This window comes from Alexandromys fortis, unplaced genomic scaffold, assembly GCF_014885135.2.
Source record: "Alexandromys fortis isolate MF-2015 unplaced genomic scaffold, M_Fortis_MF-2015_v1.1 scaffold_238, whole genome shotgun sequence".
In the NCBI taxonomy this organism is placed as follows: domain Eukaryota; kingdom Metazoa; phylum Chordata; class Mammalia; order Rodentia; family Cricetidae; genus Alexandromys; species Alexandromys fortis.
The window spans coordinates 540,645-612,733 of NW_026068126.1; positions in this window are offsets into that span (position 1 = coordinate 540,645).

Here is a 72,089-nt window from a genome sequence, read left to right on the forward strand (position 1 = left end):
TTCAGGTGAGCATTGTTTAATTTCCATGTGTTTGTGGGCTTTCTAAAACTAGTGTTGCTGTTGAATTCTAATTTTAAGCCATGGTGATCCTATAAGATACACAGGGTTATTCCAATTTTTTTTTATCTGTTGAGGTTTATTTTGCTACCTAGTATGTGGTCGATGTTTGAGAAGGTTCCATGAGGTGCTAAGAAAAATGTATATTCTTTTACATTTGAATGGAATGTTCTATAGATGTCTGTTAAGTTCATTTGAGTCATAACATCTGTTAGTTCCCTTATTTCTCTGTTAATTTTCTGTCTGACAGACCTGTATAGTGGTGAGAGTGGGGTGTTGAAGTCTCCGGTTAGTAGTATGTGATGTTTAATTTAAGCTTTAGAAATATTTTTTTTTTTACATATGAGGATGCCCTTGTATTTGGGTCTTAGACATTCAACACTGAAATTTCCTCTTGATGTATTTTTCCTGTAACTAATATAAAATGTCCTTCTTTGTCTCTTTTGATTGATTTTAGTTTGAAGTCTATTTTGTTAGATATTAGGATAGCTATACTTGTTTGTTTCTTAGGTTTATTTGATTGGAAATTTTTCCCCATTCCTTTACTCTGAGGCAATATCTGTCTGTCTTTGAAGTTGTGATGTGTTTCTTGTATGCAGTAGAAGGACAGATTATGTTTTCATATCCAATCTGTTAGCTTGTGTCTAGGTCTCTGATTCTTTTGCCTGCTCTTGGGACTCTTTTCCTCCTGTTGGGTTGCCATGACCAACTTTTCAATATGATAGTTTTTACTTCATCTTATCATGTTTTATTTTGTCATATTTGCTTCTTAACTCTTAGAAGCCTGTTTTTTTTCCTAATGAGAGACAGAAAGGGAGTGTATTTGAAAGGGAGGAGAGGTGGGGAGGAACTGGGAGGAGGGAAAGAAGGGGAAGCTATAATTAGGATATTTTATGAAAAAAGAATCTATTTTCAATAATTAAAGAAATGTTTTTATGACTGGCTAAAGATTATTTTTAGCCAATACCTAGTCCATTTTATAAACTTGCTTAGGCATCCCCGAATTGTGATAGGCTTTTTCTTCTACTCCTAATGGTAAGCAGTGAACAGTGAACAATCAGAGAAATATAACTAATACTGGCAATGATTTAGGCAAAAGAGTATTTCTAAACACTGCTTATGGAAGCAAAAATTAAAGTATCCACTATGGAAATCAGCATGAAGGTTCCTCAACAAGTTCCTGGGTACGTGTCCTCACTTTCAGCCTTCTCATTCACATGGAGATGCCTGCACATCTGTGTCTACTGCAACATTACCCACAAGAACCAGCTTGTGGAATCTGCACAGGTGTCCATAGACACATCAATAGATACAGAAAAATGTGCTGTCTATCCGTAATGCAGCATGATCAGCCATTAAAAACAAATGGAATTATGTCACTAACAGGAAATCTAGAGGATCACCATGTTAAACAAAATAAGCCAGATTCAGGGAGAGAAGTATCACATTTTTATTCTTGGAGGGGGGTGGATAAAAGAGGTAAATTATTTGGAGTGCCAAAGGGAAAGAGAGGACAAGAAAGGGTAAGATATGGGTAAATATGATCATTTTTATTAATGTATAGAAACAATGAAATCCTTTATTTGGTACAATTAATATGTACATCAATTTAACTACCAAGTGAAGAGACCTCCCCAAGCTGGAGGAAGACTTTTTTTCTGGCATTTCAAGGGCTCAGAAACTCACTGATCTTGACTGGAAACTTGAATCATGACTGATTCCAGTTCTTGCTTCTAAACTTGCACAAGAGAACTTATGCCCTCCCAGGCCTGCACCATCTGAAGACGCAAGCCATTTCCCAGACTTCCCATTGGCTAGTCAGACATCCTTAGTTCTGTCAAGCTTTCCTTGTGGTTAATGGTTTTGGGGGTCTAGGCCATCCTTTCCACCACCATGGCATGGTTTCCTATGCCAGTATCCTTCCCCCAGAAACACACTGGGCTCAAGATGAACACGAGATACAGCTGCTCTAGAGGCCAAGGACAAAAAAATCATTTGTGCCCAGAAATTCAAGAATGCCTTGGGCAACAGGATAGGGTGGAGGGGGTTAAGTTTTTGAAAGCTGTGGTTCTTAGAACAAAAATATGGTTCTCCACATGTGTCATTATTTTCCAAGATAAACCCGTTTGGTGTGAATTCTTAGCAGCAAAGTGGAGGTGTGGTCATGAGGAAGCTGAAATAAAACCACAAACCCACATAGTCCCACAACTACCTTCAAGACATCAAAAAAGCTACTGCATGAACTTCACTGCCCATTTTACTTCCACAGTGACCATCTGGTAACCTATGGAAGGGCAAAGTTAAGTAGGTTGGCAGCCGTTGGCCCTGCTAGGCTCCTCCGTGGCACTGCCTGTCTGTTCTCATGGGAATTTAACTGCAGCAGCCCTCCTGTGACTTCTCCAGCACTGGCAGTGGTCAGAGGTGGCTTCTCCAGCAGGACATTCATCAGGGCTGAGATTGCCCTGGCAGCTCCACTGCCTGGCTCCTCCCTCATCTCTAAGTTCTTCCTGCTGACCCCCTTGCTAAACTGAGGTAAGATGTGAGAAAGACACAATTAATTGACGATTTAATATACAGTGCATTTGCAATGCACAGTCACCATCTTTGCATTGTTCTGGAACACATCATCAGCCAAAAAGAAGCTCCCGTGCCAATAAGCAGTCTCTTCTCATTCCTAAGTGAGGGCTATTTAAAAGTGAAAATAAGGGCTGGGCAGGGTGGCGCACGCCTCTAATCCCAGCACTTGGGAGGCAGAGTCAGGCAGATCTCTGTGAGTTCAAGACCAGCTGGTCTACAAAGTCAGTTTAAGGACAGTCAGGACTCTTAAACAGAGTAACCTTATCTTGAAAAACCAAAAAGAAAAGAATAGAAATAAAATAAAGAAACTCCAGCACTCCTATTTGAATAGCTTGTTTATTTTTCCATGTGGGTCTTTTTATCATCACATGCACTATTGACTTATGTTTTATTTATTGCCCACTTCTTCTCATACCCTGTAGTAGAAGGTAGAATCTCCTAGAAAGAAAACTTAACTTATTTATAATAAATTATTATAATCCCTATGCCTATAGTAGTACCTGACATATACGTTCAAAATGCTCGAGAGAGAGAGAGAGAGAGAGAAGAAAGAAAGAAAGAAAGAAAGAAAGAAAGAAAGAAAGAAAGAAAGAAAGAAAGAAAGAAAAGAAAAGAAAGTTAAGGATTAGGAGATTGTGTGCACTAGTTTTATGTCAGCTCCACAGAAGCTAGAGTCATCAGAGAGGAAGAAGCCTCAACTAAGGAAAATCCCTTCATAATATCTAACTGCAGGATATTTTCTTAATTAGTGATTAATGGCGGAAAGCCCAGCCCACTGTGGGTGGAGCCACTCCGGGCTGGTGATCCTGGATTCTATAAGAAAGCAGGCTGAACAAGCCACAAAGAGCAACAGTAAGCGGCACTCTTCTATGGCCTCTGCGTAGCTTCTGCCTCCAAGTTCCTGCCCTGACTTCCTTTAATGATGAACAGTGATGTGGAAGTATAAGTCAAATCAACCCCTTCCTCCCCAGCTTGCTTTTGATCATGGAGTTTTACAGCAATAGTTACCCTGACTGCGACAGACAGCTCACCTAGTAAAGATATTTGTTGACAAACCTGATAACCTGATTTCCATCCCAAGGACCCCATGATGAAAGAAGAGAACTGATTCCTAAAAGTTAACTTTGACCTCCACATGTATACTATGGCTTGTGTGCTATGGCATGCAAACACACATACACACACACACACACACACACACACACACACCATTTAAGTAAGATTGTGAGTGGGTGCATGCCAGTTTTCAAGGAACCTGCTTTTCCATATACGTAAAAACTTAACATTTGAATGAGAACTTGTCAGTGAGCTCTGTCCTAAGAATATGCTTATCTTTTTCTTACCTGAAAAATATCGAGTCTGGGACTGGTTCAGTAAATGAAGTGCTTGTCATACAAGAATAAAAACCAGAGTTCAAATCCCAACACTTACAAAAAAGAAATCAAGGAAAAAAAGAAAGAGGGAGGGAGGAAGGGGGGGACACAGGGAGGGACACAGGGAAGGACACAGGGAGGGAGAAAGAATTGATAAGACAGCGCCCCCCCCCCCCCTGTAATCCCTGTGCTGGGAGCGGAGGCAGAAGACTCTGGCACTCCATGGCTAGTCAGCCAAATTGGCTCTCAGAGAGAGAGCCTGACTCAAAAACTAAAGTGAAGAATGATTGATAAAGACCCATTGACCTCTGGCCTCCACATACAAAGAAGTTGGGGATACATGTACACAACACACACACACACACACACACACAGAGAGAGAGAGAGAGAGAGAGAGACAGACAGACAGAGAGACAGACAGACAGAGAGACAGACAGAGAGAGAGAGACAGACAGAGAGAGAGACAGAGAGAGAGAAAGAGACAGAGAGAGAGAGAGAGAGAGAGAGAGAGAGAGAGAGAGAGAGAGAGAGTACACATAAGGGTAGCACTGACTAAGGCTTTTTCATAAAAATATAAAAACCTGCACCTATTTCTCTCTGTGTATGAGTTCATGAACAACTTGGTCAGCCTAAGAAGACTTCCCAGCCCCCACACATGCAGCTGTTTGTCTGTGCTAGGCAGGCTTGTGGGACTCTATACCTAGGTGAGACTTCTCGGTTTGCAGAGGTGAGTAGTACTGTCGGCAGAAACTACAAACCCATGTCCCAGTCCCCATGGAGTAAAAAGCTCTTGGAGAACCAGAGTAACAGCAGCAATGAGGATCAGTCAACAAGCACGCAGTGCTTCCTGTGCGCCATGTCCGTTGCAACAATCACTTTAAGGGGGACAGATACAAGGAGGGGAAATGTTCATTTCCAACACAAAGGGGGTTTCCCAGTTCATGAATTAGAGGGTCTCTATCAGCAGTGATTCTGAGCGGAATGAATCAAAGAGCAAATGGGCAACCTGAGCATACGATGGAAATTCATGTTCACATTTCCCCGTACTCTTTCTCCTCCCCGTTTGAAAGACAGAGGCTTCCAGACTGAGCCTTCAGCAGCTCACAGGGGATGCAGCACTGTGTATCTGATAATACCCACCCTAGGCCTTCAGGGAGAACAGAGGAGGTGTTTGGGGTAGATGGTGAAATGCTGCATAGTCATCTTCAAAAATAGCAAGAACACAGATGGGTGCATATCAAATGTGCCTCAAGCACATGACTCGGCCACCTCCCTTCTCACCCAGCCAAGTATCCATCGCTTAAAAGCTGCCAAATATAATCGTCCCCTGCCAGCTTTCCACTTCCCAAATGGGGAGAGAGGGTCTTGGCCATCTGAATGCTGCCGTCCTTCGGGAATGACCTTGGAATTGCCTTGGAATACCACAAGCTGTCTGGTCTCAAAAAGAAGGAGGAGGAGGAGGAGGAGGAGGCGGAGGAGGAGGCGGAGGAGGAGGAGGAGGAGCAGGAGGAGGAGNAGAAGAAGAAGAAGAAGAAGAAGAAGAAGAAGAAGAAGAAGAAGAAGAAGAAGAAGAAGAAGAAGAAGAAGAAGAAGAAGAAGAAGAAGAGTAGTGATATATAGGACCTCTTTTCATTTTCACTGAGGGGAGGAAATTAGGGATGGAAGAGATGGAGTGGGGGTGGGCAAAGGCAGTGTAAGGGAACAGAGGCTATGTAGTCATAATACCAGATTAGAACAGACCAAGGATGAATGCAGAAATGAGGAATACAGGAGAGGAAGAGGAGGGAGGAAAGAAGAAGAGTATATTTGTGGGTGCATATTGGGAGAGAGGGGCTTGAATATCATCTCCCTCCTTGCCACAGAATGGGAGAAAAAACCCATAAACCTCCTTAATCACCAGCCCCCCCCCAACTGCTTATAATAAAATGCTAATTCTTTCTGGCTCAGCTACTCATTGCAACTTATCTGCCCCTTCCTGCCCCTTTTATTTCCTTCTGACCCCTCCTGATCCCTTCTGCCACTTCCTGCCCCTTCCTGGCTCTTTCTGACCCCTCTTGATCCCTCCTGTCCCTTCCTTGACCTTTCTGGCCCCTCCTGACCCCTCTTGGCCCTTCCTGGCCACTCCTGCCCCTTTCTAGTCCTTCTTGGCCTTTCACAACCCTTCCTGACCTTTTCTGACCCTTCTTGGTCCTTTCTAGCCCCTGCTGACACCTCCTGATCCCTCCTGGCCCACTTTAGAGCAGTGTATACTCAAAAGGTCCCATCCTCCATGAACAGCCTTCTAGGAACTCTGCCTGGTCCCAGAGCTAGGAAGAAAGAGCTATCCTTTGGGTAAATGACTTGCCCACACATAAGCAACACAGCCCTCAGAGCTGAGATTCTACCAGGCTTTGTAATTAAATCCTCCTTGAATCCAAAAGCACTTCAGGATTTTTCAGAATCTGGATCATGAACAAAAATCTAATTTTGAACATCAAAAGACATAAGCAGCCAGGCTGGCTTGAGCAGATCCACTCACCATGTCAGGGGACAGCTCTGGGATAGGATCTCAACGGGAATAGGGCTTATCTTCCATAGAACAAAACAAATACAAGTTATAATAATTTTAAATCCAGTTATTTACTCTCTTGAGGAGAAAAAAAGACAATTATAGGGAAATTATTAAACAAGAACAAAACCACAAAATTTTAACTGGGATACCTCTTAGAATTGCTACTTTTCCCTTTGTCTGAATATGTTCATGCATGGGAGTTCGGGGGGCACACATACGCATGTCTGTGTGTGGAATCAGCGGGGACTGGATGTTCATGCATGGGAGTTCGGGGGCACACATACACATGTCTGTGTGTGGAACCAGCAGGTACTGGATGTGGCTCTCGCTCTCAGGCTTGTTTTGTTTTGTTTTGTTTTTTGTTTTAGCAAGGTCTTACTATGTAGCCCTGGCTGGCCTAGAACTTGCTATATGAACCAGGGTGGTCTCAACTCACAGAGATCCGCCTGCCTCTGCCTCCCGAGTGCTGGGATTAAAGGTGTGCACCACCACCGTCCAACTGTCATCGCAGTCCTTGATCTAAGGCCTCTCACTGTCCTAGTTCACCTAGCAGTCTGACTGAGCAGTAGCCCAGGGACCTGGCTGTCCCTACTATCTTGTACCCCAGCACTGGGAACGCAACTGTGCACTCACAGTGTCTCCCAACATTCTGTGTGGGTGTTAGAGATGAGGTCAGCCCTTTGGGCTTGTAAGCAAGCCCTGTCTTCCCAGCCCTAACCTCTCTTTTTATATCATCTTAAACCTTTTCTCACACTTTATACAATAAGCAAATATTTACTTTTATCACTTTTTATAGGTTGGTTTTTTATCTTAAACTCCAGTTATTTGAACCTTCTATTTGAGAGTTATGTGTTCAATAGATATTTATAAAACACCCTCTGTGAACTGTATCTGAGTTGGTAAACTACAGTCAGACTACATGCACACGGCTGTCTTAATAAAGTTTTACTGGAATGCGGGCCAGTTGTTTGCCTATGTGTCATGAATGGCTGTTTCTGCACTGTCAGGGCAGAGCTAAGTAAATGCAACACAGGCCAGTGAACCACGAGACCATTGCCAGCTGTATTTACTGGTCCCTGAGTTGTATAAAAAGCTGCCAAGTGACAGAAACAAGCAAAAACAAGGATGAAGCTTGTAGCCTTGGGGCTGCACTTCTGGGGTCCTGTACTCCTCATGCAAATGTGCTGCAGTTGCAGGAAATGCATTCTCAGCCTTGGCATTCATGTTCTCATGTCTGCCTAGAATGAGTTCTTGGCTCCAGGAATGGAGAAACCCCAGTCTTGCCTGCGTCCTTTCCCCAACCTCGGATACAGCACCTCACATGTGGTCAGACACTCAGAGAGCTCTGGCACCAAGCATAGCTGTGTCCCAATAAAACTTTGTTTATCAAATGTATTCTCCCACAGACTGTATTCTCCAAATCAACTGTCTTTCCTTGCAGAGGACTCACAACTCAAACCGCACTGAGGAAGCCAGCATCTCTTACATAAAGCCAACAGAACTCACAGGTCTGGAGAATTTAACGTACTTCTCTGCATTTACCTGAAGCAGCTCATTTTAGACGATGTGCCACCAAAGGCCCGTAAGTCCTTCCTAAACCCCAGCATCATCTAGTTTCACAAGAGATGAATAATAAGAGTTTCCAGACCCAGGTTCAGTAAGAAGACTCCCTGTTTCCAGACAACACTCAGCCCTGGCCCTTCGCTTCCCCTGATTCCTCATCTCCTTGGAAACATCATAATAAGCATATCAAAGGCCAAGGGATCTTTGGGAGAACTGCTCTGCTATAGGAATGCACACAAGTGGCTGTGAAAGAAGCCAGCTGTGGGTGGTCTCCAAGCGAGCCTGCTGGGCAAGAGGAGACCCATCAGAAACCAGGAGAGACTGCCAAGGCTCAGCCTCCAAGCAAAGAGAAGCCTGTGGGCAAAGGTTCTTTTTGCTTGCTTGTTGTTGTTTTATTGAGCTGTACATTGTCCTCCACTCCCCTCACTTTCTCCCCTCTCCCCTTCTGTTCTCCCCTGTGACCCCATGCTCCCAATTTACTCAGGAGATCTTATATTTTTCTACGTCCTATGTAGATCCATGTATGTCTCTCTTGGGGTCCTCTTTATTGTCTAGAATCTTTGGGGTTATGGACTGTAGGCTGGTTGGTCTTTGTTTTTGGTCTAAAAACATACAGTTTTTATGAGTGAGTACATACTATATTTGTCTTTCTGGGTCTGGGTTACCTCACTCAATATGTTTTTTTTTTTTCTAGATCCATCCATTTGCCTGCAAATTTCAAGATGTCATTGTTTTTTACTGCAGTGTAGTACTCCATTGTGTAAATGTGCCACATTTTCCTTATCAGTTCCTTGGTTGAGTGACATCTAGGTTGTTTCCAGGTTCTGGCTATGACAAATAATGCTGCTGTGAACATAGTTGAGCACATGTCCTTGTGGTATTGAGCATTCTTTGGATATATACCCAAAAATGGTATTACTGGGTCATGTTTCCTAGGTAGATTGTCTCCTAATTTTCTGAGAATTCATCATACTGATTTCCAAAGTGGCTGTACCAGCTTGCACTTCCACCAGCAATGGAGGAGTGTTCCCTTCACCTCACATCCTCTCCACATAAGCTGTCATCAGTGTTTTTGATCTTGGCCATTCTGACAGATGTAAGAGTTGTTTTGATTTGCATTTCCCTGATGACTAAGGATGTTAAGCATTTCCTTAAGTGTCTTACAGTTGTTTTAGAGTTCTCTGTTGAGAGTTCTCTGTTTAGGGCTGTATCACATCTTTTGATGTCAAATTTCTTGAGTTCTTTGCTTATTTTGGAGATTAGTCCTCGGTCCAATGTGGGGTTGGTGAAGGTCTTTGTCCATTCTTAGGCTGCTGTTTTGTCTTGTTGACCGTGTCCTTTGTTTTACAGAAGCTTCTCAGTTTCAGGAGGTCTTGTTTATTAATTGTTGTCCTGTGTTTGTACTACTGGGGTTATATTTAGGAAGTAGTTTCCTGTGCCATGTGTTCAAGTGTACTACCTACTTTTTCTTCTATGAGGTTCAGTGTGGCTGGTTTTATGCTGAGGTCTTTGATCTATTTGGACTTGAGTTTCATGCATGGTGAGAGACATGGATCTATTTGCATTCTTCTGCATGCATCCAGTTATGCCAGCACCATTTGTTGAAGATGCTTTCTTTTTTCCATTTTATACTTTTAGCTTCTTTGTCAAAAATCAGGTATTTGCAAGTGTGTGGATTGACATCTGTGTCTTCGATTCAATTCCGTTGGTCCTCCTGTCTGTTTTTAGTGGGAAAATATTCTAATCAGGTGTCTGGATCTTATTCCACATTCAACAAGACCCTTCCACATCTGTGTTTATTTATTCGATTATAAGGAGATGGTAGGGACCTTCAATTTTCTTGATGATTTGGAATAAAAACAAATGACCAGGTAGGGTTTGGGTTTTCTTTTTTAACATATTTCTAAAAGAAGTGTGCTAAATTTAATCACAAGGCTTCTGGGAGACAGTCTTCAAGTGAGTGTCAGTTCAGACCTCCCTACCCCCCCCACACACACACAGATACAGACACACACATAGTCTTCAGGTGAGTGTCAGTTCAGACCCACCACACACACACGTACAAACACGCACATGGTTATAGTGGCATTTCAATTGTATTTGAATAAATAAAGACTGCCTGAAGATCTGAGAGTAAAACAGTCCCACTGGTCAGCCTTATAGACCAGGTTATGGTAATACATACCTTTAATCTCAGTAACCACAATAACATGCGCCTTTAATCCCAATAGCCACACTAGTTGCCATAGAAATTGGGTCATGCATGCCTTTAATCACGGTGGTGCACTCCTTTAATCCTAGCCCTAGAGAGGAATATAAGATGGGAGGAGACAGCTCTCAGACACAGTCTCATTCTGACATTCTGGGGAGGCAGAATCGCCATTTCAGACTGAGGTCGAGGTAAAAGCCAGTGGCTGGAAGTTTTGCTTTTTAGATCTTCAGGTTGAACCCCAATTTCTCTCTAAGGTTTTATTAATTGTGCTTCACATGGTCTTCAAGTAAATATCACATGTCAGTTCAGACCCACCACACACACACACCCCACAAACACACACATATAAACACACATACAAACACACACTACACACAGTGATACACACAGCTCCAGATACATACTGATACACAAACATACAATCTTCAAGTGAATGACAGTTCAGACCCACCACACACACACACACACAGACACACACGCATGGTTTTCAAGTGAATATCACATGTCAATTTAGACCCAACACATACACACACCCCACAAACACACACATATATAAACACACACCACACATAGTAATACACACAGATACATACTGATACAGACACACACACAAGTCTTCAAGTAAATGTCAGTTTAGACCCACCACATGCACACATATACACACGCAAACACAGGCACACACATATAGATACACACACACACAAACACATACTGCATATAGTGATACAGACAGAGAGAGAGATACAGACACACACACAGTCTTCAAGTTAATGTCAGTTTAGATTCACCACACACAAATACACACAGATGTAGACACACACATATATGCACAAAACACACACCACAGACACACACACATACATAAACCACAGGCACACACATATAAATACACACACAAACACACACCACACATAGATACAGACACACACACACACAGAATGAGTCATTTATATTTGAGAGGGATGTTCTGCCTTTCAAAGAGAAACAAAACAATGATAATGATAATACACCTAATTAAGTCCAGGGAGAATAGACATGAGTCAGGCCAATGTTCAAATTCCAAGAACAAAAGAAGAAAGGAAAACATTACACCACCCACACTGTGGCAGACACACTAAGGAAAGTTCTCCACCTCCATAAAGTCCCTGTGCTCTGAGAGTCAATTTTTCATTCTTTTTCCCCTATTATCTTCTTAATTGTGTTTACCATGTTTGAATTTCTTTTTATCTCATATGAAATATTCTCTACTGCTCAGGCTCCAATTCTGCAAGATTTTTCACTTTGCCTTTGGTTTATTTAATTGGGGGTTTTGTTTTATTATACGAGATTTGGATACAGAGAAAGAATGGGGTGAAATCCTTACCAGATCTGGGAGCTTGAAAACATTCAAGATTAAACAGACAACTTTGGTTTCTACACGTCTCTTCAGGTGCACAAATCTGAGCGAGTGCCCGTCTATCTTCCAGTGGCTCGGCTTCCTCACATGCCCTGCTGTGACAGTGTATGCAGCCAGAGGGCGGCTCAATATCCAAATCATTCACCACACAATGTGATGGCCTGAGCTGGAATCCATGCACAGTAGCCTGAATCTGTAATTCCAGTGTCCCACAGTGAGATGAGAGGATGGAGGGCATTTCTCTACTCTGCCTCCTTCCTCTCAGCATGCCATTTAGTTTTCCCCACCTACCTAAGTTCTGCCCTATCAACAGGCCAAGGCAGTTTCTTTATTCACTAACCAATGAAAGCAACACATAGACCGAAGGAACTCCCACACTACACATGCTTCTTCTACCCTGGCCCCTTGGCCCTGGTTCTTTACCTTGGGAACCTCAAAGAATGAGAAAACACATCTTGTATTTTGTACCAGTGAAGGTTTGCTTCTATCATCAAAAAAATGGGGGCAAAATACTAAGAGAAATGATTTTTACAAAGTGGCTTTTTTCCCTTTCAATCAGTTTGCGTTTGTGGCATCAGATCTGGGCATGGGCATCTAATCTCTCTATGTGAAATAAGAGAGGAGGTAAGTTAACCCACAGGGTTTGATCTGCCCATCTGTTTTGGTTATCTATTCCATAAAACTACACTCCAAAATACAGTGACTTAATGCAACAATCTTGGGTGACTTGGCTGATGGAGATGCACTTTGGGCAGGGCGTGGCAAGATCTGGTCCATGTGGCACCCACTAGAATAGCTTGGCTGGGGGATACAGAATCTACTTCCAAGACAGCTGCCAAGTGAAGGCTGGCAGTTGGAAGCTCAGTCAGAATATGGGCCACAGTCTTAATTCCTCTCCACAGGCGTCTTTCATAGGCTATCTGGGCATGCTCACAATATGGAGACTTGGTTCCAAGAGTGAGTATTCAAGAAGTGTGTTAAGTACCCATGATGCAACTTCAGAACACATATAGAGTCACTTCCAACACAATCCAAACAGCTTCAAAAGCACAAAGGACAGCACTTCGTTAAGCTATGGAGAAACTGGTAAGGTCTCATTAAAAGAATCACTCATGGCATAGGAGATATTGGTGTGGTCATGTTTGGAAAACACAAATCTTATCTCTGGTGTCACAGGCTGCCAGGTTGAACAGCAACATCACGGGTATACACTCTGTTGACTCATCTTCTATTCCACTGTGTACTGTGTGTGTGTGTGTGTGTGAGACCCTCCTGCTTCCGTGTCTCCAACATTGGCATGGCAGACATGTGCCGCTCCACTCAGCTTGCTTTGTGCACTTCATGGACTGAGCCGTTGTCCCAGTTTTCGATCTTCGGTTTTGAATCATCTGTATTGAACCTGGAACTAAGATCTATGATTCTCAGCCTTCCTAAGGCTGTGGCCCTTTAATGCACTTCCTCAGAGTGTGGTGACCCAACCATAAAACTATTTTTGTTGCTGTTTTGTAACTGTAATTTTGCTGCTTATGAATCGTAATGCAAATATCTGATATGCAGGGTATGTGATGTGCAAACCCTCAAAGGGGCCATGACCAAAAGGCTGAGAACCTCTGGCCTAAAGCGATCTAGAAAGTAAGGGAGTTCACAGCTAGCAAATTAAGATGAGTGACGGGAATCCATCCATGCTGCAGAGTGACTCAGCCCAAGTGTGTGCACAGCAGACACGGATGATTGATTCTGACTTAATAGTTTCCCAGCAGGCTGCTAAGTCCCTGTTGTCATAGCTAGTACACATTCCCTTGGGGGGGAGGGTATTGCTGCCCATGCTGTATTTATGGTTGCCACACCAACCATAACCAAAAAGAATGAGACTCCTTAGCCTAAAGAGAGAAGGTACAGGGGAGACTGGCGCCATGCTAGGCCCTCCTAGGTGCTGAACTTTCCTAGGTGAGATCACCCAAGAGAGGAAAACATTATTACTATTAATACCTTTTTAATTGATTTTAATTTTCAGAACACTTTTAGACTTATGGAGAACTTGAGAAGATAAAGACAAGAATTCCCATGGACCCTTCTCTCACTTCTCCTATAATTAACATCATAATCTGGTATATTTAATGCAATTTAAAAAACAATGTTAATATATGATTACTACAAAAGTCCAGAGTTTGTTTGAATTACTTTTAATATCTCTATGTGTGTTCATGTTATGGCATGTCCATGCACATGAACATACAAATGTGTGGTGGCCAGAATACAGCCTCAGGGGTCATTTCCCCTTGAGGACTGTCAATCTTTTATGGTTTGTTTGTTTATTTGTTTGTTTTTTTGTTTTAGAGACTGGGTTTCTCTGTGTAGCCCTGGTTGTCCTGGAGCTCACTCTGTAGATCAGGCTGGCCTCGAACTCACAGAGATCCACCTGCCTCTGCTTCCTTGTAATGGGATTAAAGGTGTGCAGCACCATGCCTGGCTAATCTTTTATGTTTTCATTAGTGGTGATGGTGGTAGTGTTTTTTAAATTTATTGTTTTTAATTGAACTATACATTTTCCTCACTTCCTTTTCTTCCTCCCCTCTCCCCTTCCACTGTCCGCCACACTACCAATTTACTCAGGAGATCTTGTCTCTTTCTCCTACCTGGATCCATGTATGTCTCTCTTAGGGTCTTTTTAGTTATCTAGGTTCTATAGAGTTGTAGGCCATAAGCTGGTTATTCTTTGCTTTATGTCTAAAAGTCACATATGAATGAGTACATACTGTATTTGTCTTTCTGGGTCTGGGTTATCTCACTCAATGTGTTTTTTTTCTAGTTCCATCTATTTGCCTGCAAATTTTAAGATGTCATCCTTTACTGCTGAGTAGTACTCCATTGTGCAAATGTACCACATTTTTGTTATCCATTCTTCGGTTGACGGGCATCTAGATTGTTTCCAGGTTCTGGCTATGACAAATAAAGCTGCCATGAATATGGTTGAGCACATGTCCTTTTGGTATGATTGAGCATCCCTTGGTTACATGTGTAAGAGTGGTATTACTGGATATTGAGGTAGATTGTTTCCTAATTTTCTTAGAAATCACCATATTGATTTCCAAAGTGACTGTACAAGTTGGCATTCCCACCAACAACGGGATAGTGTTTCACTTGCCTGGAACTTGCCAAATCTGTAAGGTTGACTGGTCTGTGAGCCCAGGAGACCTGCCTGTCTCCACCTTCCACCCTCCAACCCCATGCCGGGATGGTAATGGTGTACCACCACACTGGGTCTGTGCTTTTGTAACAAGCGGTTTACCAGTACCAGATTAACTTGTTTCTTTCTTTCTTTGACCTCGGATTCTCTTTTTGGTTCCATAATTCCCTAGGGGCACTACATTAGGAAGCACCCAGCTCCTCTTGGCTCCAACAGTTTCTCGGACTCGATGACCCTGACAAGGATTCAAAATTACTAGACACATGCTTTAGGAACTTTCTTTACATGAGGAGTTGTTTGATAGTTTTTCCATGATTGAACATAGGTCACATGTCTTTAGGAGGAAGAACACAGACAAATTAACATTTTTACATCAAGTCGAGGACACATATGATGCCATTTATCACAGTCGGCTGTGGCCTGGTCCACAAAGCACATGTCTGTCAGAGTTCCCACTGTGTGCTTTCTCTTTTCCTTTCCTTTTCAATTTTTTAAAAAATATACCTGGTTATTGTGCTATACACAGGAATACACGCATGCACTTGCCACAGTGTCTGTGTGTGTGTGTGTGTGTGTGTGTGTGTGTGTGTGTGTGTGTGCAGGAGTCAGCTCTCTCCTCCCCTTATAAAGGCTCCCCCAGGTGGTTAGGCCAGGTGGCAAGCATCTTTGCCTGCTGTGCCATCCTGCCAGGGCCACTCTGCACCAGGCACACTGAAGTCCTCATTCCTGCTGTGTAGGGCCTTTCAGGAGTGGGTATTGGATGGAGGAGTGCATACATCCCTGTGAGTAACCTCTCCCCTGTGCTCTCTAAGGACCCAAGCCCAGCAAACGTGCTTATTCCCCGAAGTGAGCTTGGGAGAATTGTGCCTTGGTTTGTCATGGGGACCTGAGGAAGAGAAAGGGCTCAGTTTGTTTGTGTCTACCCTAGGGAGGAATTTTAGCAACAAAGAGCTACCAAAGGTAGCTACCAGGATCAAACCCAGGCTGTTTCCGATGTCCCTCAGTTCTAACAGCCATCGTGTGACCCTCCGACCTGATGGAATACAAACACGGGTTTGCAAACACAGGTGCGTAAGAAAAGTGGCACAGAGGACAACAAGAAGAGCTTCTGGCAGCTCATTATGGCGGCAGCCATTTTCTTAATACCTTCTAGCTTCTGTCCTTCAGCATACCACTCAATCTGGGGTGGGGGGCGGACTCTATTTTGGAGCCTGAGTTATCTTCTCTAAGTTCCTTAAATTACACTGCGTGAGCTCGCACCACCCACTGAGGAGCATGCCCTTAGCACAACACACCCCCTTTCAATCCTTGGAACTCACACACATCTCCATAAGTCCTCCATAGACCCCTCCAGTGCCTGAGAGCGCCAAGACAACTGCAGGGACATCTGATAAGAACTGCTAATCCTTTTTACACTTGGTTGATAAAGGTCAGAGAAGAAGAGAAAACAGGAGCCCAGAACTCTTCTGGAAGCCCCAAGGCACCCTGAGAGCTAGCCAGAGAGGGCATGCAATGTCCCTGTGCAGACATGTGCCCAGGACATGTGCCGCAGGCAGGCCAGCTTCTGCTTCCACATCAAGCACAGCCTGACATATGAATACAGCTCCTTGACTTCCTTCCTCCAGGCTGGGCACCGGAGGTCTTGCCTCTCCCGTGCTCTACTGGTTCAAATAGTAGCATCCTATACAATAAAATTTCATTCTAGCAATTTCTCCCCTGCCTTTGAGAACAAGGGAGGCATTCTCAGACAGAGGACTGCTTTTTGTTACTGGTTTCTGCTTTTGGAAGATGACAACACCCTACTTCTTGAAGAAGTAGAGCAGAGCCAAAGTCGGCTATGGCACCCAGCCGGGGTCCAAGACCTTGTTCATAATGCCTATAGAACTTCAAAAGCGTGTGAGGACAATTGCCTACTGCTCTGTGCTCATTGAAATCTAGAGGGCCTCTGAAAACTAGGCCATGGGATAATGAGAGGCAAAAATACTAATAAATGGAAGGGGAGATGCACCCAGGGATCCCTGCGAGCCTATGCTTTCTGCTTCCAGAACAAAATTGGATGGAAGCAGCAGCTTTCAGGAGACGTCAACACCGCCTTGCAGCTCTGGCAGCAGCCAACTTTGTTTTCTAAATTTAAAGACCTCGCGGCTTCGATAATCGGTCTCCCAGGAAGCAGGGCTCTTTATGTCTTCGCTTTGCTGAGAACTAGCTCACTGTGTCTACACAGCTCCTCTCCTTCCTTAAGAAAATTCACTTTACACGTGTGTAGAACAAGGAGACTGTGTACCCCTGTAAGATTTTTCTTCCCCAGTGGGATCTTGTATATGTAGAAGATGCTCTGAGGAATTCCTGAGCCGGATTAGAGATTATCCCTGCCCTCCTGAAATTCAATAAATACCAGAGAAAGTGAAATTTGCATTGGCTATACATGGGGGGGGGGGCATAAAATTCACACGCACCAGAAAATGGAAGCCCTGGTGCTCCTGCAACGCACCTGCCTGGCAGACTTTCAGGAGGGCACAGTCAAGTCAGTGCAAAGGCAAACATTGTTGTTTCCATGGACTTCCTACTGCTCTTCACTGTCCTCTTCTCTGTAAGCTCCTCCTTTGGGACCATGGCTCATTAGAATGACAGTAAACAGGGAAGCCACAGAAAGAGGCAAAGAAAACGCAAAAGGATTGTCTTGTGATAGAGCATCTATGATTAAAGTCTCATTGGTTCTCATTCATTCACTCCTTCAGCAGAGTCACTGAACTATCAGTGCTAAGACATCGACGTGAACTAGTCAGGCCCTGCTGGTGTGGACACCGAGACTGCAGCAGTGAGCAAGAGGGGCCTGGCGAAGTGGTGAGTTGCTGCTGAAGGCTCTCATACCACATCACCATAGCTCTGATGGAAAACTAGCGAGGCACCTAGTCACGGACACCCTCTCCTGGCTCCCAGGGGCTCTAAAGGGCGTGACATTAAGACAAAGGCAACAGAGTTGACTGTTGTGGTAAGCTGAGGCAGTGTGGTAAGCAGGCTTGGAGCGGAGTAGGGAAAGCAGGCAGGTGGGAGCAAGCGTACCGCATTTTGTGGTGGGAGTCAATAGGGTGAAGGCTTGAGCGGTAATCCAGCCGGCAGAGCACTTTTCTAGTAGCTTCAAAACCCTGGGCAACATCCTTGCACAGAGTAGGCTTGGTCAGGTAGTACGTGCCTGTAATCACAATACTCAGAGATAGAGGCAGGGACCAGAAGACCAAGGCCATTTTCAGCTACATAGTTTAAGGCCACCCTGGACTACATGAGACCCTGTCTCAAAACTGAGCAAAGAAAACTCTGTTTGGGCATTATGGGAGTCAAAGGACAACCAGAAATAGAAGCCGTGGAAAGAGGCAGCAGGCCTGGGTTCACACTTCGGGAGGAGTTCTAGGCTGTGCTTTAGGAAGGGCAATAAAGGTGAGGACCACAGAGAATGAGTTGACCTCCATCCACTGCCGAGACCTCCATGCTCTGTCACTATGCGCAGGCGCCGTGGGTGGGAAAGGCACAGCATCTCATGGAGGAGCTGACGTGCTAAGGTGTGCTGTCCTGGAGGACATGCTCAGGTGCTATTCCCTAGGCACCTTTTTTTTTTTTTTTTTTTTTGAGACACGTATTTCCCTGACTTGGAACTCACCAGTAGAGTAAGATGGCTGGCCAGAAAATCCCAGAGATCCACCTATCTCTGTCTCCCAAATCCTGGGATTACAGGCATGTGACATTGTTACATTTTATACCTGAGTGAGATAAGGTCAGATCTCAGGCACTTTCCCAACAGAGCCATCTCTCTAACACTGAGAACCATTATTCCTCTGTGTGTGTGTGTGTGTGTGTGTGTATGTGACATGTGTGTGCCCACAGAAGAGGGAGTCACATCCCCTAGACCTGGAGTCGCTGGAAGTTGTGTGCCCTCTGATGTGGGTACTGGGATCTGAATTAGTTTCTCTGGAGAACCATGAGACTGAGCTATATCTCCAGCCCCAACCATTCGAGCGCACAAATGTGGATGGCAGAGGGCTCTTCCTTTCCAGGGTCTGTATTTCCTCAGCTTTGTCAGACACACCCTCAGTCCCCTAGGCTTCCACTGTGTTTATGAACTAAAGCAAGGGTGACTGTCCTATTAACTGAAAATGTCACTGTGCTAGAAGCAAGAGGTCACATATACAATGTCATACATTTCTTTTCAAACTGGCACGTCAGTGATACCCAAATGACCATGATTCCTGTGATATCACAGTTAATTTCTGCCCAATTCTGTGGATATTTTTGCCCGGTCTTGGTAACCTGCCATCCACTTGATGGCTTAAAGTTTCCTCCTGAAATGGACATTACAATAATTAAATCAGGGAGGAAGAGATGGCATAGCAGGTAAAATCAAATGCTGCTTTAGAAGACCCAAGTACTGTGGTATGTTATTTGTGTTTTAATACATAAAGCTTGCCTGAAAATCAAAAAGACAAAGTAGCCTCATTAGTCAGGCCAGGGAGTGGTGGCACACACCTTTAATCTCAGGACTTGGAAGAGAGAGGCAGTTCAAACTCTGTGAGTTCAAGGCCACACTGAGCTACACAAGATTAAATCTGTCTAAAAGAGAAACAGAGCTCACACAAAGGTGACCCCAGCACTTGGGATCACTTGCCTTCAATCCCAGCACTAGAAAGGTGGAGACAGGAGTGATATGGCTGGGCAGAGAGGAATATAAAAGGGGAAGAGACAGGAACTCAGGGGAGTGTGGAGTGTGGCTTGTGGGGTATGGAGTCTTCAAGGTTCGCAGAGACAAGATCTCTCCCATTTTTGGTCTGAGGTAGAGGTAAGAGGCACCAGCTGGCCGCTTTGCTCTTCTGATCTTCAGGTTGAACCCCAGTATTTGTCTCTGGATTTTTGTTATTCACACTGCACCCAAGTTTGGCCCCAAACACACATGTTAAGAGGCTCACAACTGCCTATAACACCAGCTACAGTGGATCTGATGCCCTCTTCTGGTGTCTGAGGGCACCTGCATCCATGCAAATGTATCCAAGCAGACACAGACACGCATGCAGAGACAGACACACAAACAGACACAGACATGCATGCAGACACACACACACACATAATTAGAAATAAAATTAGGACCAGTGGCTGAGTGGTTAAGAGCACTGATCACTCTGCCAGAAAACTCAGGTTCATATTTCAGCACCCACACTGGGGCTCAAAACCAGCTGTAACTCTAGTTCCAATGGATATGATGCCCTCTTCTGACCTCCAAAGGCACTGCAGGCATTGGTTCACATACTACATGTACAGGAAAAAAGGCTCACACCTATTAAATAAGATAATATAAATAAAAATAATTTTTAAAATTTTAAGGAGATAAAAATAATCTTTCTAAAAGAGCTAAATCACTCATCTCATGAATCTGTGCCCCAAACTACATTCTGAGGCGGATCTGAAGGGAGATCTTTATTAGATCAGAAAGGAGAGAGTTTTCAACAAGTAGCTAAGTGCAGGCTGAGCGCAGCGGAGCTTATTTCCTCTGCTCCTGCGTTATGTAAGAGTGTGGCAGCCGGGGACTGTCTTCCCTCGCTCAAATTACCCTGCCAGACAAAAGCAGTTTGTAGAAGAGCCCTGAGCATGTGATTTTATTACCTTAGCACTGATTTTAATATAATTCATGTAATTTCTTCCTCAGGGGAAAAGCAATTTTCCTAAACACCTGGTAAATGAGAGCGGATGGGTTTTGACTCCCACCGACCCTCCCTGTAGAATTTTCTCCTAAAAGAAGCAACATGGAGAGGTGCCCTGCTTGGACAGCCTCTCCCACAGCACCTTCCCAACTTGGACAGTTCCTACGCTGCATCTTGGCATAGACCCAACAGATTTGTGGGGACACCATCTTTGATAAAGACGAAGCCCAGGCAGAATTCAGGAATCTGTCAAACCCTACAAGATAGGCATTTGGGGTTGGAAAACTACTGTTGGAGACTGCCTAGACATTACTAGATGAGTTGTTTACTGTCCCTGACCTCCACCCACTCAGGAACAGCTGCCAAATGTGACGATGAAAATGCCTAATCTTTTAAAAATACATTTATTTACATGTATGTGAGGGTGCGCAATGCCATGGAGCACATGTGGAGGTCACAGCAGAGGACAGCATGCTGTTGGTGCTTTCTCCTCCTGTGACTCAGTTCACCAAGCTTGGCAGCGATTTCCTGGATGTGCAGAACAATGTCACCTGTTCTGCCTCCATATTTTTATCAAGTGAGAAAAATATTAAATTTAATCTTTTGTTCCAGGACCTGTCTTGTTTATTCCTGAGGCCCAACTAAATCAGAGAGGGCCAAAAGCTGCCTACATGCAGCGCCCAGTGCTCGTTCCTCATCAATAAAAAGAAGCACATCGCTGGGGGAGGAGGAAGACTCAGAAGTCTGCAAGCTGTGGTCCACACCTACAAGCCGAGTTCAGGCTAAGGCATTTGTTTCTATAGCCAGGGTTCTTAGAAGGCTATGGTGTGTGTTTGTGTGTGTGCCTGTGGTGTGTATGTGTATGTTTATCTATAGTGTGTGTGTGCCTGTGGTATGTGTGTTTGTGTGTGTGCCTATGGTGTGTGTTTGTGTTTGCCTATGGTGTGTGTGCCTGCAGTGTGTGTGCACACCTGTGTGTGTGTGCCTGTGGTGTGTGTGTGTGCCTTTGGTCTGTGTGTGCATGTGCCTATGGTATGTGTTTGTGTGTGTGTTTGTATCTATGGTGTGTGTGTGCCTATGGTATGTGTATTTGTGTGACTATGGTGTGTATTTGCCTATGGTGTGTATGCCTGCAGTGTGTGTGCACACCTGTGTGTGTGCCTGTGGTATGAGTGATTGTGTATGTGTGCCTATGGTGTGTGTGCACCTGTGTGTATGTGTGTCTTGTGTTTTTGTTGTACTTGGGAAACAGAGTTGAATTTGGACCCAGTTCCACCTGGTCTCCTTTCCTGTCTATGTTGCTTAGCAACTGGTGAACATGAGTCAGTTCCCTGATGCCTCTGAGCTTCACCTAGTTAAACACAAAATGGGAACTATGGTTCCTACAGTAAAGGACTACAGAGTGTTTGGTGCCCAGTCATGTGATTTTTGTTACCTTTTGCTTCAGAACTGAATCATTTCCAAATGTAGACAGAACACTAGAATGGTCCAGGTCACCATCCTCTCACCAAGCTGACCACAGCAGCCTCTTGAATGGTCTCCCTACTTTCTTTCTTGCCCTGGCAGTAGGTTCTTCTCACAGTGTGCATCATTATTCTTCTCCCTGAATTACATTCTCTGGCCATGTGACTTGGTACCTTTCCCTGAGGAAGTCGAATGTATTTACTTATCCCTTGGGTTTGTCTAGCCTTCAGTTTATACTACTATGTAGTAGAAGTGATAACTGTGCCAGTTCTGAGCCCAGATCTCAAGAGATTTTCCATGCCTACATTCTCTTAGGTGCTATATGGCTTGCCCAAGCAGGAGATGGCAGACCAACTTATCATCCTCACTGTGATACCACACATCTGAAGAAACCAAACCAATATTAACAAAACTGATCCAAATTGATGAATGAATAAGCCCACCTATGCCCAGCCTAAATCTCTGCTTCAGCTCAGACATGCAATGTCCTTCAAAATCACACGTGTTAAAGGCTTGGATCCCATGCATCAGAATTCAGAGGTGGGATTTCCAGGAAAGTGATTGGATTATGAAGGCTCCAACTTCATCAATGGATTGAAATCTGTGGATGGAGCCATAACCAGATGGTTTCACTGAGAGGTGGTGGAAATTAGGAGGCTGAGTGTAGCTGGAAGGAGGAAGTTCCCAGGGACATGCTTCTGACGGGCGTCTTGCCTTTTAGTTTCCCTTTGTCTCTACTACCCTAAGCCCTTCGCTCTGCTAGGCCAAATGCATGCTAGGCCATCTGCTATGCTAGGCTCAATGTATGATGGGCCCTCCACTACCCTGGGTCATCCTCTCCTACCCTGATCTCTCCTCTTCTACTCTGGGCCCTCCTCTCCTACCCTGGGCCATCCACTCCTACCCTGGGCCCCCTCCTCTTCTACCCTGGGCCCCCTCCTCTCCTACCCTGGGCACCCTCCTCTCCTACCCTGGGCACCCTCCTCTCCTACCCTGGGCCCTCCACTACACTGAGCTTTCTCTGTCATGATGCCCTGCTTCACCAGAGCTCACAGCAATGAGGCCAAGCAACTGAAATCACAAGATGAGATAAAAGGATTCATTCTGTCTTAGGGTTTCTGTTGCTGTGAAGAGACACCATGATTGTATAAACTCTTATAAAGGAAAACATTTAGTTGAGGTAGCAGCTTACAGTTCAGAGGTTCAATCCATGATCATGGCACGGAGCATGGCAGCATGCCAACAGACATGGTGCTGTCTATGTTTTGATCAGAAGGCAACAGGAAGTAGTTTCTAAACCTGGGAGGTATATGGAGCATAGAAAAGCCCAAAGCCCACTCACAGTGGCACACTTCCTCCAACAAGACCACACCTACTCCAACAAAGCCACATCCCCTAATATTGCCACTTTTATGGTGACCAATTACATTCAAACACCACAGATTCTTTCCCCCTTTAAGTCATTTTTCTCAAGTACTTTTAATGGGCACAAAAAGTCAGAGGAATATTATCATTGAGTATAAAACATGAGCAACCCATAAATTCCCTGGTTTTTGGCAATTGGCTGGCTTGACCCTCCCAGACTCCTATCCATGTGGAAGCCAGCATTGGCTTATAACTCAAAGTCGGGTGATGGTAGCACGTATAAGTGATCCATCACCAGTACCAAAACCTGAAAAACAATTTTAAAACTAATTTGGAGCATGTTACTTCCCTGATTATAACTCTGAAGATATTGCAGCTTACCACATTTAGAATAAAATTCAAATCCCTAAAATGATTTGCAAACTGCTTGGAGGAGCTCCTGCCTTCCTTCTGACCTTATTATCCCACATTCTCCCATTTCAAGATGTGCTCCAGACCTGCTGATAGCTGTGTTCCAGGCCTGCTGATAGCTGTGCTCCAGGTCTACTGATAGCTCTGTTCCAGGCCTGCTGAGAGCTGTGCTCCAGACCTGCTGATAGCTGTACTCCAGACCTGCTGATAGCTGTGCTCCAGGTCTACTGATAGCTGTGTTCCAGACCTGCTGATAGCTGTGCTCCAGACCTGCTGATAGCTGTGCTCCAGACCTGCTGATAGCTGTGCTCCAGGTCTGCTGATAGCTGTGCTCCAGACCTCCTGACCTCCATCCTGTTTCTAGTGCATGTCCACTCTAATCTTGCTTAGCCCTGAAACACTTCTCTTCCTTGTCTTTCTTTTTGCCTAAAATCCTCACCTCAGGGCAGTCAAGAGCCATCCTTGTTCAAAGACATTCTCACACTTATTTTCTTTTCCTAGTAGTTTGAGACCATGGTTGGCTTTGCACACTTGTGATCCCAGCACTCTAGAGACTGAAGTAGGAAGGCCATTCCTTGGGACCAGCCTCCATGGGATTTAGAATTAGTGTGGAAACATATCTATGAGAGATTACCAAGATGAAAGCTTTCTCTGAGCTGAGATCCTGGGCGGAACACAAAGGAGAAAGCCAGCTGAGCACCAGTGTCCATCCATCTTCACTTCCTGCTTGAGAAAGCAGTGTGCCCAAATGCCTTGGGCTTCCACTCCCACTATGATGGCTGCAGCCCCTCAGATCAAGCCTTTCATATTAAGTTTCTACTTGACAGGTCTTTGGTCACAGCAATAAAAAGGTAATTTTGGCACTGACCTACACAGCAAGGCCCTGTCTCAAACAAATACAAAAACACACCCCAGTCTCTGAAGTTTCTGAAATGGCAGCTGCTGCTCCACACTGTGTGGAGCTTCTGTGTACAGGAACAGACCTCCAGCCCCCTCAGCACCCCCTGCATCCCAGGGGCTCACTGAATAAGTCAGAGAGGCAGGTGGCCCTTTGGTCCAGGCCTCCCCTCCACCACATCTCCTATTCACATCTCCTCCAGTCTGCAAGGTCCAGTGGCTCCTGAAGCACAAAGAGAAGAATACCCGCAATCATTCCAATCATCCGGTGCAGAACTCAGTAACAGAGAGGAACTGGAGTTGAGGATCACAGCACAGGCAAGGAAATTCATGCTGTGAGACGCCACCTAACTAAAGGGGGCCGACTGTGTTTGCCTCCTGACCCCATTAACAGATCACCAAATGAAAAAAGAATCCCACTCCCTTGGTGGAGCTCCGCAAACCTCATCTCTCAACCTTTTGATGCTTTCATAAACAGCAAGAAGAGATGCACAAAAGGGGGAGATTTTTAAAATCACCAGCAAGATGGCTTAGAAGATAAAGATACTGGGGGGACTGAAGGCCTGAACTTGATCCCCAGAACCCACAAATGATGAAGAGAACTCACTATTAAAAGTCACCCTCTCAGCCGAGTGGTGGTGGCACACGCCTTTAATCCCAGCACTCGGGAGGCAGAGGCAGGCAGATCTCTGGGAGTTCAAGACCAGCCTGGTCTACAAGAGCTAGTTCCAGGACAGGAACCAAAGCTACAGAGAAACCCTGTCTCAAAAAAACAAAAAAAAAAAAAAGTCACCCTCTGACATTACGCTCACATCTTCATACTGGTACAAAACACTGTTCACTTAGCCCATTTCACTCTCTGAAGTCACCTGTCCCAGAGCCCTCTCTCTCTTCTTTCCTCTAACTCACAAACTCTTTCACACAAACACACACATGCACACAATAGGGAAATTAATGGACACTAAAGTCTTTTGGCCTGGTCCAAAGTATGCACACAATAGAGATCATTGTTCAACTGCTATCTGGTATCAAATGGGAAGGAACCATATTCTGAGTTTCCCCCTTGGCCATATCCCTGGAGTGAACAGAGAAGACACAAATCCTAACCAGTTTCCTTTCTAGCAGCATTAGCTATGATTAAATATTATTCAATAGATAGGGACCCATGGAGAAAAAATAACATGAACAAGATTGTAAAGACATTTAATGTAGCATGAACTGCCAACTGTCCAAAAACTACTTTGTTTGTGTGTATATGTGTGTGTGTGTGTGAGAGAGAGAGAGAGAGAGACAGAGAGAGACAGAGAGAGAGAGAGAGAGACAGAGAGAGACNGAGAGAGAGAGAGAGAGAGAGAGAGAGAGAGAGAGAGAGAGAGAGAGAGAGAGAGAGAGAGAGAGAGAGAGAGAGAGAGAGAGAGAGAGAGAGATTCTCTAATACTAGGACAGAATCTCAAGAGCTCGTACGTACTAGGTAACTGCTGCCCCACGGAGCAATTTTCCCAACAGTCTTCTTTTATTTTTATTTTTTAGAACAGAAAGCAACCTACTATCCTATGCATGTTAACACTCAGCTAGCTTTCTGCTTGCTCTCTGTCTCTCTGTCTCTCTCTCTCTGTCTCTGTTTCTAGGTCTCTCTCTGTCTCTCTGTCTCTCTCTGTCTCTGTCTCTCTCTCTCTCATTTGTTGTGTGTAAGGTATATCTGAGGAGGTCAAAGGACTAGTTGTTGGAGTGTATTTTCTCATTCTATGTCGTGGGACACAGGAATCAAACTCTGGTCACCAGGCAACAGTGCCTTTAACCTCGAAGACACTGCCACAGCTTTGCTTTCCTTTTGTTGTTGGTGGTGGTGGTTTGTTTGTTTGTTTTTATCTGAGTTTCACTCCATTGCCCTGGTTAACCTGAGACTCATTCTGTAGCCCAGACAGCTTCAGACTTGCAATCACCCTGCCTTAGGCTCCTGAGCAGGTGGAATTACAGCCTTGCCCATTAGGTAAGCCTTGACAAGTGTCAGTTCAGTGTTACAGAGGTGGCCCATGACAACGTGGAGTGCACAGGGCCTTCCTAGATGAAAAACACACAGATTCACCAACATGAGAAAAGCCACAGATGGCCCGACTCACACCATCTTCGATGGTGGTCACAGCCACAGGAAGAACAGACATGGTTCTACCTCTACAGGCTCATACAAATCTCTTGGCCTTCTCCAAATCTGTAAAATGGATATACGTGAGCCACCAGTGTGTCAGAGAATAAAGAATTTACCTCACACAGCACATGTGGCAGGCACAATGTCCAACACAAAATAGGGCCTACTTAAAATTAACATTACCATACCTAATCTCTAACCTCTGTTCCATAGAAAGACCCAGAAAGTCTACTGTGGGCTGACAGATATGGAATTATTTGACTAGATATCAAAATATATAACCAGAAAGAAGCATGTAAAAGATGAGCTTGAAGGACATAAACACAGGAGAGACTAGTCACAGAGGGACAGTAGGGGAGGGACTTAGCAGACAAACAGAAATTGGCATTATCTCATTTCTCCCCAATCCTCCATGCTCTGCCATTACCAGCCACTGAGGTGTGGTAAGCCTCCTGTTGGGATGGATCCTCAGGAGAGAATATCACATCACAGTTCCAGAATTTGAGCATAAAATACTAAACACAAAGGAAACTAAATGGTGTGAAAGGAAGGACCAAGGCTGAATTAACGTCTCCAGGAAGCAGGGCTGGTAAAGGGAAGGAGAGGCAGGCACCGCTCTGAAGCAAACAGCTCCCAGGGCACCGGAAGCCCTGAACAGCCCTCAGCCAGAAAGAACACAGCTCACACCAGGCATTCACACACAGGGCTGCCTAGGACACTGGAAGTGTCTACTCTAGAAAACCTGCGGGCATTTAGGATAAGCATATGTTGTGACATATCATACACATATATAATGCATTTTGATCGTACCCACTCCTCTGCACCTTCTCTTCCCTTTCCCATCCCCCTTGATCCCTATTCTTGTCATCACCACTTTTGAGCCTTTTCGTTTTTTTGGCACCCAGTAATTTTAATTATAGCTGCTTACAACAGTGCGAGCCAAGGGATATCTGCAGGAGTAGCTTACTGGTGGCTGTACAACTGAAGAAACTGTCTCCCCTTCCCCAGCCAGCATCAACTGTCTATAGAGTCTCAGGAAGGGGTGGAGACACAGGAGCACTTCTCCCCAGCTATAGCCCAGTGCCTTGTGAGACCCACCCCACGATGGAATGTTAACAAGCCCAATCTTGTACAGTAGGTATTGAATTTTCTATGTTGGCTCTCTTCCCCTGCTCTGAACCCAACATCCCAGGTCTACAGGGCCCTAGAGAGGATTAGACTTGTGAGGCCAGGCTAGTCTGGAGGGGCCACCCTGCCCAGAATTAGACAGCCAATTCTCTGCAGAGCCAAGCAATCTGAGGCAGCACCTTCCACATGCAAATGAGCTGATCAGAGCCCACACCCTGAACTTTCTTTTAATTAACATTCAAAGTAACAGGTTTTTAAATAATATTTTCATATGTAGTTGTTTTTGTTGATTCCCACTGCCTACGCACTCCTCCCTATCTCCTTAACCCCACCCCCACCCCCGGGCAGCCACATTTGCACATCTGCCTTCCCTTGTTTTGTTACCCTCCCACCCTTTCTTCTCTAAGCCTCTTTGCTCTCCTCTCAGGGACCCTGTGTGGTTTCAGGCTCTCTGCACAAACTCACACCCACATAAATGCAGTTACAACAGTTGTGAGAGCAAAGAAGCAGTGTTTGTCTTTCTGGACCTGAGTTACTTCATTTAGTATAGTATTTCCCCCATTGTGCCCATTTTCCTGCAAACTTCATTATTTGATTTGCTCTGCAACTGAATAAAATCCCACTGTGTATACATGTATTCATTAACCATTTATCAGCTGATGGACATGTTGATTGATTTCCTCTCCTATCCATTGTAAACAGAACAGAAATGAACTTGGCATATGGGTATCAAGTCTTTGAGTATTAGCCCGGAGTGGTATAGCTGGGTCATACGGCAACTCCTATGTTCATTTCTTGAAAAACTACTATACTGGTATAGTAGCTATACCAGGTTTCTGTACCAGCATTTGTGATTTACTTTCCTTATGGCAGCCATTCTGACTGGAGTAAGATGGACTCTCACAGCAGCACACTTCTGTGAAGAGTCCCAGTCATCTGCTATAGAACAAGTACTAGCAACTTAGGGAGCCCCCACCACCACCAGTCATTCAAACTTACCAGCACTGTGCTTGTTCCGTCTGACTCCTCCTTCCCCATGGCTTTTGCTAACATTTTCCCCTCACTTTCTCTTGCTTCGTGGCCATCTTGGATGTTTCCCTTTATGCAGTGTCCATGGGGATACTGCATGTCCCTTCCCTAAGGGTCAGTCTGCAACCATAACACACTAAGCTTTCTATGGCTGCCATCTGATCTGGTGATACATAATAACTGTGGTTGTTAAAAGAAAATGGCCCTAAAAGGGAGTGGCATTATTAGGAAGTATAGCTTTGTTGAAGAAGATGTGGCTTTGTTGGAGGAAGTGTCTTACTATGGGGATGGCTTTAAAGTCTCCTATGCTCAAGCTTTGTCCACTATGGGACACAGTATCCTTCTGCTGCCTGCAGATCAAGATGTAGAGCTCTCAGTTACCTCTCCAGCACCATGTCCCATCATGATGATAATGAACTAAACCTCTGTACTGTAATCCCCATTAAATGTTTTCCTTTATAAGAGTTTCCATTGTCATGATGTCTCTTAACAGCAATAGAAACCCTAACTAAGACAGAAATTGGTACCAGAAACTGGGGTATTGCTGTTATATACCTGACCATGCTTTTGTTTGGAGGAATTTGGACTTTGGTAGAATTAAGTACTGCTTAACGGGCTGTAGTAGTAGGAGCATGGAAGACAGTGGTGCTAAGGGTTATTTGAACTGCAGGGGCCCAGCTCAAGAGGTTTCAGAGGAGAAGTATGTTCTAGAGATCATTATTATAATATTTTGGTGAAAAGGGGGGGCTGCCTTTCTCTGAAATGTTTACTTAAGGCTAAAGTAAAAAGTTTTGGATTAATTCTGTTACCAGAGGAAATCTCAAAATAGCCTAGCATAGACCCTGTCATGTGACTGCTAGTGGTAACTTTGATGAAGATCTATAATGAAAAGGAGCAAACTGAGTGAGTAAAAGTACAAAATGCACAATTTGAGGAGAAAAGGAGCACCAGAAAGTGGAATGGAGCTAAGTGTTGTGTTCAAGAAAATAAACAGATTAAGAAATGGAGTAATGGAAGTAGTGACCTTAGAGCAAGATCCCACCTGGCTAAATATCCAACTTGTGAAAAGGAACTAAAGAAAAGCTAGAGCTGGATATGGTGGTGCACACCTTTAATCCCAGCATTCCAGAGGCAAAGCCGGGTGGGTCACTGAATTTGAGGTCAGCCTTGTCTATAGAATGAGTTTCAGGATAGCCAAGCTTAGGCAGTAAGATAACCATCAAAAACATAAAGCTGGTAAAGATATAATTGCCCAAGAAAGCCATGTTCCAGCCCCAGTAAATAAAAGAACTTGGCAGCCTCAGCCATGTGGTTCTGACTTTAGAGTCAAGGACAGAAACAGAGGTTATGAAATTTGCTTCTGCAACTAAGGACAGCCAGGAGGCCAGATAGGTATCAGGGGTGTCCCTAAATGGAGGCCCAGAGGGGCCACTGTTGAAGCTGTGAAGGTGAAGCCTAAATTGTCTTGGAGACCCCAAGATGTTGGAGATGACAGAGTCCTGGGATACCTGCTAAGAGGAAGTAGATCTAGCCCAAGAGGAAGAAATGTGCTGCAGTCTACAAAGCTAAAAGGAGTTGGATATATAAAGAATGATTTAACATCAGACATGGAGTTGCAGAGCTTAGAGTTTGTCTAACTGTCTTTTGGTCTTGCTTTTGTCCAGTATTTCTTCATTACGCTCCCTTCCCTATATTTTAGAATGGTGATGTATATCCTGTGTATATGTGTTGGAAGTATGTGATATGCTTTTTGATTTTGATTTTACAAGGGATTACAGTTAAGAGATTGCATGAACCTCAGACTTTGAACTGTAGACTTTAAATAAGTTTGGGACTGTTACAGACTGTGGGGACTTTTGAAGTTGGACTGAATGTATTTTTACATTATGATGTAACAAAGCATTAGAGGACCAGGGAGTGTGGTGGTTTGAAAGAAAATGGGCCCCAAAGGAAATAGCATTGTAAAGAGATATAGTTCTGTTTATGTAGGTGTGGCCTTGCTGGAGGAAGTGCGTCACTGTGGGAGATAGACTTTGAGGTCTCCTATGCTCAAGCTATGCTCAGTGTGGGAAACAGACTCCTTCCACTGTCTGCGGGTTCAGATGTAGAACTCTTAGCTCCTCTCCAGCACCATGTCTGCCTGTATGCTACCATGACCCATCATGATGATAATGGACTGAACCTCTGAAACTGTGAGCCAGCCCCAATTAAATGTCTCCTTTACCAGAGTTGCCATGGTCATGGTGTCTTCACAACAATAGAAACCCTAAGGTAATAATAAATCCTATACTTTTAAAATATAGCTCAAGCAATGGCCACCCCAAAGCCAGTTTCCTGGTCTCAAAATTCAGGCTGTGCAAGAACCACCTCCAGTAAACCAGCAGAGACACAAGAATAAACTCATAATACATTAGTTCATCAGTGTCAACAATGATCTTTTCCTCATAGCTGAAGGGTATTCTCTTGAGGTCTTTGGTTCTCTCGGTTCATTGCCCAACCCTCTAAGTGAAGTGTCCTATGAGGGGGGAGTGCTGGAAGAGACATTTTAAATGAGCTGAGGAGGAAAAAGTGATCCAGACAAAGAACAGTATGAAGGTCATAAACACGAGGCTCACAGATTCATCTCCTTCATAGATTCATCTCCTTGTAAGAGAAGGCCTCCCACAATCTCCAAAAATGCTTTCAAGTTTCCTTGAGGTTAACTAAAACACACACACACACACACACACACACACACACACCACTATCTGTGACTTTACTAACATGCATAGTTTAGAATAGACAAATTTATAGAGATGGGAAGCAGACAGGTCCCCAGGGGACCTGATCAGAGGGGGCCAAAGGACTTACTAAGTGGGTTCAATGTTTCCTCTTGGAGTATTGAAGGGTTGGTAGCTGCTCAACTATAGACTACCTGGTGCCTCTGAACTTTGAATCAATTATTGGCATGTTTATATATGCTCCCACCTGGTGTGGAATAATTAACTGTATTCTGTCAATCATGTTTTAAATAAATGCTGATTGGACCAGTAGAAAGTATAGGCGGATCAACCAGACCGGAAGTAGAGGTGGGGCAATGAGAACAGGAGTTTTCTGGGAAGAAGGAAGCTCTTCCTGCAGTCCAGCCTAGACCACCAAAGAAGCAACATGTGACCTGTCCCATTGTGAAAGGTACCAAGCCATGTGGCTAACATAGATAAGAATAATGGGTTAATATAAGCTACAAGAGCTAATACAAAGCCTGAGCTAATGGGCCAATCAGTTTATAATCTTATGGAGACTTCTGTGTGATTTTCTCTGGGACTAAAGTGCTGGGGTACCGGGTGTGACAGAAACCCCACCAAGCAGGCCCCTCATGTTACACCCACTTTTCCTCAGTCATTCCCCAACCCCCTTTTAGATGCTGTTTTCCCCTCACCCTTCCTTATTTCCTCTATCCTTCCATTGTCCTCATGAATTCATGCAAGAGTGTGAACATGCAAGCACCAGTTTACTAAAAAGACCAGCAGTCTGATGATATGGTAGTTCACATAAGCAATCTCAAAAATTCTACCAAGGAACTTCTACAACTCATAAACACTTTCAGTAATATAGCAGGATACAAGATTAACTCAAAAAAATCAGTAGCCCTCCTGTACACAGATGATAAAAGGTCTGGGGAATAAATCAGAGAATCAAAACCCTTCACAACAGCAAGAAATAGCATAAAATATCTTTAAGTAACTCTAACAAACAAGTGGAAGACTTGTATGACAAGAACATTAAATCTTTGAAGAAAGAAATTGAAGAAGAAACCAGAAAGTGGAAAGATCTCCCATGCTCTTGGGTAGGCAGAATTAACACAGTAAAAATGGCAATCTTACCAAAAGCAATCTACAGATTCAATGAAATGCCCAGCAAAATTCTTCACAGACCTCGAAAGAACAGTACTCAACTTCATATGGAAAATCAAAAGCCCAGGATAGCCAAAACAATGCTGTACAATAAAAGAACTTCTGGAGGTATCACAATCCCTGACTTCAAACTCTACTACAGAGCTATAGTACTGAAAACAGCCTGGTACTGGCATAAGAACAGACAGGAAGACTAGTGGAACCAAATAGAAGACCTGGATATCAATCCACACATCTTCGAACACCTGATCTTTGACAAAGAAGCAAAAAATATCAAATGGAAAAAAGAAAGCATATTTAACAAGTGGTGCTGGCATAACTGGATGTCAACATGCAGAAGAATGAAAATAGACCCATATCTACCACCATGCACAAAACTCAAGTCAAAGACCTCAACAGAAAGCCAGCCACACTGAACCTCAAAGAAGAGAAAGTGGGAAATACAATTGAACGCATTGGCACAGGGAACCACTTCCTAAATATAACCCCAACAGCACAAACACTAAGAGAAACAATTAATAAATGGGACCTCCTGAAACTGAAAAGCTTCTGTAAAGCAAAGAACATAGTCAACAAGACAAACTGACAGCCTACAGAATGGGAAAAGATCTTCACTAACCCCACATCAGACAGAGGTCTGAGCTCCAAAATATACAAAGAACTCAAGAAATTGGTCATCAAAAGAACAAATAATGCAATAAAAAAAAATTGAGTACAGACCTAAACAGAGAATACTCAATAGAGTAATCTAAAATGGCTAAAAGACACTTAAGGAAATGTTCAACATCCTTAGTCATCAGAGAAATGCAAATCAAAACAACTCTGAGATTCCATCTTATACCTGTAAGAATGGCCAAGATCAAAAACACTGATGGTGGAGAGGTTGTGGGGAAAAGGGAACACTTCTGCCTTGCTGGTTGGAATGCAAGCTGGTGCAGCCCCTTTGGATGTCAGTGTGGCGATTTCTCAGAAAATTAGGAAACAACCTTCCTCAAGGCCCAGTAATACCACTTTTGGGTATATATCAAAAGGATGCTCAATCGTGCCACAAGGACATGTGCTCAACTATGTTCATAGCAGCATTGTTTGTCATGGCCAGAACCTGGAAACAACCTAAATGCTCTTCGACCAAAGAATGGATACGGAAAATGGTACATTTACAAAATGGGGTACTACACCACAGGAAAAAAAAAATAACGACAACTTGAATTTTGCAGGAAAATGGATGGAGCTAGAAAACATTATTTTGGGTGAGGTAACCCAGACTCAGAAAGACAATTATCACACGTACTCACTCATAGGTGGGTTTTAAACATAAAGCAAAGAAAACCAGTTTATAAACCACAATCCCAGAGAACTTAGACAACAATGAGGACACTAAGAAAGACTTACATAGATCTAATCTACATGGGAAGTAGAAAAAAACAAGATCTCCTGAGTAAATTGGGAGCATTGGGACCTTTGGGGAGGGTTGAAGGGGGGAGGGGAGAGGCAGGGACTGGAGCAGAGAAAACGTAGAGCTCAATAAAAATCAATAAAAAAAAAAGATTAGCAGTCTTCCTCAAAAGCTGACAGTGTTCACAGAAAAGCAGGTCTGACAGAGAAGAGAGGCTGTCTTGGACATAAGCAGCCCTGATAAAAATGTACTGAATGTGTCATTTGCCCATCCCAGGTCTTTATTCCTGCTGCCCACAAGGAAAGGGGTTATTATCACTACAGTCTGATCATCTCAGGCCCTACTTCTGGTTTCTCCAAAGCCTGGCTAACTCTGACCTTTACCTGGAGTTGACATGGCCTCCTTCCTGCTTTGTATTCTCTGTGTATGTCCTTCATGTTTAGGTCAGACGAGATGGAGGAAAGGAGAAAGGGTTGTGTGACTAGCACAATTACTTTTCTTAGATAGGGTCTCTCACTAAACTGGGACTTTTCTAATTTTGTTAGGCCAACTGGCTGGACAAGCCCCTGGAGTGCTTCCTCCCTGTCACTGGGTGTTGTGGGATATTTGTACACTGTGGCTCAAACTCAGGCCAGTGCCTATGTACTGACCTCCAGCTTCCAGAAGAATGGTTGACACAATTGTACCAACTTCTCCCAGACACCAGAGGCTCCTGGCTCTTGACACAATCAAGTTCTGATTGCAAGATGTAACTAACAGTGCCCTGCAGTTTCAGCCCAATGCCAGGCTCTCTTTCACGTTCTGCCTTCATGGCTTATCCTGTTGGTGCCAGACATATCTGTCTATTCTTTGCTTTCTTATCCAAACCATCTGATCACTGTAGGGGAATCACCATTCACATGCTGATGCTCAGGGGTAACCTCCCTCTTCTCTGTCCACTAACAGAAGTGGCCTGATGTGTACACAAAAACACAAAAACACAGAGAGAGAGAGAGAGAGAGAGAGAGAGAGAGAGAGAGAGAGAGAGAGAGAGAGAGAGAGAGAGAGAAGGTCACTGATGCTGGTAAACTGAGAAGCACCCACTTGTCAGAACCAGGTGCTCCCCCAGCCCTTCAGTGACTCAGCACCAGTGGCCATAGCAGCAGCAGCAGCCCAATGCAACACACTTCCAGGAAGGCCTCGAGTCATGCTCCCTTTATAGAGCCCAAGCCTCCATGGCCTGCCCCCTTTTCCTTTTCCATCCCTACTCAGAGAAGGCCTTTGTGCCCCCACCCAAGGGATTTTGGCCAGGTTGAGTGTGGTGACCATGGCTCTGGCAGGCCCTTCCCATCTCTCTCATTCCTTCTCCCTTGCTGAAAACCATTAGATTACATTCCTAAAGCTAACCATCTAATTCTGTTCCCTTACTTGGCCACTTCTTCCTCCTGAGGCTGACTACCAAAGTCTAGCAAACAGATGCCTCCTTTGGTTCACCTAATTAACCCGCCCAGCTAAACACCTCATCCTATCATAGGTTTTCCCCTTTATCTTTAAAAACTGCATTTGGCTATGCACTGCATCTGTCTTCCTCTGGGACAAACACCCCTCCCCCACTTCCCTTCCTCTTCTTCCTTGTCCCCTATTTGCCTTGCCACAGCATCCTAGCCCATTCTCACACAGACCTCCCCCTTCCTTCCTCTTAAAAATCACACCTGCATGGTCAACCTGCTGCTCTTTCTGTCTGACTCAGAAAGCAACCACTTCAACTTTTCTTCCCCACTTAATAAAGGCTCTCTCTATGAAAACAGGGCTTTGGGTGTGGTTTTGTACCTAATTGAGGATCTGGGAGGAAGCCTTCACTGTTTTGGAAGGGTCTCTTCACCCCTCCCCCCACCAATCAATCTATTGCATGAGGTCTGTTGTGTGGTACAATCTTTGTAGTATTCCTTGGCCCTCCAATCACAGCAAAATCCTAATAACTGGGGGTGAACATTTCTGCTTCCCATTTTCCATGGTGAACAGTTCTCTACCATGTACTCCTGGCGCTGTGATGTTCTGTCCGAGTGACCGTGGACTGAATCCTCTGAAGCCATGGGCCAACACAAACCTTTCTCTGTTGAGGTGTTTCTGCCACTTACAGAAAGTGGCTGGTCCAGGCAGGTCCATGAAGGCTCTCTTGATATTGGAGGCTCTGCCATGGTCAGGGCGGTGTCCCCACCTAACACAATGACTAGATTAAAAGTTCTCAAGGACATCAAGGATTTGGGGCAACATGTCAGGAACTTTCTGAGCCTTGCCACTTCCATAAAAAATGAGCTCTGCAGCAGAGACCTTGGGAACTAATGAAGTATTAGGGCATTTTTATGCTCAGACACAAGCACCCATGCACTTCGGTAACACCCACAGAGCAGCACCGTCAGCCTGTGTTCTCCTCTCTTACTTCATTAATATTTGACTTCTCTGGCTCTCAGATATCTTGAATATTTTAATTACAGAATCTTATTACATGCTCAGGGATTCTTAAGAGAAACAGATACAATTTTCATAAAAGTTTTATGAATCTGACTCAGTATGTGACTGTAGTACAATCCAATAAGTATTAATAATAATTAAAATTTATGGGACCCTCACTTGCTGCCCATATTATCTCATTTTACCCTGACTACCATCTGACCGAGGTTAAGAGGAATTAAGTGCTTGGCCAAGGTCACAGGGGTCTGACTTCCTGGTGGCATTAAACCCCAGGGACCTGTCTGTAGAATCTCCTTTGTAGTGGTGTTTCATATAATCATTCCCCAAAAAGGGTCCCTAAACTCTTTTCTCCAAGACTTCCCTTCTGGGGAACCCCACCCCAAAGTCATATTTTACAGTAGGATCAGTAATCTCCATTAACAGGTCAGCAAGAAAATCCCTGCAGGTACCAGAGCCTCAGAGGGCCGGCTCCCACAGCAGGCAGTTCACAGCCCTGCTAACTCCAGCTCCAGGAGACCCAATGTCCTTTTCTGGCCTCTGCAGGCCACACCACACATATAGCATATTCATGTACAGACACATGCACAAAAATAAAAAAAAAATTATTAAGATAAAGTATCTTTGGCTTTGAAAGCCAGACATTCTCTCTCACTTTCACCTCTGCCATTGTAGCAGGAAGGTTACCATAGGTGGTATATAAAGGAATGAGTGTACCTGTCTTCATAAAAGCTCACTTGTGGACACTGAATTTAGGATCTCATTTCATGAAATGATTTTCTCTTTCTTTTTCTCAGTTATTTAAAAATAGTTTTAAAGCTTGGGACTGGGGTTCAGCTCAGTTGGTAGAATGCTCACCTAGCATGCATGAGTGCTCACCCTAGCATGTGTGATTGCACACACCTAGCTGATGTGGGAGTGTCATATATCAATCTGTTGATTTCATTGGTTAAGCAATAAAGAAACTGCTTGGTCCTGATGGGTTAAAATATAGGTGGAAGGAGTAAACAGAACAGAATGCTAGGAGAAAGAGGAAGTGAGGTAAAACTCCTCAGACAGACTCCATAGCTCCTCAGAGGCATACGCAATGAAGCTCTGACCCAGGATGGACGTAGGCTAGAATCTTCCCAGTAAGTGCACCTTGGGGTGCTTACACACGTTATTAGAAATGGGCTAGTCCAGGTGCGAGAGTTAGCTGAGACGAGGCTAGATATAATGGGCCAAGCAGTGTTTACATGGATACAGTTTGTGTGTTGTTATTTCGGGCATGAGCTAGCAGGCGGCTGGGGTGCTGGGGATGCAGCCCCTCCGCTCCTATTACAACAAATGGCGCCCAGACGTGTGGACAACTGAATCCACTGAAAGCCTGAGAAAGCTTGGGAAAGAGTAAAGCATGTTTGTTTTCTTGGTAACAACAATTTCTCGGGTCTACTCTGCTTGCTAGAGGCAAGCAAGCACTCTCGTCTAAGAGAGGCTTCCTAACTCAGTTTTAGCTGCAAAACCCTGCAGCTCATTAAGAGGTCCTGCCACAAAACACTTAAATGGTGTTGACGAAAAGCTGAACACATGCTTTTCGGTTTTCAGTCGTAGCAGGAAAAAAAGCTGCACCGTTTAAAAATGCCGGCTTTGTGGGCTGTCCTGCCAGGGCAAACTCTGACTGTTTGAGGCAGGAGGGCCGACTACAGACAGAGCATTTGAGTTTTGTAGTTGTTTGCCGGCAAGGACCTTGAAATGCCATAGAGTTGTGGCAGTAAACATGGCTACAGCCGATACCTCCGCCACGAGGCTGGAAAGCTAAGGAATGGGCCGGACCAGCCGTCAAAGCCACGGCTTTAGTCCTACTGATATTGCTTGGTAAATTAAAGACTCAAGTGGCCAAAAAAAAGAGAGATATACAGTAAAGAGAGATTCAAAGATAAAGAAAATTTCTAAATGGTTTACAGTGTGTTAAAAATGTATGCAAGCTAAAAGTTAAAAGTTCTTAAAAGTAAAAAAAAAAAAGGAAGAAAGAGGGTTGTTATGTGTGTGTGTGGTAGTATACACCTTTAATCCCAACACTTGGGAGGCAGAGGGAAATTGACCTCTGTGACTTCAAAGTATGGTAGCACACGCCTTTAATCCCAGTGTCTAGAAGGCAGAGACAAACAGATCTCTGTGAGTTCAAGGTGTAGTAGCATACACCTTTAATCCCAATGCCTGGGAGGCAGAGACAGGCGGATCTCTGAGAGTTCAAGGACAGCCTGGTCAACAGAGTTATTCCAGGTCAAAGAGATACAGAGAATATAAAATAAAAGTAAAAATAAACGAAATAGAGGTTAAAATAAAGCATACAAAGATGGAAAATACACAGAGAATCTTGATACTGTATGCTATTATGCTCTCTTTGAATTGTTTGAAGGCTGAGAAAAGAGCAACAGCTGCTAAAAGATATTTGTTTATAAATGCTGCTGAACTAATCCAACATAGATATTTTGAAAACGCTTTGAAATATGTATCTAAGGACATGATGCTTTGGAGAGGAGTTTCTTATTTTGTTTTCACAGAGGGTGAGAGTCTGTGGATTTCTTCTATTCCAATATGGCATGATGGACCATGCCCTCCTGAAGGGTTGCTGCAAATATCTTCAGAAAATTGCTTCACTCAACTGCCAACTGAGATGAAACTAGCACACAGGTTATACCATGAAAGACCTAATTAACGATGCCCCCATTCAGCAGGAAGCAGTTTGGAGAGAAAAAAAACTGTGCCCATGTTCCCAAATATGGTTTATAAACGTTCTTTTACATTTAAAGTGGGATATGATATAGGTATGAATAATTTGCATTAGTATAGATTTTGCTTTATTGATAGAGATTTAAGGTCAATTTTGTTATATGTATATGTATTTCTGATCTTGGTTAAGGTACTGTGATTGTGTAGTTTGTTTAAAAATGTAATGTATAGTTAGAAATATAGATTGTTAAGGGATAATCATAATAGTCAAGGTTGTAGTCATGTTAGTTAGATTTTCTGGATGTCCATAAATATATTTTAGATAGGCAATCTTCATATCTTTCAAAGATTACGGAATAGGACATTTAATGTTTTAATAACTTAGGGTTTTTCATGACAATGAGACACTCTGCTCCTGGCAGCACCAATCTACTTCAGGAAGAAGATGGGCATCGAAGAGGATCCTTATGGAGTCTGATAGCCATTTGGGCAAGAAAACTGCTCTTGCCTGGACTATTGCATAAACTGGACACAGAGAACCCGCAGAGAGAGGACTACTGAACTTGCCTAAAGGTGAGATGATCTTTCGGGGTTCCTGATTGATGAAAGAGTCTGCATGACATTCTTCAGGACAAGCAGATAGAGACTGCCTTTGAAATTTCCTGCTTTGTGGAAATGTCTACTGGAAACTATGGGCCTGTAGGTCGAAGATGGATGCCCCAATGGTACAGAGGAACTTTGGGTGACTGTCCAGGCAGCGAGATGTCTCTGTCATTTCTAGAGTTTGAAAGTTGCTTATTTCTTGTTTGCTTAGGTAATATTGTATCTTTCTGGTCTTTGATGGAGTTAAGGATAGTTAGTTATAGTTTTCTTAGTTATGATAAAGATTATTGTAATTTTACTTGATAACTGTTTTGTTATATGTAATTTTACTATGTTAAAGCTTTTCCTTTTTGTTTAAACAGAAAAAGGGGAAGTGATGTGGGAGTGTCATATATCAATCCATTGATGTCATTGGTTAAGCAATAAAGAAACTGCTTGGTCCTGATAGGTTAAAACATAGGTGGGAGGAGTAAACAGAACAGAATGCTGGGAGGAAGAGGAAGTGAGGTAAGACTCCTCAGACAGACTCCATAGCTCCTCAGAGGCACACGCGATGAAGCTCCGACCCAGGATGGATGTAGGCTAGAATCTTCCCAGTAAGCGCACCTTGGGGTGCTTACACACATTATTAGAAATGGGCTAGTCCAGGTGCGAGAGTTAGCTGAGAAGAGGCTAGATATAATGGGCCAAGCAGTGTTTAAATAAATATAGTTTGTGTGTTGTTATTTCGGGCATGAGCTAGCAGGTGGCAGGGGTGCTGGGGACGTAGCCTTGCCGCTCCTATTACAACACCTAGCATGTGTGAGTGCTCACCTAGCATGCATGAGCATACACCTATCATGCATGAGTGCTCAGCAAGCATGCGTGAGTGCTCACCTAGCAGACGTGAGTGCTCACCTAGCATGCATGAGTGCTCACCTAGCAGACGTGAGTGCTCACCTAGCATGCACGAGTGCTCACCTAGCATGCATGAAGCCCTGGGTTCTATCCCCAGCACTGCATAAACTCACCATGGTGGAACATTCATCTCGTCTCAGCATTCTGAGGGGCTATGTTGAGGGGTATGAAGACAGGGGCATCAACAATCCAGGGTCAGCCTTAGCTACATAGAGAGTTCCAGACTATCCTGGACTACACACAAAAATTTAATAAACCTTACCTCACACACAAAAATTTAATAAACAAATAAATAGTTAAATAAATGGTTACACAGACCTTCAATTTAAGCACCTGAGAGCAGGAGCAGGCAGATCCTCATGAGTTCATGGTCAGTCTGGTCTTGTGAGTCTCAGTCAGTGAGACAACATATCACATCACAACAACAACACATCACACAACTAGCCAGCGCTGGCTTGCAGGAGGTAGTTTCCCAGCCTTGCTTTACAGTATCTCCTGCAATCCTCCCATTAGCTGTGTAAGACAGGGCCATCATTGTTTCCATTACCCAGAGAAAGAAAGGTGGAGCTTAGGAAGGTTTAATGGTGCTCTGGGGAGATGGGGCAGCAAATAAAGGTGTCTGCCTCCAAGCCTGGGGGCTGGAGCTTGATCCTCAGGCCACAAGGTAGGAGGAAACTCGCTCCTGAAAGTTGTCCTCTGACCTGCACATGGATAACCTGACAAAGTGCATACTTGCACTCATGCGTGTGCACATAAGCACATATGTGAGCACACACACACAATGAATGAATGAATGAAATTACATTTTATCCTACACTCATATATGTATTGGCATGGCTAACTGCATTTAGTTGACTATCAAAAATAAAAGTGATCCAGTTGGGGGAGTGGGATAGAGGCTGGTGGTGATGCGGAGCAAGTTAGCGGCGGCAAATGAGGACCACAAATGATTATATTTCACTATATAGCTTTATGAATTTCTCAAAAAGGAGAAAAATTTAAGAGGAATTAATCCTTTTAAAGAAGAAGGTTTAATGGCCTTAAGAGAAATACATGTCCAAGTCCCAGTAACAGTGGCCAACAGTGGCCATGGTCAGTCCACTCTAGCCTGTTCAGAAACTCCTAGCATCCAGCGAGGGTGACTCTGAACTGTGAACTGTCCTGCAAAGGTTTCTCCGCTGTGCTGGGATCCTTGGGATGAGAGCAGATCGTGAAGGCTCCGCTGTTGGGCTCCTGATGTGATGGCCCTGGGATGCAGAGATATTGGGGTCTTGTTGGGGAACACAAGCTCCTTGACCTCGCCTTGGAAGGGTCTTTCTCTCACCACATCCTGCCAGGCATGAGAGAGCCCCACTTCTCTACTGTGCCCTCCCCCACATGATGCCCTTAACTCTAGTCCTACACACCCAATGATTTCTTCTGGTCTCCGCAGGAACTTCCATTCACCTCTGAAACCAATGTATCCGCATCCTGTTGCTTTTTCCAGGTGTTTTTATCAGATAACAGGAAAGCTAACACTACATTATGGCAGTGAAAGAGTGGTTTTCTGTCCTGGAGGCTGCCTGTCTCTTCTTCACTCTCTGCACGGTGACAGCCCAGTGCAGTGACTCAGGAGTCAGGGGCTGGCAACAGCTGTACAAAGATGTCATTTGAAAGATGCTTGCTGCTACTCACCTCGGTGGCAGCTGCTGCCTCCACCTTTGCTAAGAAACCAAGCAGGCTCCCAGACGAGCATGAGAAGACCAGGGATGCTCAAACTACTCACTGAACCTGGGGCGGCTAAAATAAGTCTCACCCCACCTGCTGTTCTGCTGGTCACACGCCAGCCTAAATTTCTCCGTGGCATTTTTGTACCTGTACAGATGCCCCTTACCTGTGATTAAGAACACAGTACATTGTGCACGGGGGACCAAACAAACCTGAAGCCCAAAGCCATCACGCCAACACGCCTGCTTAGTCAGTGTAGCACAAAAGAAGCTTAGGACCATGCCGTCTCACTGCACAATGACCAGGTGGAGAAATGAGACTCTTACACGGTCCTTACAATGCCCCAGGCCCTGGCCGGAGACTTCGTAGTCAGAAACTTATATCATTCCACAGCAATCCCAGAAGGCAAATGTTATTAAAAACTCAGTTTTACAGATGAAGATTCTGAGAGGCAAAGTCATTTTCCCAAAGTCACCGGGCCTCACACACAAGCAGACTGACTCGGGTATATGAACAGGCTGGTGAGCATGTTCAGCCAAGTAGACAGTAACTATGTATAAATAGAGCATCCCCTTCGCAAACTCTTTTTTTTTTTATTTCTTAACAATGCTTCTAAAAATGTACAAACTGGGTTGCAGAGGTGTCAGTAGGAAAACTGTTTGCCTTTCAAACACAAGGATCTAAGTCCTATCTCAAGTATCCATGGTAAAAACAACAAACACACCCTTGTAACACAAAATGGGGGAAGTAGATGGGTAAATCCATGGAGCTCAATGGCCGGCCACCTAGCCTAATCAATAAACTCCAGGATACAGGGGGCAACTGTGTCTTTAAAAAAATAGAAAAGTAGAGAGCACCTTTGGAAGAAGAGTTGAGATTGTTCTCTGTCCCTATGTAAATTCATACACATGTGTACCTGCACAGGCACACACATGTGTGCACACACACACACAAACACAGACTCACGTTCAAAGTCAGTCCTTGCTTTTGGGCAGCTGTTGGATCATAGAACTCCTTAAACTGCTACCCATGGTGCCAAAGAGATGCCACAACTTGAATATCTCAAACAAATCTAGTTCCTCAAATGAATTCCTTTTAAGTCAAGTATGGTGCTTTATTCCCGTAAGCCCACCACTTAGATGACATAAGGGGCAACTGGGCGCCAGTACAAGGCAGGTCAGGACTAGAACATGAGGGCCTGGGAAAACAGACAGACACAGAGACATAAAAGAAAGGATAATGGGGAGGAAGCAGAGATTAATAAGAAAGAAAGCGAAAGAAAAAGAGAAAAAGAATAAGAGTAGAAAGAGGAGAAAAACAAGAAGGGAGGAGAGGAAGAGAGGACAGACTGACAGAAAAACAGACACTTTCCAGGTCCTTCCTGAATTGAGTATCTGAATATGGGTTTGCAGGGGAAATAGGTAACATTTATTTAGACTGAAACAACAAAACCAGTGTTTCTGAAAAGATAAGGCATGAAGAGACAGCTCTTCAGACTGATCAGACAGCAAGCCTCAGCACACTGCACTCCCGCTTGGCCACACACACACACACACACACACACACACACACACACACACCAAGGTTCACGTTTTACAGAATGCTGGTAGTTTGTTAGACTCCATCACCAGGCAAACCTGAGTGTGCTGACTCTTGGAGCTGTCCTTCAGCACTCTGTCAGCCCTTCACCAAGACAACAGAGAGAAAAGCTGAGGAAAAGACAGACCCACTCAGTTTTCAGGACTTCAGTGTCTGAGCTTTCAGCGCTCCTCCTGCATACTAGCTCAGCTCCTGCCCTTGTCTGTGCGGACACGCCCCTCCAGTTTGTGCAGCTCTCCCATAGTCCCTGTAATAGAAGGGGCAGACAAAACCCCCATTAACTCAGTTACATCCTCAGAATAGAGCAGTTTCTGTTGCTAAAATAACATTAAGAAGCCACTTCAAGGTGTAATGTCATAGAACAATAGGATTATTTTAACTGAGGTGTCTTGGTTTCATTTTGCCCCAAATATCTGTCATCCTTTCTTAGGTACCGGTGGTCTGGTCTGGTATATTAGTTAATTTTCTGTTGTTGGGATAAACCTCCATGGCCAACCTTCAAAAGCAACTCAGAGATGAAAGTTTCTCTTTGCTTACAGTTCCAAAGGGAGAATCCATAATGGCAGAGGAGGCCTGGCAGCAAAAGGAAGAACAAGTTTGCTGTCAATATCAAAGCACAGTGAGCCAGTGGGAAATGGGGTGAGACTATAAACCCTCACAGCCCACCCCCTATGAGTGTTTCCTGCAGTGAAGCTCCACCTCCTAAAGGTTCCCTAACCTGTGGGGGGCATTTTTCTCTTAAATCACCCCACCCAAGAATGTGCTTTTTCATTGCAGCTACAGCAGTCCAGGGCAAACAGGAAGCACATTCACGTCTGCCAATATCCCACTGGCCAAATGGAGTCCCGTGTTCATCCAGGGTCAAAGTGGGAGGACACTTCTGACTCACATAACAAAGAAAGTGCATGGCTCTCAACAGCCACGGGCTGGTGTGTGTTTGCAAACTGTGAGACACAGATGTGGACATGCTAGATTACCTGGCAACTAGACCTTACCTTTTGGCTAAGGCAACTGGAACACAAGGTAGCAGAAATGTATTCCTCCAGTGGAGTCATATTTTTCTCCGTGTGTCTGAAGCTTTCTAGATTTGTATAAGGAATGGAAGCAGAAGTTTTCTGCAGTTTGAAGGTCATGTAAGAAAGGCTACCTGGGTACCCTAGCAAATGAAGAAAGGCAGTATTTGAGCATCAGGAAAGGAGATGACAATGTCTGGAAGCTGCTCCTCTCCAAGTGTGGAAGGCTTTGTAGGAGGAGTCTCCTGCTGCCCAGGTTAGCCTCAGACCTACTGTGTTCACTGAGGATGACCTTGAACCCCTGGCTTCTTCTCTCCCTTCCTCCAGTGCCAGCATTATGGGTCTGTGCCCTCACACTCACCCTATGGTTTATAAGGTGGTGGGGATCAAACCCAGGGCTTTGTGCATGCTAAACAAGTGCCCAACCAAATGAGCTACACCCTGGGCCATTGGTTGACTCCAAATTCCACTGAAAAAAATTTCAAGGCCACTCCTTCACTAGGGTACTTCAGTATTTGGGAAAGGAAAAACAGAGTTTCATTAGGACATGAGAGGGGAGGACATCATTCACAGTTCAACAAATGCTTAGGAAAAAAAAAAACTTCAGAGCTAAAACGAAAATTAAAAAATTAGAACTAAATAAGAGGATTTAGGCAGAATCATCACTATCAACAGCAGCAACTGGGCTGTGGAGTGGAGACCATCAAACTGAGACGTGCAAATGAATCCTGGAGATTAGACTGATTGCCCAGAAGAGAAGGGAAGCATACCTTTTGAAAGCCCAGATACCAAATTCAATTTTAGGTTTTGATGCAGCCATAGCAAGGCTGCCCTGCACTTTTGTTTAGCCTTTGGAGACAATGACAGCTTCAGAACACTAGATGCAGCCCCTGGAAAAGTTTCTACAAAGCAAAGAAAGGGTGAGGCACACCCCCACCCCAGGAGATTACTCGGTAGAAGGTGTCTTTTGAAAGTGTCTCTAACAGCCTGTTGTGTTTTAATGAATTGGAAGGCCTGCCCCATTGGCTGGGATTCTCAAGGAGGCTTTCTGTGGCTCCCTCTGGCTCCTGCTAGTTCCTGTTTGATTCTGCATATTCATAAAACACTCTGCAGGACATGGCGCAGTTCAAAAACTTGCTTTCAGTTTTGCCAACTTCAATCAGCCTGTTCCTCTCCACTTGGCAGTTAATTCACTGGGCTCAGAAGACACTCCTACTGGGCATTTGAGCTGCAAGTTGGCAAAGCAAGCTGAGAGGTTTTAAGGGCTAGGACCGGCCTTGTTTGGGGCTGGAGGAAAGGTTTCCCAGAGGGATTCTGCCCACTTCAGGTTAGTCAGGAATGAGGTGCCCTCCCCTGGCTCAGTTTGCAAAACTAGTTCTGTTTTATAGTCCCCTCCTTCTTTCTGCTTTGGGAAGCTGCATGAAGGAGGAAGCAGCCGCCTAAGCAGTGATAAGTTAAGACTGAGCTCACTCTGGCTCAACATAGTCCTCCTGTGCTCCTCCGTTATAAAGTCAGCCTACAATGGAGTTCAAGGCCAAGGTGACTTCCCAGTTGCCTCCTAGGGTTGACATTATTCTGGCATCCCTGAGTCCCTGAGTAGGATGACATTTCCTGAGCTCAACTCAAATCTATTGGGTACAGAAAGCAGAACATTGGGCATTCGCAGTGTCCCAAGCAATTGGACTCCAGGCAAGTAATGGCAGATAAATCCCCTGGCTTCATGAAGCTCCTCGTCTGGGGGAGGAAGCCAGATGGGTCCAAGTGAGTACAGAGAAATGTGGAATTTTCCAGAAGGAGTGTGTGAGGTGGAAGGATGCAGATGGAGGCGTATAATGGGGCGGGGGTGTCAGGGAAGGCTTTTCTGGTAGGCTATGTTGGCAATACATTTGAAAGGTCTTCGGAAGGTGAGCATGGGTGTGTAACCCCAGCACTCAGGAAACAAAGGCAGGAGGATCTCGGGTTTCAAGCCAGCCTAGTGAGACAGTGTCTCAAAAACAGACAGACAGTTCCCCAGATAATTAGCCAGGTGGGCTGGGGTAGGAGACAGGGAAAGGTGTTTCCAGAGAAAGTGACCATCCAAACGCTTCAGTTGTCCATAGAAAGGACAGTAGCTGAGGACGCAGAGAAGCGCAGCCCTTAAGAGTGGTTGCTTTTCTCCCAGGGGACCTGGGTCAGTTCTCAGCACCCGTGTCCCCTGGCCCGCAACTGTCTGTAACTACAGCTCCGGAGTACCTAAGGCCCTCTTCCTGTCTCCTCCCCAAGCACTGTGCTCACTCGTGCACAAATCCATACAGAGCCATACACACATCATGCAATCAAACATAACATAAAGGACAAAAGTTCCTTCTGTGCCCCAAGGCCCCCCATCTTCTAATTATATTCCATCCCTAAACTCCTCCCTTCAACACCAAACCCACCTCTAAAGCCATATGTAGCCTAGGGAAAGAAAGGACCTTGCTTGAACTCTCTCTCTCTCTCTCTCTCTCTCTCTCTCTCTCTCTCTCTCTCTCTCTCTCTCACACACACACACACACACACACACACACACACTCACACACAGGCACACTCTCACACACATGTTCTCATACACATATATGCACTCTCTCACACATTCTCACACTCACACACGTGCACGTGCACACTCTACAATACTCTCATACACACTCACACACACTCATACACATTCTCACACTTGCACCTCTACAACACTCCTATGCACACTCACACACACTCTCTCACATGTTCTCACACTCACACTCTACAACACTCTCATACACACTCACAAACACTCTCACACATTCTCATACTCATACACACTCTCACACATTTTCACAGTCACACACACACTCAACAACACTCTCATACACACTCACACTCTCACACACACTCTCTCACAATTCTCACACTCACACATGCACTCGCTACCACACTCTTATGCACACTCACACACGCTCTCTCTCACACACAGCACTACTAATGTGAAGCAGATGCCGATGCTGCTCCAGTTTCACAGGGGTAGAAACCGAAGTTTGATGTGGCAACAAGCAGTGATCATCAAGAAGGATCTAGAGCAGGGATTCAAACCAAGAAGTCTGGCACGGGAAACTTAACTAGATGTTATGCAGCTCACCTCTAATATGGCAGCAGTCAGGAAGAGGAAACGGGTGAGGTCTTGACAAAATTTGATCTCCTGGTAGAGGTTGTTCCATTCAAGTTTGTAGGAAAACTTGTTTGTGATTGATTAGTCATGTCTGCCATGAGTGCAGCACAGGAAGACATAGTATATGTGCTATGTATGTATTTTTAATCCCCGAGCCAAAATATGCATTCTAAACTCCTGCCTCAGGCCATAAGACTTCCTGGCCACTCCAGGTTTTCAGTGTCATGTCTGATAATGTCCCAAAGTCGCCACTCCATTGCTGATACAGCCAGAGATTAACTTAACCAAAGTCAGTCATGTCTCCTGCCACATTTCTTTCCACTAGGCTTTTCCTTCCCACTAGTCCCACAGCCCTAACCTCCACATTAAACCTATATCTCCCTGCCATACATGAAAATCTTTCTCAAGTCAGGAATCCATCTCAGGTCCTTTGAAAGAGCAATACAAGCTCATAAACACGGAATCATCTCTCCAGTCCCCGTATCTGTATTTAAAGCTACACCTGCATAAATAATAAGAGCAAGTTAAAACTTTTTAGAGGCATCCCACGACCCTGTCACATACACAGAATACCAGAGAGAAAGGAGAAAGCTCATAGCTTGCCCATTTGATGTGTCAGGGGTGGCAGGAAATTGCAGCTCAGGGGCCTGATGTAGCTGCCACACCAGTGTCTGTCCTTGTACATCTGCCTGCTATTCCAGAGCCATTCCTGCCAAGCAAACTCCAACTGAAAGATACAGGAACTTGACTCTCAGCTTCTTATGACCAGCCTTCACCACACAGAGGCCTACTGTTCTCAAAGACCCTCACTGAGTCCACCCCATAAATACACACACACACACACATGCACACGTGCACAAACACATACACATGCACGCGCACACATAGGAAACTCATTTGAATCTGAAAAATCCAAGGTTGGTTCTCCTACCAACCTGTTACTGTAACACCCACCAAGCCAGCTGGGTGCTCATCAATGCCCAAACCTAACAAGTTTCAGTAATTTATTTTGATCACACCATCTGTGCCAAAAAGGAACAAAGGGGGTGGGGAGGAAAGGAGCAGGTATACCACATGGAGCTCCCTGAATGCAGAGCTTTCCGGACAGAAGTGCACATGCTCCCTTACTCTCCCTGCTTCTCCACAGCTTTGTCAATGGCTAAGAAGGCTTTTTGAGGACTGGAAATGCTTTCGACTGTTAACTGTGGGCAAATTCAGGTCACTCTGGCATACTTTCTGTACTCCATTTTGAGAACAGCTCTGTATTTGACAGAAAAAGCTTTTTCTGACTTTTCTTTTCCTTTCTTTCTTACTTTCTCCTTCCTTCCTTCCTTTCTTTCTTTCTTTCTTTCTTTCTTTCTTTCTTTCTTTCTTTTCCCAAAGCAATTGGAACAGAGATTTAGAATGCTTGCCCTGGAATCAGCTTTTCTGGGCTGAATTCTGTCCACATCTCTTTGTGCAACCTCCCAGGCCTCCACCAATGCACCTGTAGCAAGCCACTACCCACTCACATTCACACTACTGAGCAGATGGGAAGAAGGACCGGGTCAGAACTGGGGCCCATATAAACCTCCAGAGCTCACCCCAAGTGTCCTACATCCAGAAGTTATGCCCTATACCCTGAAAGATCCAAAACAGTGTCCCTACCTGGGCACCAAGTACACACACATGAGCCCGTAGGGAATGTGTCGGGACCTCCTTATCTGTGGGGAGGGATTAGTTGTGTTTAGAACAGGCAGTCACTTACTGTGTGATGCAGAAGTGTGTGGTCAACAAAATAAATACTTTGATTGTAAAAATAATTCTCTGCCTTGACATTCCCCTGAGGTGGGATTCCCCTCTGTATTCTGTGAATATGTTTTATTGCCAATGGTTAATAAAGAAACTGTTTTCTGCCAATGGCTTAACAGAGCAAAGCCAGGCAGAAAATCCGAACAGAGATGTAGAGAGAGAGTAGGTGGAGTCGAGGAGAAGGACGCGATCAGCCAGCCAGAACCTTACCAGTAACTCACAAGCCTCATGGTAAAATGCAAAATAATAGAAATGGGCTAATTCAGAATGTCAGAGTTAGTTAATAAGAAGCCCACGCCAATAAGCTGAGCAGTGTTTTAATTAATATAGTTTCTGTGTGATTATTTCAGGTCTGGGCGGCCAGGAACAAACAAGCAGGCTCCATCTACCTCCCCACCCCCTGCTTCCTTCCCAACTGCCGGGTCCAAAGGAACCTCCAATTCCCCATCCCTCAAAAGTAGTCCACATATCCAGGAATGAGCTCAACCTGAACTGTAGGAGAATTTCTGATCCTTAGATAAAAGCCAACATCCTCTAGAAACTTGTGAAACTGGTTCCCTCAGCCAAGGGAGTCATTTCTCTCACAGAAGGGACATATGACTGTCTGTGGTGCTTATTAGTACATTAAAGCTCATGCTGGCCTCCAGTCTCCCTCAGCATGATGGGTACCTGTTATACATTTCAGAGTTCATGCTAACCCTTCTTACTCTTCCTTTACCCTAAACTCCCTTCAGCTTATGGGCTCCCATCTCCAGAGCCACTACTCCTTGTAACCCTGCTACTCTCGCTGTTTCCTTCCTATCTATCTATCTATCTATCTATCTATCTATCTATCTATCTATCTATCCATCGATCATCTCCCTATCCATCTCTCCATCCATCCATCCATCCATCTCTCCATCCATCCATCCATCTATTCATCCATCCATCATCCATCCATTCATCATCCATCCATCCATCCATCCATCTATTCATCCATCCATCTATTCACCCATCCATCTATTCATCCATCCATCCATCTATTCATCCATCCATCATCCATCCATCCATCCATCTCTCCATCCATCCATCTATTCATCCATCTATCTATCTATTCATCTATCTACATATCTATCTATCTTCTATCTGCCTGTCTATCTATCTTCCCAGATTCTGCTTTCTCTAGTCTCTATAGCCTGCTAGTCCCCCTCTCTCACAGATAGTCCTGTCCATGTCCAATCTGCTGGCTCTGTTCTTTCTCTCTCTTTGCTCTGGACTCTTCCAGATACCCCTGACTGTTTTTTCTCTCAATTCTCCAATTGAAGCCTTCCCCTTAATACCATGGAGCAGTTGTGAATTTATATACCAACTAACAGCTGAATGAGCCTCAGAATGGAGGAAGAATGAATGAAGACAGACAGACACTGGGATGGCCATTGCCGTAGGCCCGCTGAGCTGGGCAATTTTGTCATTACTGTCCCAGCAAATTGTCAGAGTCTAAGGAAACACAGATTGCCCATTTTTCTTCTGAATCTTTTTGGGGGAGATATGTGAGAAGGTGTCATGGATGCCTTTCAAACATTTTGATTTTCTCCCATTCCTTAAACCTTGGTTGTAAATACAAATGTGAGGGCTTAGAGAGACAGCTGACAGCTGAGAGCAAGCACTGCCACAGTGAAGTGTTGTGTTTCAGGTAGGCCACACCTGGCTAGGCCTCCAGCCTCAGGCCATCAGATGAAGGGCAGCTCTTGTCAGGCCCTCTGGGCTTTCTTCCCTGACTGCATGTTTGCCTCTCCAACCTAACCCCTGTAGATATCTGAGGTTATTATTCTCATCCTCTGCTATGGTTGAGAAATACATCTCCCAAGGACCAGGTATCAAAAATTTGGTTTTCCCTGTTCATGGCATTCTTGGGAGACCATGGAACCTAAGAGGTGGGACCTCCTGGGAGGTCTTCAAGTCTTTGAAAGTGTCCTTGGAGAAGATGATGGGGCCTAGCTCCTTGTTTTTTACCTCTTTGGCATCTGAGCTATGAGTGAGCAACTTTGCTCCACCGTGTTGTTCCCCATTGTGATGTACCAACCTGACACAAGCCAAGAGCAATGGGGCCATGAGCAAAACCTCCAAGCCCATTTGCAAATGTTCTCATTGTAAGTTGATTTCCCTTGGGTATTTGTTACAGCACCAGACAGCTGACTAACACAAGGAAGAATCCTCCGTTCAGACCCATGCAGGCAGACCTGCAACAGGCTGCTTCCTGTGTCTAGCTTGGTGTCTTCATTCATTAGGTAGAGATTGGACTCGACTTCAGCTCAAGAATATACATATTAAATTGGAGGCTGCACATGAGATTCCATTTGGGAAAGCTCTACTGCTCCTGCTTTTATTAACCCTTACCTCAAACAGCCTGTGCTTCAAAAAATGATCTTTCTGAAGGGGGGTTTCTATTTGAGGAACACACTTGCTGTACTAGCCTTAACAATGTACAACAAACTGAGCGCCACTTCTCTTGAAATGTGCCTGCTCCGTTCAAAACTGAGGTGCCACAGGCTTTCTCACTTCATGATGCTAGAGAGATTCTGTCTCTAGCACCTGGCAGGGGCTAAGACTGAGTTCTCCCGCCGGAAAGCTTTGCTCCCATCTCTCGCCATCATCTCGTGGGCGATGTGCCATGGAGCCTGTTCTTATGAAAGCATCAGTGTTCACTCAGGTAGGTATAAACTCAACTATGACAGCAGAAACTATTCACATGTGAAGTCACACAGATGATGTGATCGACACGAACTCTGGAATGACACTGTTCCGTGCGAAGCAGGCTAACTGAGGACATCCACCCTCATTCACAACTGATGGAGTCAGTGGCTGATCACTAGCTGGCATCAGATTACAAGTGTGGGAAGTGAGGAAGCAGCTCAGCCAGTCAAGTGCTCACATGTGAGCATGAGGACTGGGTTTGAGCCCCAGAACTTGTGTTTAAAAACCCTGACATGGCGGTGTACATTTGCAATCCCAGAACATGAAAAGCAGATACACAGGGACCCCAGCCAGCCACCCTAAGCTACTTGGGGAGTTCCAGAACAACAAGCGAACCAGTATCAGAAATAACCAAAGTGGGGCTGGAGAAATGGCTCAGCAGTTAAGAACACTTGAGGCTTTTCCGGAGGACCTGTGTTCAACTGCCCAACACCTATGTTTGGCTGCTTACAACACCCTGTAACTCCAGCTCCAGGGATCCAACACCCACTTCTGTCCTCTGAAGGCATCTGCATACATGTAGCTTACATTCACACACACACACACACACACACACCACACTCACACACACTAACACACACACACACACACACAAATAATTAAAATAAAATAATCCTCAAAAAGTAACTCAAGTGAACAGCCTGGGAAACAATGACTGAAGGTGTCCCCTGGCCTCTACATACACGCATATGTGTGCACACACTCACATATTTGGGTGTATATGAGGCAAAGACCACAAAGACTTTATAGTCTTGCATATAAACTTTCTATTTTGGGAGCTAATTTCAAGCTAAAGCCACCACAGTTCTGTATTACATAGGTATTTGGTGGAATTCCAGAAAGAATCAACTACCTGGTACTAAAAGAAATATCTTCAAGAAGCAAAGTGATGAACCTTCAAATATTTGTCCATTTTTTGAAGCTAAGAGAATAAAGTCAGGCCCTGCAAGTAAAACCTTCTCTTCCTCCAGTTTTTCTGAAGAAAATCTGTGGAAGAAAGGCACTCAGCCACATCTCCCTGTACTGCTGGGTCCCTGCTCACCTGGGGAGGGAGCAGCAACACTGCAGAACAGCTCAGAATAATAGAATCACCTTAAGACCCTGGGATGCCCAAGCAGGGATTCTGCTGTCCTAGGAGAACATTCTGAAATCAGTTGAATAGAGAGAGCCTGCTCTAATTACCTGGTAAGACTGCAATGCATTAATAAGAGTCAACATTTTCTGGGCAATGGAGCCCTAAGGGTGCCCTAGACAAGACACGAAATGCCCTTTGTTCCCTCTGAGAAGGTAAAGCCTTGTTGGGCAGAGAAGACAAAGGGCTCCAGACTATCAAGCAGTCTCCCACTCAGAGAATCCACCCAGGTTGCCCTCTTAAAACACAGTTCCAGCCTGGACTCGTAGCATCCAGCCAGATCATCAGAGTTCTCTAGAGAAACGTGTTGAAAGAACATGGTCAGAAAGGCCTGGGTCAGGAAACTTTTTTAAATTCAGCTCAAGAATCCATCATTCATGCCTGCTGGTGCAGATTTCATAATATTCGTAATATAAAGACAGACTCTGCACATGCACTTCCTAATAGTGTGCTAGCTTCCAAATCTTTACAAAATGATGATAATAAAATAACAGCAACAAAAATAACGACAGCTACTCAGTGCTAAGAGCTTTCTCCTCCCCACAGCAGCCTGGTGGGGGCAATTCTCTGGCTGTCCCATTTATAGATGCGCATATTGGAGCAGGGAGACAGTACTGGGGAGGATTCCTCCCATGACAAGTGAGAGAGATCATGACCTCAGTGCACCCCTGAGTTACATGAGATGTGCATGACTACACACACATGACCTCAGTGCACCCCTGAGTTATATGAGATGTGTGTGACTACACACATGACCTCAGCGCACCCCTGAGTTACATGAGATGTGCATGACTACACAAACATGACCTCAGTGCACCCCTGAGTTACATGATATGTGTGTAACTACACACATGACCTCAGTGCACCCCTGAGTTACATGAGATGTGTGTGATTACACAGACATGACCACAGTGTATCCCTGAGTTATATTAAGTCACATGGTTCATCCTGCATGGGAGTTTGCTCCCCTTTGCTGCCTTGGTAAAGTAAAAGACCACATTGACAATAGAAGATAATGTTTCTAGGGACTGGGAGCCTCTAGTCTACAGCCAGGAAGAAAAAACAAAGAGAAAACGCAAGGCTAATCCTTGTTATCATCAAGTGTGCATGAATGATTTCTCTAACAACTTTGGGCATGGGGGGGGTGGGAGCTTGAATGTAGATTTTTTGCAATTGAACATCAAGACAAGAGTGCAACCCTAGCCCACACCACAACCATGGCTGTGAAACCTGGTGCAGCAGGCCCCCCTAAGACCTGCAAGCTCCTGACCTAATATAAGGTGATAACTATATTTCTTCTGGATCCTTCTGCTGTCTTCATCTGCTACAAAGCAATAACATCTATGATCAAGCAAACCCTTCCCCCAGATCCCTACATCTGCAGCACAAATTTGTATTTTACCAGAAAAGAAATAATATGGAATCTGATTAGTGAGAAAGACTAAACCATAGGGCTATTGCTGCTGTTAGCAGTGAGAAAAACGTGACTTAAGACATTTTTTTAAATCCAAAGTTGACCTTAATTTCCTTCTATTTGCTCATTGAGAGTACTTGGCCATGGGTGTGTTATCAGCCATCACACAATACACAATCCATAGTGTAAGCCATGAAAAAAATCTCAGTGCCATAAACTTGGTGTAGGAGGTCCTTCTGTCTTTGTGTTGCTTTCATTAATGAATAAAGAAACTGCTTTGGCCTGTTGATAGAGCAGAACTTAGGTAGGCTGGGAAGATGGAACTGCATTCTGGAAGGAAGAAACAGAGTCAGAGAGATGGCATAGAACAGCCTGAGACAGAGGCTGGGAATTTTACCCAGTAAGCCACTGCCACATGGCAATACACAGATTAATAGAAATGGGTTAAATTAATATAAGAGATAGCCAATAAGAAGTTAGAGCTAATGGGCCAAGCAGTGCAGTTTCTGGTGGTTATTTCAGGGCTAAGGTAGCCGGGGTAGCCAGGACAAACAAGCGGGCCCTCCTCCTACGTAAACTGTGCTGTAGTAAAAGTCACTGTAGAAGCCAGAAAATGTTATAAAATGAACGGCATACCCCCAAAGTTTCAAAAATCACCAAACACAGGAGCTTTTTCCTTTAAAACTATGAATAGTAAAGGCTAAAATTTTCAATTCCAGAAAATTTAGATGAGGTGACACTACACAGGAGGAAACAGCTGTGCTTCTTCTTCTTCTTCTTCTTCTTCTTCTTCTTCTTCTTCTTCTTCTTCTTCTTCTTCTTCTTCTTCTTCTTCTTCTTCTTCTTCTTCCTCTTTCTCTTCCTCTTCTTCTTCTTCTTCTTCCTAATTTTTATTGAGCTCTACATTTTTCTCTGCTCCCCTCCCTGACAATCTCTTCCCTCCCCCTTCAACCTTCTCCCAAGGTCCCCATGCTCCCAATTTACTCAGGAGATCTTGTGTTTTTCTACTTCCCATGTAGATTAGATCTATGTAAGTCTCTCTTGGTGTCCTCATTGTTGTCTAAGTTCTCTGGGATTGTGGTTTGTAGGCTGGTTTTCTTTGCTTTATGTTTAAAAACCACCTATGAGTGAGTACATGTGATAATTGTCTTGCTGTGTCTGGGTTACCTCACTCAAAATAATGTTTTCTAGCTCCATCCATTTTCCTGAAAAATTCAAGATGTTATTTTTTTCTTCTGTGTAGTACTCCATTGTATAAATGTACCACATTTTCCTTATCCATTCTTTGGTCGAAGGGCATTGTTTCCAGGTTCTGACTATGACAGACAATGCTGCTATGAACATAGTTGAGGACATATCCTGGTGGCACAATTGAGCATCCTTTGGATATATACCCAAAAGTGGTATTACTGGGTCTTGAGCTGAGAAATCACCACATTGACATCCAAAAGGGTTGTACCAGCTTGCATTCCAACCAGCAATGCCAAAGTGTTCCCTTTTCCCCACAACCTCTCCAGCATAGGATGTCATGAGTATTTTTTATTTTGGCCATTCTTACAGGTATAAAATGGAATCTCAGAGTTGTTTTGATTTGCATTTCTCTGATGGCTAAGGATGTTGAGCATTTCCTTAAGTGTCTTTCAGCCATTTTAGATTACTCTGTTGAGAGTTCTCTGTTTAGATCTGTGCCCCATTTTTTATTGGATTATTTGGGTTTTTTTTGATGTCCAATTTCTTGGGAAGAATTGGGATGGAAATCTAACAGCATTATGATAAGTATGGGCCTGGAGGCATCCCAGTGAATGCTCTTCAACTGTGGGCACTTATACAGGAGAGTTTTGATTCACGCCCTGAATGGCAAGAGGCATTTCCCCCTGAAGTGGTTAAAAGTGAGACAAAACCCTCCACTCCACCAGAGGAGCTGCTAGATAAGGAAGCATTTATGAGGCTGTGCGATTATGATCAGTCCAAGCCTGGTGAGCTAGAGGAAGAAATAGTTAAATACCATAATGAGGCATTTTCACCTCCCTCACTTCTGACCTGGGATGCTGAAAGGCAGAAGCCTGGTGGTGAGATTCAGTGGGGACTAAAAGGCTTGAGAGATTTAATAGTATCACTTTTACAGAAGTTGGAAACTCTGCGAGTCTTCTCTTTCTACCATAGTGGCTGGTTTATATCCACCTTGGTGCAGAGACCACCCAGAGCACAACACTCACTTCTAGCCATGCATCTCCTCTACAAGCTAGAGTTAGAGAGGCTGCTAGCAGCAGGGAGGATGGGCAAGGGTTTCAGAAGTTTCCAGTAATAGAGTAAAGGGATGATCAGGGAAATCTAGTCAGAGTTCATGCTCTGATTCCATTTAAACAACTCAAGGAATTAAAAGCAGTACAGACCAATTGTACCTTTTATGAAATGCTGTCAGAGAGTATGGCTTTAAAAGCCTCATCCCCCAAGAAACAAATGGCCAAAAATTGCCTGTCAGAAAAAAACTATCTGTTGTGGAAAACTGAATTTTCAGAACAGTGTCAGGCCACAGCTGAGAGAAATCAGGCCCAACAAGTTCCTATCTCTTTTGATATGCTTGCCAGTGAACGTGTTTATTGGGAAATAGATCAGAAGTTGAATTTTGATGCAGCAGTGAATGCCAAAATTAGTACAACTGCCAAGAAGGCCTGGAATAAACTTCTGTCTTTTGGACTAAGGACTTATCTAAGGTAAGACAGGGATCATATGAATTACTTCAGGACTTTGTCTCTAGGCTGATGCAGACATCAAGCAGATTAATTGGGGATACAGAAACTGGACATTTGGTTGCTACACAGCTAGCCTCTGAGGATGCTAATGCAGCATGACAGGTGCTTTGAGACATTCTAGCAAGAAAGGCAACATCTGTGATTATATTTGAATTTGTTTGGATATTTTTCCCTCATATACTCAGAGGTTAGCTATGGTTGTTGCAAGGGATAACAATTAAAGATGTTCACACCCTACAGAGATCAAGGTACAGGAAGAAGGAGGGTCACAGGACCTCCTTGGAATTTCTTTGGATATGGTCAGAAAGGGCATCAGGTCAAGCAGTGTCCTAATAGGGGAGTCAAAAAGGAACCTAGATGGTGCCCAAGAGGCAGGAGAGGGAAGCATTGGGCTAATGAATGTAATCAAAGAGAAGCATCCAAGGGACTTTCCTTCATAAAAAAAAAACAATCAAATGAGCCCACCTCAGGCCCCTTGAGAAATCTGTGGGGCAATCCAGTAGCCTGTCCTTCTGCAAGGAAATCCATTCAGTACCTCAACAGAGCAACAGCAGACAGTTCTGGACTTGATCTCTGTTCAACTATCTACATAGTTTAGACTCCTGAAATGGGGATGCAACTGCACTGGTGTTTATAAACCTTTGCCAAGGGCACTGTAGTGTTATTGTTGGGAAGAAGTAGCACCACTATTCAAGGAAAGTTTTTTGCTCCCAGAGCGATTAACACTGATTTTGAAGGAGAAGTCAAAATTATAACTCACCCACCTAATGGAATTTATGTCGTAAAGATAGGCCAGAGACTTGAACAATTGATTTTACTTTCCCAAGTGCAAACAAAAAACCAGGTTAGAAGAAATGAGAGGAGAATCTAGGTTTGGCTCATCTGATGCTATTGGCTACAAGCCATAGGTCCACAGCACACAGAACTTGCTTTGTTTATAAATGGAAAGAGCTTTTCTGGCCTCCTAGATGCTGATGTGGATGTGTCTGTTACTACTGAAGTCAATGGCCTTCACATGGCCAAAGATGCAGACACAGCTACAAGGGATTGGTCAGACTCAGAATCCTGAGCAAGATAGCAATTAGCTTTCCTGGAGCAATAAAGAGAGTCATGAAGAAACTTTTTGACTATTCATCATTGCCCATTTGTCTGTAAATTTGTGCGGTTGAGATGTGAGCTGAATGAGAGTGTATTTATATAGCTTCAATGCAGTTATTACTAATCAAATGTTCCAACAAGGATTGTTGCCCAATCAAGGGCAAGGCAGGGAGAGTTCCTAGCAAGAAGTCTCCCAAAGCAGGATTAGGATTTTTTAGGAGAGGTTACTGATAAACCTGCACCCCTATATGCCACGTTATTTGGAAAAGTGAAGAGCCTGTATGGGTAGATCAGTGACCTCTGACAGAAAAGAAGATACAAGCTGTTAGCACTGGAACAGCTGGATAGTAGCCATATACACCATCTAATACCCCCTGGAATTCTATATTTGTAATTAAAAATAAATCTTGGAAGTTGAGATTAATACAAGATTTTTAAAAAGTTAATGGAACCATGCAGCTAATGGGAGCCTTGCAGCCTGGATTGCCTTCTCTTATAGCCATAGAAAATGATACCTATAAAATTATTTTAGATTTAAAGGATTGTTTTTATACCATCCCTTCGGCACCCTAAGACTGTCATAGATTTGCATTTACTGTTCCATCAGTTAATTTCAAAGATCCCATGAGGAGATATCATTGGAAGATCTTGCCTCAGGGTATGCAAAACAGCGCTACATTTTGCCAGAAATTTGTGGCTCAAGCTAAACAAAATATTAGAGATCAATTTCCACAAGTTTATATTATACATTATATGGATGATGTCTTGCTTGCCCATAAAAATGAAGGAGTTTTTTTCCTTTTTTAATTGAGAAAAGGAAAAAAAAGTTTCCGCCTCCTCCCAGCCTCCCATTTCCCTCCCCCTCCTCCCATCCTTCTCCCCCTCCCACCACTCCTCTCCCCCTCCCTCTCCAGTCCAAAGAGCAGTCAGGGTTCCCTGCCCTGTGGAAAGTCCAAGGTCCTCCCCCCTCCGTCCAAGTCTAGGAAGGTGAACGTCCAAACTGGCTAGGCTCCCACAAAGCCAGAACATGAAGTAGGAACAAAACCCCATGCCATTGTCCTTGGCTTCTCATCAGCCCTCATTGTTCGCCATGATCAGAGAGTCTGGTTTTATCCCATGCTTTTTCAGTCACAGTCCAGCTGGCCTTGGTGAGCTCCCCATAGATCAGCCCCACTGTCTCAGTGGGAGGGTGCACCCCTCGTGGTCCTGACATTCTTGCTCTTGTCCTCCCTCCATCTGTTCCTCATTGGGACCTTGGGAGCTCAGTCCAGTGATCCAGTGTGGGTCTCTGTCTCTATCTCCATCCATCACCAGATGAAGGTTCTATGGTGATATGGAAGATATTCGTCAGTATTGCTATAAGATAGGGTCATTTCAGGTTCCCTATCCTCAGCTTCCCAAGGGACTAACTGGGACATTGCCTTGGGCACCTGGGAGCCCCTCTAGGTTCAAGTCTCTTGCCAACCCTAAGGTGGCTCCCTTAACTAAGATATGTGCTTCCCTGCTCCCTTATCCAACCTTCCTTTATCCCAATCATCCTGTTTCCCCAAGTTCCCCCATCCTCCCCTTCTCACTTTTCTCTCCCCGTCACCCCTTATCCCCAACCCACCCCACCCCCAAGATCTCAATTTTCTCCCCGGCAATTTTGTCTACTTCCCATAGCCAAGAGGATAACTATACGGTTTTCCTTGGGTTCACCTAAATGAAGGAGTTTTGCTTGCAACATATGACCAGCTTCAGCAGAGCCTTGCCATGCATGGTTAGCTACTGCCCTGGGGAAAGTGCAAAGGAAGCCATCTTTCCACTATTTGGGACATATTTTGTATCCTAAAGGAAATTAAGCTTCAGAAATTGGAAATTAGAAAAGATAATTTACAAACTCGATGATTTTCAGAAATTATTGGAAGATATTCAATGGCTTCATCTCTATTTGAAATTGTTTATGGAAGATCTTAACCCCCTCAGTGAGATTCTTAAGGGAAATAGTGATCTTAGTTCCCCTAGGCATCTTACAGATGCTGTCAGACAAGTGCTGGCTCAGGTGGAACATACAATTCAACATCAGCAAGTACTCTATGTTGACTATGCGGAATCATAAGAAACCTATGTGCTTCCCTCATGACATGCTCCAACAGCTGTATCATGGAAAGAGGGACCATTATTGTGGTTGCATCTACCTGTTTCTCCAGACAAACTATTAAACCCTTATTATGAAGCAGTAGCTTGCCTATTACAAAAAAATCCAGATACAATCTAGACAATATTTTGGTAGAGAACCTAATGTGATCACTGTTCCTTATACTAAACAGCAGGTAGATTCATTATTTTAAAGTAATAATTCTTGGGAAATTAATTTTGCTCAATTCTTGGGCCAAGTTGATACAAGTGCATTTCTTTATATTCCCTAAAATTGTAATGAAAGATACTTTAGAAGATGCTATGCTGTTTTTTAAGTCTGTTTTTTCAATGGAAGAGCTGCTTATGTTGTTAATGGTAAAGGTCATGTAATACAAACATTCAGCTTCACCTCAGGTAGTAGAATTACGAGCTGTAGCTATGGTTTTCCAGCTTTTGATAAATAGTTCATTTAATTTATTTACTGATAGTCATTATATTTCTAGAGCTCTTCAACTCATAGAGACTATCTCCTGTATTGGAACTAGTAATAGTTAAATTAGAATTCTGTTTCAGCAAATTCAAGATGCCACTTATCAAAGAAAATTACCATGCTTTGTGGGTCATATTAGCACTCATACCAATCTTCCTGGCTCACTGGGTAATGAATCAGCTGATAAATTAACAAGGATGGCCACTTTGTCCCAAGTAGAACTGGCTCAACAGTCACATGCCCTTATCAGAATAGTGGAAGTTTAAGAAAACTATATGACCTTGCAAGTGAAATTGCTCCTCAGATTGTTAAGGAATGTGATAAATGCCCACAATGTTTACCTGTGCCTGCTTTAGGGGTAAATTCTTGAGGCCTGCTATGGCAAATGGATGCTATTCATGTTGCAGAATTTGGCAAATTAAGGTATGTGCATATGGCAGTCAATACCTATTCAGGGTTCTTCTTGATGGCCACTGCACAAATTGAATAAGCTGCTAAGCACGTGATAAGTCATTACTTAAAGTGTTTTCACATATGGGAATTCCTTAAATTATAAAAACAGATAATATTAGATATATTAGTAAAGTGACTCAGTAATTTTGTTCCCAATGGAGTACTGAACATAAAACAGACATTCCTCAAAGACAAGGAATTGTGGAGCATGCCCATGGATCCTTTAAAACACAGCTTCAAAAAATAAATAAGGGAAGTTTTACCCCCAGTCACACCATAATGCATTAAATTGTGCCCTTTTTATTCTAAATTTCTTGAATATGGATGTCAATGAGCAATTTGTCACGGATAGATTTTGGTATGATGGCACCAGAGTGACTTTTGCTAAAGTCAAATGAAAAGATCCTTGTACTGGATTATGGAAAGGATCTGGCCCTATTTTGATATGGGGTCAAGGCCACACATGTGTTCTTTCACAGGAAGAATATGAAGTGCAATAGCTTCATAGTTCTGAGGATATTGTAGCTGCTGGTGTTTACCCAGAGGAGGTGGACTGAGATTTCCTGACCCTCTGATGTTACCATTCTGCAGTCTGAGAAAGGAAGGAGTTTACGGTTTTGGCTAGTTATTCCAGTTTCTTTGTAAACCTGCTGCACAAACCTCCCAGACCTCTGTGAGTTAATTATTATGAATCTGGCCAAGGAATATTGACTAGGTGTTTGGCTGTGTATCTGCACTATATATTGGGCTACAGAAGTGAACGCTGCCAATGTAATGTTCATCTGCTGTTGAAATAAAAGGTCTGGAGAACTGGCACCTCAGAAATTTCTCCTCTGTGGGAAAAAGACCTATTGAAGAACTGCACACTATTTTGGAGGGGATGTGCAACAAGTCCCTCTTCAGTAATGAGGAGGAGTGGAATAAAGGTTTGCTGCTGGTTTCTGGTACTCCAGGGCTATAGTAGCTCAAAAATATCTTTGAAAGTTGGTAGCACCAGTGCATTGAACTTTAGGAGAGGAAAAAACCCATAATTCACCCACCACAAGAACATTTTTTTGATTAGAACAAAGTTATATGAATTATAATTTGATCAATTGTGTTTTCATTGTAATATTCATACAAGAATTGTGGTATTGACCTGTTAATGTTTGTAACCACTTCTGTTCACTATGAAAATGCCATTGGTTGGAAAAAGGTTAGAGCTTATCTGAGAGGAATTTGGCATGATGCTAATGAGTTCTTAAATTTGACAAGTTTAATAAGACAAATTTGGATTTCGATGCAGCTAAAACTGCTAGAGAAATACTGAACCAATTTTAAAATAGCCCATTCCATCTTTGTCATTCTTTACTCCTTACCTATGATCATCAAGTTACTTATGAATTCTCAATGGAAAGTCGGCTCAGAGGTACATGGTATCAAGCTACATACTCCTCTTAACTCTTTATAAACAGAGGCCTGTGGTCAATGATGGGTAAGATCTTCTTGCCTCAGTCAACTTAAGACAGGACACAAATGACTAAATGCATATACCAAGTCTGGAAGGTTAAAAAAGACACCTAAGACAGGCATAGTAATATGTCCTCTGGCAGAAGTGCAGGCATTAATAATTAAATTAAATTAAAAGGGGGTACTGTGAAGGCCCACAGAAGTGGATTTGTTCCATCTTGACTAAAGGTCAGAGAGTTCAGACCTATTTTGCTCCTTCAAGGTTGTACAGAAGAATGTTTGACCTAAAGTATGGCTACTGGATGTCTGCCTTACTTCTTAAAGGTAAATTACAGGATGTGTAGACAGAAGTTTCTGTCCTGCCTGGCCCCATAGTTGTTCAGTCCCAAAGAAACACATAGGGGCTTATAGTTAATTATAAAAGTCTTATTTTAATTATGCAACATTGGCTTATTAGCTTAGGACTATTATTAACTAGCTCTTACAACTTAAATTAACCCATAATTTTTGTTTATGGTTAATCACATAGCTTGGTACCTTTTCCCAGCGAAGGATTCTCATCCTACTTCCTCTCTATCTGGCTGGTGACTGACTCTCTGCCTTTCCTCTTCCCAGAAATCCTCTTAGTCTGGTTGCTGCATGCCTTTGATCACTGCCAGCAAACAGAGCCCACCTGAGAAAATGCTGCTACAAAGAAGTATGATTAACTCTGTTCTTTTGTATCTAGAATCCTTTTTCTAAGCTTTCTCAGGTTTTATGTGGAAATTTTTGCCAAAAATTTGGATAGATATGGAGCATTTTCTCTGAATTTGTCAAATGCAAATGAACTAGATATTATTGATATATTTATTGCCTTTATATATTGTATATAGTAATTGTACTTATTATATATGGTTTTTCTTATATTAGTTATAGCCTTTTTATTTTAGGCAAAGCAGGGAAACAATGATATTTTATTTGTATTTTAATAAATAAAGTTTGCCTGAAGATCAGAGAGTAAAACAGCTACACTCTTCAGCCTTATAGATCAGGAAGTAGTGACACACACCTTTAATCACAATAGCCACACTAGTTTGCCATAAAAACCAGGTGGTAGTGGTGCACACCTTTAATCCCAGAACTAGAGAGGAATATAAAACAGGAGGAGACAGGTTTCAGGCTCAGTCTCATTCTGAGGATTCTTGGAGGAAGGATCTCCATTTTGGACTGAGGTAAGGGCCAGTGATTGGCTGCTTTGCTTCTTTGGTCTTCAGGTTGAACCCCAATATTTGTCTCTGGGTTTTTGTTAATCATGCAACAAGAATGTTTGGTTTAGTGTATGTTTACTTTATATTTTAGGTATTAAGGAAATAATTTTGTTTGTTTGTTCTTTGTGTCTTGGTAAGGAAATCTTTTGCCTCCCCACTTTTGATTGGGGTGCATAAGAACTTTGAGTAATAAACTTGGGGCAGATTATAGTACTCACTGGATGCCCTCCCAAGTCTATCTTCTGTTTTTTTGTCTATTTCTTTCCTTAATCCTGACTCTTCCATTTTAAGCACAGATGGACAAATCTGCTGGACTGAAAAAAGGTTGAAGACTCCTGATGAACATGGATGAGATAATGAAATGTAACAAAGGCGTATTCACATTGTCTTCCTAGGATTTGGACAAAAGGGAGGGAAATCAATATTTAAAAGTGTGCAAAGATATTTACTTTCTTATCTTCTCATAGCAGAAATAAAAATTTGGGAAAACTAAAAGAAGCAGTTTGGGAAAGAAGCATCTTGTAAACTAAAATCTGGTAAGTTAGGAGAGTGTGGAAAAACCAGGGCCTTGAGACCTAAGGTCATTTGATAAAATGACCAGAATAAAACTGGTGGTTGGTTGGAGAACTCAGAAGTTAAGAGCACTGTTAGCTCTTACAAAGGACCAGGGTTCAGTTGCTGGTACCCACATGTCGGGTCACAAATACCTGTAATTCTGGTTCCAGCAGATTCAACATCCTCTCCTGGTATCCATAGATACTGTATTCCTGAAGACAAGACATACACATTAAAAATGAAAAATATGTAAATAGATAATAAACCATTTTGTTAAGGCTAGTATACTTTATAAAATCTAATTTTGAGGCATTGCAGAGACTTTCTTCTGTGGGTTAGTTCCACTCTGTAAAGCTGGAAGGATTTGAGCCTTTAGCTGCAATTTCTGTCTTCAGTGGATGAGTATTATATTTGACTCACTGATGCCTTCTTTCTGTTTTATTGTAGAGTTCCCATTAGTTTTAATTCTCCACCAAAAACTCTTTCTTTTCCAACTGTCAGTGTCCCTGATGAATTGCGTTTCCAAGACAAAGAGTTTACTGATCAATGCAGGCAAATGATGTGGGGGAAGCGATGTAGGATTCCCCTCTTAATCTGTGATTATCATTAATTAATAAAGAAAACTTGCTTGAGCCTATAGCAGGGCAGAACAGAGGTAGGAGAGGAAAACTAAACTGAAGGCGGGGTCAGGAGAAGCTGTGTAGCCACCACGGAAACAGACATGCTAGAACCTTGCCAGTAAGCCACACAATACACAGACTAATAGGAATGGGTTAAATTAAGATGTAAGAGTTAGCCTATAAGAAGCTAGAGCTAATGGGCCAAGCAGTGATTTAATTGATAGAGTTTCTGTGTGGCTATTTCGGGGCTGAGCTGCTGGGACAAACGAGTGAGCTCTTACTACAGGTAAAGGTTCAAGTGTCTTTCTCTGCATCTGCTCTAAAGCCGAAGGACTGCCTCACCAGCCTCGGGAAGGTCAGTCACAGCTGAAGTTCACGTGTGCATGAAGCTACATGGGAAGTAGAAAAGACAAGACCTCCTGAGTAAACTGGGAGCATGGGGACCTTGGGAGAGGGTTAAGGGGAGGGGAGAGGAAGAGAGGGGAGCAGAGGAAAATGTAGAGTTCAATAAAAAATCAGTAAAAACAAATGAAACTCGCAGGATTTGTACTGTCAGCAGATTGACATTCAGAACAGGCAGTCTGCTGAAGAGCTGTCCCCTCCACTGCACCTCTGACATCTCCTCGCCGTATATTCTACTCGTAACCCTTATAGGTTCCATGTTATGACAACCAAATCATCTCTACACAGTGCCAAATGCAAAATGGACCAATTGAGAGCTAATCATGTAGGAATAACAGTGGCAATGTCATAGGAACTGGTGATAAGCTAAAAGAGCTGGTGTGTTCTGTGTCATCAGGACAAAAAACTGTTTTCTTTGTTTAGATTATTTCACAGACTTTGAGGACACCTGAATAGTTAAATCTTTAAAAAAAAAAAAAGGAGATTTCAAACCTGGCTCAGTGCTTGCCGTGTGAGCACAAGGACCTGAGTTCGAGCCCATCACCCATGTTAAAAAGCCAGGCACATGGTTTATGCCTGTACTCCCAGTGCTGAGAAGGCAAACAGCAGGGTCCCCAAGGTCTGCTGAGGAGTCAGTCCAACCAAATGCAGCCAAATCAGTGCCAGACCATGTCTCAAATGGGCAGCCAATCAGTGCCAGACCATGTCTCAAAAAACAAAGTGAAGAATAAATGAAGAGCATAATCAATGTCGACCTCTAGCCTCCCCCACACAAGGACACACATACACACACACATGCAAGCAGTCCCCACACGTGAACACAGCCTCCTACACACACACGCAGCCTTCACACATGAACACAAACAGCCTCCTCACACACAAGGACACACATATGTACACACACACATGCATGCAGCCCCCGCACATGAACACAGCCTCCCACACACAAGTACACACACACAGCCCCCCATGTGAACACAAACAGCCTCCACACACACAAATACACACACTCACAGCCCCCACACATGAACACAGCCTCCCCCACACAAGTACACACACATGCAGCCCCCACACATGAACAGAAACAGTCTACACACACAAACACATGCAGCCCACACACATGAACAAAAACAGCCTGCACACACAAACACATGCAGCCCCCACACATGAACACAAACAGCCTACACACACATGTACACACACACAAACAACACAACACTTCCCCACATACACACAAGAGACATGAAGTTGTGTCTTCCAGAAGAACTTTTTCTACTCTTACTAAAAATAATTTTTTTCTTCACATAATACAGCCTGATTCCAGTTTCCTCTCCCTTTATATCCTCCAGCTCCTCCCACTTCTCCTCCCATCCTGATCCATCTCCATTCTGTCTCTCATTAGAAAGCAAACAAGATTCCATGGATAGTAATAAAACATAATAAGAAAAACAAAAACTAACACAAAGGAATTGGACAAGGCAAACAGAAGAAAAAGCCCAGGAGAAGGCACAAGAAACGGAGATTCGTTCGTTCGCACTATCAGGAACCCTGTAAAAACACTAAACTGAAAACCATACACATGAAAACCTGAGGCACAAAAAGAGAGATGAGAAACATCTAAATAAATACTATTTATGTCCTTTGACCTAGTTAGTTAGCTTGACACAAACTAGCGTCATCTGGGAAGAGAGAAGGTCAGTTAAGAAAATGCCCCCATCAGATTGCCCTGGAGCCTGTGTGACATTTTGTTGATCAAAGGTTAATATTGGAGGGTCCAACCTCTCATATTGTGGATGGAACACTAATGGGCAGGTGGTCCTGGATTGTATAAAAAACACAATCCAGAGGCTTCTGGGGAGAGATGGCATAAATTTGTTTTTTAAAAAAAGTCAATTTTAGACTAGCCTGTGGGCAAGTTTAAGGAGCATTTATGATTAATATGAGAGGGCACAGCCTACTGAAAGTGTGCCGTCCCTGAGCAGATAGATCTGAGCCAACCAGGAAGCAGCATCCCCATGGCCTCTGAATCAGCTCCTACCTCCAGTGGCCTGTCTTGACTTCCTCCCCTCCTTTCCTGCAGTAAGGGATGATGATGGGGATGAGGAAACCAAATACCCTCTTTCTTCACAGTGCTTCTGGTCATGGTATCTATCACTAATACAGAAACCTAACTAGTGCACACCTAATCCAGAGTCACCCGTTCACTCTGTAAATCAGAAAGCTGAGCCTTTTGAGGTTAAAGTCACAGGACCTAGAGGGGAAAACATAATCCTGGACCTCTCTATTAGTCTATACCATGTCATCCTAAACATTAACAAGACATGATTAAAATGTTAACATAGGATTTAAAATAAGGCTTATCCTTTTGTTCTGAATCAAAGTCAAATGAAATCGTGTGGAATGAAATATGGGTCGAGCTGACATACAGAAAATCTAATTTCCCTTTCATTTCACCAGAAATAGGTCCTTAAATGCCTTTCCTACTTAGTTCCAGCAGACATACTGTTTGAACTCAAGTCTTGCAAGAAGGAAAATAATGAGGTGACTTCGAGCCCCTAGTTGGATGTTTTCAGGAACAGGGAAACCCCGAACCGGCTGTTAGCCATTATCAGCTCAGGCAGCAGTGCCAAGTTCTCTCAACTTCTGCTCCTCTCCCGAGAGAGGGCTGCTGAACACGCCCTCGCCTTCACACCCCTCCCTGAAGAAATTGCACCAGAACTTTACACAAGACCCAGCAATAGATTTCTAACAGAAACAAATGCCTGTGCCTATGTCAGTGAGTTACTACTGACTGCTAAGAAAAAATAATTAAAATTTACTAGTGCCACTGTCCATGATGACTTATCTACTTGGCCCCAGAATCTAAAAAATAAAAAAAGCTCTTATTTCATGAAAGTGTTTGTAAAAAGAGAGAGAATAATAGGACCAAGAGACAGGAAAGATGGTAAAATTTTACTTAAAGCCAAAGGATTCTCTTTATGACACTAGAGCTAAGAGATTCTCCAAGAGACAATAGGAGAATTCTGATGGGCTATAAGGAAGAGACTGGGGCACAGCTTAAGGGGAATAATAAACCTGAACTAGTTATTCACCAGCAAGGGGAGGAGCTGTAGGGGGTGAGGCAAATACAGAAGCTATTGCTGAAGTTGCTTTAATGGCATCCAGCAGGAACTGGAGGAGACAGAGTAGATCAATAAGGCTGCAGGGGACAGGGGCTCCAGTAGCACAACCGGTTGCCCAATGGAGTTGAAAGGAGCCGTGACACAGTTAGGATATGGCTGCCCTGTTATGTCAGTGCATCCTACAAGCACGGCCTGGCTTCTCAGAACTTTATCCTCAGGATTGTTTCCCAGGGAGGACTAGAAATAACTGGTTGGGCCACCTCTAGTCTGAAGGGTGTCACCGGGTTTCTTTCCATTTTGATAAAGATTGCACACACTGACTGGGGAATAGGTAAATTGCCCATGTGCCTGTGAATAGCTCCCACTCAAGCTCATACAAGCAACATTAATGGAACTAAATGGGTCTCACAAAAAAAAAAAAAGAGAGACATTAAAATAGGAGAACGTATTGGGAAGAAAAGGGGATTCAGCAGGAGTGCGGGGAGGATGGGGGCAAAGAGGGATAAAAGTGACCCAAAGACATTATGAACACATATGAAATTGTTAAGAGAAAGGGGCAAATACACTAGCAGTCAAGGCTCACTGGAGAGTGTCATATCCCTGTTGTAATTACAAGAGTGCAGTTCCTTAAGCAAAGAGCCTAGGAGGAGCTGGAGGCATAGCTCAGTGTTTACCAATAAGGGGTGGGGAAAGGAACCATTTTGAAACACAACACAGTACTTTGTTTTTTTTTAATATGACCTGCCCTCAGAAGTGCCTCTTCAATCAGAACCTAAGCTTGCTAGGTTTCATAGGAACCTAAACTGGCCTGTGGGAAACGGACTTCTCAGTTCCAGTCAGCTCAGCCAACGAGGACAGGGGAAGTTGTGAAGCAAAATTCAGAAGTATAGACTCACTCAAGACTAAGAGCTAGGGGGCTGGAGAGATGGCACTGTGATTAAGAGTGCTGACTGCTCTTCCAGAGGACCCAGGTTCAATTCCTACTACCCACATGGCAGTTAACAGCTGTTTGTAACTCCAAGATCTGACACCCTTAGATAGACATACATGCAGGCAAAACACCAATGCAAATAAAATAAAAATAAATAAATTAAAAAACAAAGACCAAGAGCTAGTTTGGGGCATCATAATGCTCGCCCACCCCAAATCTCACCACCACATCACCGAAAATTACAGCAGTTCATTTACCATTGGCGGGCTCCACCGTCAGAGATGCATCACAAGGCATAAAAAGCAAAGAGTAATCAATGCTGAAGGCACCACATATTTTCTAGTGGCGCTCTGGGGACCGAGCTGCAGCAAAGTTCTGTAGATGGGAAAGAACCCAACTGGGAAATTACTATGAAGGCAGCAAGAGTTTAAAAAACGTCTCTGAGCCTCAGACCTCACATCTTAAAACAGAACTAATAATGAACTTCCTGGCTCACACGTATGAGTTCACGTTTTCAGAATCTGTGCCCTTGCATTTGTCTGGCTGTCCTGCAGCCCCCAGTGTGGTCCTGTGGTCTCTAATGTTACTCTTCTTCATTGTTCATGACAAACGGCTCAAGCCCTCTTCTTACTCTGCGTGTTTATCTTCAGCTATTCCAAGGACTCTCAGGTGTAGCAACCAAGTTGACCTGACCACTTCCTATATGATTTTACTGTCTCTGAGGATTTGGTCAGTTCATCTCTGACAATCTCATCCAGGGATATACACAGCCTTTCTTCTTGTCTTCAAATTACAATGAACTTTTTCTCCATCCTTTCATTATTCTTCCGAAGTTCCCCAAACTCAGCAGCAGCAGGAAGTGTGCTGTCCAGTCCATTGAAGGTCTAGGGTTATGAGACAGAGGCACAACCCAGCATGAAGTGACCAGGTGACAACAGCCCACACCATGGCATGGTGCTCTGGCCACATTCCATCCTAAACATTCTCTATGCATCCACATCCTCCTGGTCACCTTAGGTATCTCATTCCTTAAAGCTTCTTTCCAGCTGCCTCCTTTTCTTTGAATCCTTTCCCTCTTCCCTGTGGCCTGTGAAATTAAGATCCTATTGCATTTTAATATGCTGTACCAAGAAACCAACCTTTCCTATTTTATCACCACTCCACCAGACACTGCAGGAGGACAGAGAGTTGACCCCATGCTTTCCTCACAGTCCATAAAAGTATTTTTGCAAACAATAAAACCCTTAAATCCCTGAACATAATGATGTCATTTTTCTAGAAAGCAGAAAAGTCTACAGCCAGCTTTTTAAAAA